The 72,012-nt window shown below is 33.5% G+C and overlaps 1 long non-coding RNA gene across 1 annotated transcript; it reads left to right on the top strand.

Annotated features, from left to right (window-relative positions):
- Positions 1-29,376: 29,376 nt before the first annotated feature.
- On the top strand, positions 29,377-32,654 carry LOC127712323 (uncharacterized). The gene is made up of 3 exons (XR_007987037.1): positions 29,377-29,515; positions 30,706-30,873; positions 32,587-32,654. It is a non-coding gene; the product is annotated as an uncharacterized LOC127712323 (long non-coding RNA).
- The last annotated feature ends 39,358 nt before the right edge of the window (positions 32,655-72,012 follow it).

The following is a 72,012-nucleotide window of genomic DNA, read 5'->3' as shown; positions in this document are numbered from 1 at the left end:
ACTTAGTAAGTTCAAAGCCAATTACAACAAATTGTTGATTTGTAATCGTACAGCTGTGGTCACACCTTACCGAATAGCTCGAACGGACGCCGAACGGATGAAAAACAAAAGTTTTCCGTTGTCAAAATTTTTATCCGTAAGGAGTCCGTTGGTGTACTGACCAAATAAAACGGACGAATAACGAATGCCTAACGGACATACACAGGATATGCAACGTACGAGAAACGGAAACGTACCGGACAGAACGGATGTCGCACGTACATCCAACGGACGAGTACCGCATAAAACGGACACCTAACGGAAGCGTACGATATAAATCGGATGAACAAGAAAAGGACTGCCGATCCTCCCAACTTAGTTCGGTCATGAGTTGGTCATATAGACCAAAACTGCGTCGTCTTTCAGGACTATTCCATGATCTTATCCACCATCTCCTTTGTCTTCTCCTTTTTCTCCTTTCGACAGCTAGTAGGTTTATATTTGCAACATTTAAGTTCAGTCTGGCATGAAATAAGAGCTGCTTGATAGTGGAGACGTGTTCTTACTCGAAGATCCATCATGAATAATAAACATTCATGACATTCAAGAAATCTGACATACCAATAATTGGCATTACTGACGCGAAATTTCAATTGGGATTTATCCGTTTTACATACTGTACGTATCCGTTTTATCCGTTATCTTCCGTTCATGTCCGTTTCACATCCGTTCATCATCTGTTTTATCCGTTATACGTCCGGTAGAAGTCCGTTGGTGAATTGATTTACCGGACCTCCAACGGATGTATAATGGACAAGTAACGGATACAAAACGGAAACGGAACGGACGAGTACCGTAAAAAACGGACGCCTACCGGACGTTCAACGGACACCATCCGTTGGACGTCCGTTCAAAGTTTTGAACATGCTCAAAATTTTCCATCGGACAGAACGGACGTCGACGGTTAAAACGGACGCTGAACGGACAAGAAGGATATGGACGGACGTTTAACGGATAAGAACGGACGTCTAACGGACATGAACGGATTGAAAACAACTTATCCGTTCGGCGTCCATTCGTGCTATCCGGTAAGGTGTGACCGGAGCTTAATGTTCATTGGTTTTAGAGAAAAATTTCCAATCAAGTTACTGTAAAATATGTTTAAAATGATGTGTAGAGAAAAACAATCATTCGACAAAAAATCCAAAACTTTAGAGATAGTGAAAAAGCATTTCTCTTATTCTTCGTCAATTTATCCCTTTCTGCACCCATTGTATAAAAAAAAATTTAATCAACGTGTGGTTCGTTTGATCTCAATTCTTCATTGTCACACACCATTGTATCAATAACGACACAGTTAAATTTTCAAATTTAAAACGCGAGGCTCGCCGAGCGTTTTAAATATTTAAAATTCAGCTGTCGAGAATGGATAAATATCGTATTACACGAGCTTTGGTGGTGGAATCTGTTTCTCTAATGATTTTCAAACAATACGCAGGCAAATTTATTCCTTCTTTTCGAATGATCTGCAAAAAGATGTGTTCTTTCTATGTGACGTCATCAGGCATGGTCGCCTTTTTTCATGCCGTCACAATAGGAAATTCAGAGGAAAGCAAGAAAGTTCGACGTCATAATCGGATTTTAACCAATGAAGAACTGAGATCAAACAAACCACACGTTGATTAAATTTTTTTATACAATGTGTGCAGAAAGGGATAAATTGACGAAGAATTAGAGAAATATCGTATCACACTCGATGCAGTGGTAGAATCTATATGTCTCCATTTCAATGTTGTCGTTCTATTAATTATTTTGACTTCATCTAATGTTATCACCTTTTCATGCACAAATTTCGTTAATAGACATATGAAATAATTAATATTTTATGTGGTTTAAGTCAATAGAATATCCATCCTTTATGTCAAAGAGCAAAACAACATCTACAGGTCAACTTTAATAGAATCTATGTCCAACTCTATATCGAACGAGTTTGGAAAATTTCTTGAATTAATTCACCGAAGATAATAAAAGATTTGGTATAATCATCAATTTCCATAACAGACTTTAACTTAAAAATAAACTAATAAACCACCTACGAGGTTTTTACTTCAGAAATGCACATGAACTTGTTTACGGATAAGTTTGACACATACATGTATGGTCACTGTAAGTGGTATCAATTTCGGAAACGATCGGTTTATCATATTGTTGCACAACCTCCGGATCGGATGTTTTGTCGTGTTAAATCAACAATAGCATCTCTTTAGTTTTGAGTTTAACAGGAAAAAATATGATCTTATAAGATACATGCACCGGACGAGAATTTAAAAGAAATTAATACATTTACTTTAATTAAGCTAACGTGCATCTGTTTTATCTTAAGTTTAACCAATGTCAGATCAATTATTTAGTTTTCAGGATTTTGTTCTTTATCGAACGATAAAAGATATTATCATATGACTATAAAAGTTCTCTTTCTCATTGGCTAAAAACGAAGGAAATGATCTTTGAAAATCCGTTATATTCACCGCGGAAAAAATCAGAGATGTTAATATCAGATTCAGGACAGCTAACGGTTTGCCTATAAATAGTATTTTCATAAGCAACGTCAGTAACGTATGCTTATAACGTCATGCACTTTCTCATTTCTATTTTTAATTCTCCAAAAAAACTTCTTCTTCTTCTTCTTCTTCTTCTTCTTCTTCTTCTTCTTCTTCTTCTTCTTCTTCTTCTTCTTCTTCTTCTTCTTCAAAAAGAGAAGGGGTTTACTATAGATCCCTATTTTTAAATTTTCAAATGATTATAACTTGAGAACAGTTAGTGATAATCAGTAATGGCCATGGGAACATATAGCCTACTGAAAGGTCAAAAAATCAACGGTCAATTATTACCTTGACCTTTGACCTTACTTGTTCTCTTCAATTTAATCAAAAAGGAGAATCATTATAGGTTTATAGTAATGGGGATTTGTTTGAGAGATTTTGTCACAGCATTACTGTTACAATCATTTTTTGTTCTTCTTTTTTTCGATGTAATTTTTTTAATCAATCTTATCGAGTATTTCAAACGACGGATGACACATGTGGAGCAGGATCTGATTACTCTTCCGGAGCACCTGAGATCATCCCCAGTTTTTTGGTGAGGTTCGTGTTGTTCAGTCTTTAGTTTTCCATGTTGCGTTTTGTGAACTGTTGTTTGTTTGTCTTTTTCTTTTTTAGTCATTTCCTTGTCAGTTTATTTTCGACTTATGAGTTTGAATGTCCCTTTGGTAACTTTCGCCTCTCTTCCACTTATAAAAGTAGATAATATATTTAGTATAAAAAGAGCAGTTAAGAGAAAATTCTAAATATTCGAGAGGGATAAAAAAAAAGTAACATAATAAAACAATTGTTGATTTTGATATCAGCTGGTACAATGCTTAGTCATCCCTATATAAAAGGACATTCACCCTCGGCCGTTAGCCTCGGTGAATATCATATTTCTGGGGATGTTTAGATACAAGCTAAACAGAGTAGAGACAATGGAAAGAGTAAGGATTGATGGCAGTTGTTTTTAATTTAAAAGCTCGCAGCTCGTCAAGAATATGAAAAAAGCAACAAAAAAGCTCGTTCAATTGAATTGTATTAGCAATTCGATAGATTTACAGAATCGTAAAATAAATGCCTACTGGACTGCTGATGGAAAAATATTTCTCAAAAGAACCGAAAATTGCAGGAAAAAACTAATAAATGAGTGGGAGGACATTAATGCTCTCCAGCGTCCAATGAGAGACCAAGATGATCTACCTGTGACACAAGCTAATGAACCGCCTCCTGAAGACAGACCTTATTAAGTTCCTCTATTTTCTCTGTCGAGATCATGTGTTTACTGCCTACAATTTTTGTTTATAATTGTTTGTGAATCTGTGGTTACATCCATGATGAAAGTCAACATATTAAGTAAATAGTTGTGTTGAAATTTTACTAAAACCAATCTATTAGTACATCCCGTTCGTGGTATAACTATCCGCCCTAATACTATTAGGTTATAGGACAGAAACTGTTAAAACGTTCAAAAATATTTAACTCAGTATTTCTCCTCGAAAGCATTTTTCTTTTTATATATATAACCAAATAACCCTTATGAAAATATTTTCTTTTTGCTAATTCAAACCTAACCTTTTGAAAGCATAAAATTTATAATTACTGATGAAAAAAATCATACACTAAAAGTGAACCGCCTATTATAAATCAGACGTGTATATATGCATACTCATACATGTATATCTAACAAAATGTATTCTGTAAGTTATTGACATCAGTTAATATAGTCCAAATATGTTTTCTATTGGGGGTTGTTTTGGTTGATAGATTACAGTCTCAATAAAATATACCATAACGTGTTCTTTTGAAATCGAATATACACTAATGTTATTCCCTTAAACATGTGATAATCATATCGCATGTCATGTCATTTTCTATCGATGAAAAAAATGATTCTCGACCAGTTAATAGCATGCTTGGTAATAGCATTCCTGTCTTAATTTAATATTTATGTTGTTACACAATAATGCCTTTTTTTACTTACTATTATTTTAATTATTCTCCATTCTCTTTTTTTATAACTCAAGTCGTACATTGAGAAGGAAATCTTTGCTCCAATCTTACTTTTAGAAATAAAGCAAATCATGTTACCGTATTAGTATTATTTTTATCTTTACCATATTTCTCTTTATTCATGTACATATTTAAAATTTACCAAAATTTCAAAGTAAGAAAGGTATATAAATAAATACCTCCATCATCCCTGTTTATGTAATTTAAATAGAAATCCCATATCTTACAAAAACGACTTCCCTCGCCTACTTGAGTTTTTCTCTTTTAATTTTGTTCTTGCATTTTGTTATTTTGTATATATATTTTTGTTTTGTTTCTTTGATGATGATGATTGTGTACGTGTATTTTCAGGAATATATGTGATCTTTTGGCTGTACTTTGCTATTAATTATTATTTGCTATGCTGAACATAAATTGGTAACAGCATAGAAGACTAAAGGGCAGTCATACGTTCGTTTCATATGACACAAAAAAAAGTCTTTCAGATTTCTCGACTGTCGGTATAGTTCATATTACGAAATATTAATAACCAACTTACGGTCCACTTGTTTAATCTTTTAACTTTTTCTTCTACAGTCAGTATAAATCCAAACATCGACATAGTTTTTCTTTTCTTTTTTTGTACTTCACTTCATGATATCCTAATTATTGGAAATATCGAAACAAATCTGGTCCTAATTAAATGTAGGAACTAAATACACCCTTAATTAACGGTCACTGAAAAATTTATTTCAGTATGTACTTTAAATATCTGTAGAATAAGGAATAAACTCGAGTTTCTTGACAACTTCAGTGATGAATTTGATAATTTAGTTATCACAGAGATACACTTAGATTCAAATATCTGCGACAAAGATATAGAACTTAACTTTCAAATAAAATCATCAGAAAGATCGTAACAATTTTGGCGGCGGCTTCCTTATTTATGTTAAAGACGATATTGGTATTCTTCGCAGAAATGATCTTGAAAATCAATCAGATGAAACTCTCTGGGTTGAAATCCGTGCTAAAGGTAAAACATTCTTACTCTATACTTACATATCGACCTCCAGAATTGACAGACGGTCATTATTGGACACGCTTAAATCATGCAATAGGGTTAGCTTATCAATTTGATGAAAATATTGTAATTACGGGTGACCAATGAACAATGATTTATTCAAGACTAATTGAAATACTAAAAATATTTAATTTACGAAATGTTATTGATAAACCAACTCGAGTGACGACACACAGTAGTACACTACTCATTTTAAGTGGCACTTTGTCGTATTATATCTCAGAGGTTATACCAACGCCTGCTAATTCAAGCGAACACGACGCTTCAATCATTTCTCTCGAGTGTTCGACAACTATTACACGTTCGTATGAAAGAGAAGTGTGGATTTATGAAAAAAAAATGACACAGTTAAATTCTCTAAAAAGAATGGACGACGTTGACTGTTATGCACTTCTTCCTGGTAATAAAGATGTGGATGAACTATGTGGAATCTTTATTGAAACATTCTATAATATCGCGAGGGAGTGCATTCCAACTAAATTAGTTACTATACGTAGTTCTGATAAACCATGGTTTAATGGTGAGTTAAAAAGAGAAATTCGAAAACGAGACCGTTTTAGAAAATATGCCCTGAAATATAAAACAGAATCGGACATTACGAAGTACAATGTACAAGAAGCAGAGAAACAGAGTTAACAATTTTTTTTTATTCTAGAAATGGGTATATCATGAACCCTATTATTAATTTCAAAATTGTTTTACAAATGAGCTATACGAATATCAGCAGTATTCATAATTTTATTCAAATAACTGTCCAGAGATTTTTTATCAGATTTTTCACGTTTACACCAATTTTTGTAGTAGGCAGACAGAGCGTCTTTAATGACATAGATGGAGGACGATATTTAGGTCCTTTCTTAGGAAAAGTTTTGACCTCACGGTCTTCAACAATGTTGAGGTCTCCTGTAATGACTCCTCTTTGCAACATCTGCATTATCGGTGCATATATGCTATCTAATAATTCGCATATTGAATATATGGAATGCCTGGATATTTCAAACTTCATTATTTCAACATATTCTGAATCTCACCAAATTGTATTATGATGTAATCTAAATGGAACATTATTGTCACTCCGAAAAAACGACAAGCACGACAAGCTTTTGCAATCTTTTATGAAGGAAATGAAGCTCAACGTATATCCATCAGACCTTTTTCGGCCACACTTGGGACGCTACATCTCAAATCGATCACATTCTTGACAACTCCACTAAAGGATCACTTTGCAATTACATATTCCAAGACAGATGTATGGAAAACATCTTTAGACATATTCCATTTTTCAGCAACTTTCACAGTGTAACTAGAGCGAAATAAACAGTGTTATAATCCGAAAAAGTCAGTAACTCAAAAACCAGTTTGGAACAAAATCAATCTAGAAAAATTTAAATTACTTTTTAGTGTACGCCCGAACATCGGCGATGGGTCTGAAGCCCCCGAGTGGGTTTAGGGCAGAGGAACCCATGGTAGCGGGTTTGAGAAGGGGGATAAAGCACCCCCGGAAAGCTCGCGCGTTATTGAGAAAGAGATACTATTCCTGTCATTAAAAACTGATCAATAGCAACATACTAAAGAGTCTAATTTGTTTAATTTTCTATGTTTGCTATATTCATTGTAACAGTTATAAAAATGAGGAGATGTGGTATGATTGTTTACCAAGCAACTTTACAAACCAGCTACAATAAAGTTGTAGTAAGCATTTAAGGTTACCGTACGGCATTCAACAATAAGAAAAAAACATTCGGTATAGTCGGCTATAAAAGGCCCCGACATGAAAAAGGTGAAACATTTTAAACGAGAAAACTAGCGTCTAGTTTATAACAAAACAAACGAAAACAAATATGACAGACATGAACCAATGACAACCACTGTTCTACAGGATCATGACTTCGGACAGACACAGTCAGAAAAAATATGATCTTATAAGATACACCGGACGAATTATGATATAATTACAACGCGTAAAAAAGAGAGGAGAGAGTCCCCAATAAGTGGTATCAGTGATATTCTGGAATAACATGAAATAGTTATATTATAGATCAAAGGTTTGGAAAGCTTATTAAAAGTTGTTGAGCACAAAAACCAAACGGTCCTAAAGTCATATTTGCCTGCATTTGCCTGTGGGAGTTGCATCCTTAGCTTTAGTGCAATGACAATAACTTATGAGCTGTAGACAAAATGTATAATTTTAATCATAAATGTATGATGCAAAATATATACTTTTTACTATTGATAATGCAAATTTATAAAAATTGAAAGAAATTAATACATTTACTTTAATCAACCTAACGTACATCTGTTTTAATCCGAAGTTTAACCAATGGCAAATCATTCATCTAGTTTTCAGGGTTTTTTTCTCCATCGAGCGATAAACGATATTATCATATGACTATAAAAATAAAAATAAGGAGATGAGGTACCATTTCCAATGAAACAACTATCCACCAAAGTTCAATTAAAGTGGATCTAAGCAATTATAGACAACCGTACGGCCTTCAACAATGAGAAAAACCCATTATTCCAAGTTCTCTTTCTCATTGGCTAGACACGTAGGAAATTTTCTAGGTAAACCGTTATATTCACCGCGGGAAAAATCACGAGAGGTTAATATAAGATTTAGAACAGCTAACGTGTGCCAATAAATAGTTTTTTTTTCCTTGGTAGTCCTGCAGATTGGTGACAAAATTATGGGTTTGATGATAAAAGCACAAAATTTGGCATGGTAATAGTTCTTGGTGTAACAAGCAATATTAGCTATGGACCCACTTTAATATTTCAAAATGGCGGCCTTTTATCAAGATGGCCGCCATAAATATCAAAATCAACATATATCACTTATATACGGTCAAATTTAAGGTCAAATTAGGCATAGTAGTAGTGCTGGGAGTTTCGAAAAATATTAGCTATGAACCAACCTTGAAACTCATTATGGCGGCTTTTTCCAAGATGGCCGCCATGAAATATCAAAATCAACAAATGTCCCTCATTTTAGCTCAAATTTGTCATATAAGTAGTGCTGGGTGCTTCGAACAATATAAACTATGAACCCAATTTGAAATTTCAATATGGCAGCTTTTTCCAAAATGGCCGCCATGAGATATCAAAATCAACAAAACTCACTTACAGAAGATTACAAAGTGTTTTGTTTTGACGATCCTTCAGTAAAACCTAGTACCCTATAATACCAAGTGTATGCCACATTTATATACTAAAGCCAAACATCAAAAGATTTGATAGGAAAGTATAGAAAATCATAACTACGGTACCATTCTTGCGGAACAATAGTCTACAACGAGGGATCACGTATAGACACTGGCGTTATTCCAATACTTAAGCTAGACTTAACTAAAATGTATACTTCTCGACTCGAACAGTTTTCTCTGTGATCAACTAGAGGACATAGTTATGATCTAAAAATTACGTTTAAGCAAGCAACCGCAACAATCTGCTTGTATAGCACCGATATTTGTATAAAAGCTGCACATGCAGATAGTTCAAAAAGACATGATGTAGGCAAAAATCTTTTCAACATTCATTAAAAACAATAGTTGATAATCGTTTGGCCAAATATTCAGATGCAGTCGAGTTATTCCATTGAGGCAAATACGACGCTATCCATTTCAAAGTTACTTCTGTTTTATTTCTCAATTCTTCTTAAACATTGCATTCAACTGAACTAAAACCATCTCATAATGTATATAGGCCTTTTACTGGATGCTAGAACCAGAAAAGGAGGTACAAAATAACAAAATGTACAGTTTACGTTTGTCGTTAATGAATGACCCAATTATCCATTTATCTACAGTACTAGAAGATTCCATTTATGAAACATTCAACCTTGAATATATTCCTCCCGCGAAATCTTGCGGTTTTACAACAGCAGGCGTGGACAATATTGACAAAAAAAGTTCAACTACGGCTAAAGAATCGCTAGATAGTACGACAACTACAATATTTTAGCATTTTCTTAGTCTAACTTGACAAAGTCGTCATGTTACCTTTTGCTTTGAAATATATGCATTTCTCTTATAATCTCTGGTACTTTAACCAATATATTATGCGCCTGCACAACTGTTTATATCATCGCTATAACTTATTATATATTTTACATTAAAATAAGATATATCCTCAATACTAACCATGCGTTTCATACTTACATATATATGCATCTAATAATAACCGTTTTATAGAGATGCACTTTTAATATCAATTGATGCAATGAATTACCAACCCCATAGAAAAGGACATTCACCCTCGGCCGTTAGCCTCGGTGAATATCATATATCTGGGGTTGATAAATCATTGCATCGACCTCATCAAAATTCAATAATTGTATAGTGTAGAAACACATTTCATTTTAATCCAAGCAATTAATTATACTAGTACAGTAGAAAAACGTTTAATCTAAATCCGAGTGATAAAACATAGTGTAGAAAGATGTCTTATCTGAATCCGAGCGATGAAAAATAGTGTAGAAATGCGGGTCACCATCCAAGCGTTTTCTGAATGTGTAAGAAAAGACATAGTTTTCTATGTTGTGTCATCTGTACTATTATTTGTCTGTTAAGTTTGTCATTTTATTTTTGGCCATGGCGTAGTCAGTTTGTTTTCGATCTATGAGTTTGACTGTCCCTCTGGTATCTTTCGTCCCTCTTTTACAGTCAATAATTTATCTAGAAAATGTATCACATTTATAACATCATTTCAAAGATTTTTTTTTATCTTGGTACTTTTTATTGTAGCTTTGAGATAAAATTACTGCGCATATAACATTCTGTCTAGTTGTTATACAACAAATCAGATTGCATAGTGATTGATTGATTGTTGGTTGCTTAACGTCCAGTGACAAATAGATTGCATAGTGCAGAAGATATAAATATCGTTATGAATATTTAATACAAAAACTAATACTGCATCTAATCATTAAAAAAATAAGACGAAATGATTTTGTATTGGATGTCTTGATAGTCATTTCCCTTTCAGGAAAAATGGGTTGGTCATTGTCATTTCATTCATCAATCAATAACCTTTCTAAAACAGGGCATGCTTGGAATGTACAGACATAAGCGTTATGCAGATCTGGGGCCGGTATCAACAAGCTCTCTTAGCACTTAAGATCATTTTAAGACTGTCTTAGTGACGAAGAGTGTAACAAAAAGCAATATTATATCAATCTTAGAATGATTGACAGCCCTTAACACATTCTAATTTCTTACGAATTTAAAGGAATTCTTTGCATCCTCTTATCGCGTAAACTTATCACTTAGGGGAACTCGAAAACATCATATTATTTTTGCCTTTAACAAAAACTCTTTGCATCAACTTAAGGGTATACGATACAGGAGCCAGTAACAAGAAACTTCTCTTAAAGTTCTCGCAAGTCATAGTTTACGTTTGCACAAAGAGTGCACTAAGAATCTTTTAAGAGTGTAACTAACCAGAACCATTCTTTCCTCGCCCTTTTGTTTTTCTTACCATCGTTTAAGAATACCCTTAAGGCGGTCTTATTCTAAGGGAATATAATGGCTCAGTGCAAAAGCTCACGAAAACCGATATTTTAAACAAGAGGAAATATCCTAAACATTTCAAACGAGAAAACTAATGGCCTGGTTTATGAACTAAACAATTAACGAAAAATAAATATGATATACAGCAACAAACAACAACCACTGAATTACAGGCTCCTGACTTGGGACAGTATACATAAGACCGTGCTTTAATTTTTTTTTTAAATTTGAGGATAAGTATATAAAAGACAGTATTTTATAGTTTTGGATGCAATTTGAGGATCAGTATATATAAGACGGTGTTTTGAAGTTTTTTGAAAAATTGAGGATAAGTATATATAAAACCGTATTTCATAGTTGTTGTTTTTTTTTGTAAGGAGGGGGGGGGGGGGGGGGATTTGAAGATCAGTATATATAAGACAGTATTTCATAGTTTTGTGGGGAATTTATCAGTATATATGACAGTATTTTATTTGAATTGAAATATTTAGATAAGAAATATCGGAATATTCATACCGTTTGTTCAGTTCTTCTTTTTCATTAACGGAATAAACTGTACTGATAGATCGATAAATAGTTAGTATTCTTTTTTAAAATTTTTTTGAGGATCCGTAAATGTAAGGCAGTGTTCTTGGTTTGGGGGGGGGGGGAGGGGGGAGGATCAGTATATATAAGACAGTTGTTAGAAATATACATTAAAAAAAATAATTTCTTTAATAATTTAGTGTCTGTAAGGGTCTCGAAATCAAGAAGATTTCAGCAGTCATGGAATAAGCGTCTTGTAAAGCGATATTGGTCATTCGCCTGTTAATTATTCAGCATATGTAAAACAAGCGCCATTTTCATTCAAAGAGTAGTTTAGGAGTGGATAGAACCACACTTACATTAAATCGTGTTAAATAAGAATCGTTTTTACAAATAGTTCTTACAAAAGGACAAACAAATTAAGATGTATTCGAGTTACCCCAATTAACAAGTTTATGATAAGGGGATGCAATGAATTCTTTTAAATCCGTAAGAAATTCGAAGTCTTAAGGTATGTCAATCATTCTAAGATTGATATAAGATTGCCTTTTTTTACACTCTTAGTCACTAAGATGATCGTATAATAAGATGACCTTAAGTGCTAAGACATCTTCTTGTTACCGGTCCCAGTTTTGATACCACGGTGAAATTTTGACGAAAGTTTGCATACAAGCTATTTTTCACTTAGTCAATTCAATTATGTCACAAATGATATACCTTCATGTTCTAATTTTAGAGATAAATGGGGTCAAAATTTTGGACATTTACTAGAAATTTTGGTTTCTTTGGAAAGACGTACCTAACTACTTTGATTTAAAAGATAAACGCTAGCGGATTTATGTAAAAACATTTGGAATATCTTCTTGTATTTGATAAGTGCTTTGAATTTATGTAATAATTCTTTGGAAAAAATGCATTTTTATCACATTTTCCTGGTTTTAGTAAAAGAAATTCGTAAGGGTTCCGCGGAACCTAGTGTCATGGCTTCTTTTGCTGCTAGTCACAGGCTCAACAAAAATGGGGAAAAAATTATTAAATTTTTTTTTATAGATTTTATCGTTTGATTGTAAGAAGCTTCTGTCCAAGTTTGGTAAAAATCCAGAATGGTTTATGAATCTAATAAATGTTTTAAAAACTTTAACTACAGACTGTATGTAATGTTAACTGGAAGAAAAACTAAGTCCATTTATAAGTAATATACGGAAAGACAGAAAATATATGTTTACAAAGTTTCCTTCTAGATACTAGCTTTTGATCATAAACAAGCTTCTTTCCAAGTTTGGTAGAAATCCAGGATAGTTTAAGAAAGTTATTAAGATTTCAAAAACTTTAACCACAGAGTGAATATTTGTGGACGCCGCCGACGACAACGACGACGCCGACGACGGAATGTAGACTACAAAATAAAATCATGCCTCAAATAACCACTCAGAGTAAAAGCACTCCATTCTATTCAATATTTTGCATAATCCATATATGTTTTTCCTATATTGATATGCCATTTAGCTCCATTTTTGTACATCACCCACACAGACAGTTTCTTCCCATTTGTCATCCTATATATAACCAGTTTACTTATAATAGCAAATAAAGGGATATTGAGTAAATGTACATGGGACAAAATCGCACAAAATACATAGAAAAAATATGAATGATCAATGAACAGAGGTTTTATTCCTGTTCTTCATCTTGACAGTGGAATAGGGTCTTTAACTTTGAACGAATCATTCATACCCTACAACGAGGTCAAGACGGCCCTATGCGTCGACTTAAGCAGTACTATTGATAAAATAAACCACAGTTCACCGTCGTGTTTCCATTCGCCTTGGAGTGCCAACTTGTGCAATGCTTGTATACGACGGTTCTCCAGTCGAAAGCACCAGGGATACAAGAACAGTGCAGTTATTTTGAAAGACATCAATCGCCGCTAATATATGTCGGGAGCGGTCAATGAATGATATGATGTAAATTATAATAACTGGCGAGGTTTTTCAACATATATTTGTCAGACGTTGCCCAACAAAAGACCAACACATATAAAACGAAACAACAAATGATAGACAATACATATAAAATGAAATAATAAATTATATACAGCACGGTATATTAAGAAATAAGATATCATTATACCTGGGTAATGCCCATTGACATCTTTTTCGTTGGACGAAACATGTCAGCTAAAGAAAAGCCATCAACAGCTTTTACATGCTACAATAAAATCAATAATGTGTTAGTTTACAACATATTTCCTCAGGCAGTCCATTTTTTTGCCACACTGTTTTATTATTTTTGTGGTTGCTTTAGAACTTGTTGTCTGGCTTGAAAAGTTGAAGTGTGAAGTCACAAATAATAACACCAAAAAAGGAAAGTACATTATGTAGTATAAATTCCTTTGTGACCAGCTTTTAGATAAATAGAAGCTGAGAACAAGTTAGGAACTGTTATGTAAGTCATCAATTAAAACTCTTATAAAAAAACAAACAAGAGTGGACACAGATGAGTGTGGATAGTATTATGCATTATGAAAGTATTGCATAAAACTGTGAGTCAACTCACTAAACATACCCACATCCCATTATGGCATATTTACTACACTACATTCAAGCTTGATACAGCTCTGAAATAGGGTTGAGATTAAATATTTAACACTGCATAGGTTTCTGACATAGAATGAATATGTTACTACTATTAATGACTTTTAATAAAAGGAATACACATACATTTACATATTGCTATATTTAAACTGAAAGAACAGTGTAAAGTTTCATCAATATTGATTAATCCGTTTAGTAGTAGTTGCGCTTACAAGACTTTTGCCAGTTATTGCTATATCTAACTAAGTAAATTTAATTATCTCCCTTGAAATAATTCCGACTAGAAATATTTTCCTTCGTGCACATCCTAAGGTTGTGTACTACAACTGTGTAAAGTTTCATCAATATTGGTCCAATCATTAAGGAGGAGTTGCTCTTACAAGACATGTGATGGACAGAAAGACAGACAGACAGACGGACGGACAGACGGACGGACAGACGGAGGAACGGACAGGGTGATTCCTATATACCCCCCAAACTTTATTTTTTGGGGGTATAAAAATACAATTGCTCAATATCTGAAAGCAGTTAGAAAAGTCATGTATCAGTTATTTTTGTTTGTTATATATTTATATATCACAATATTCAGTGTAACAACATTTCTGCATTTAATCTTCCTAATGGAATATTCAATACAGAATTTTTACATTTGTATTTTTTCACCCTTTCAGTCTGGTCCATCTGTCCAGCCAACAGCCCACAGTAGGAATTAATAACCTAAAAATAAACTGCCAGTAAAATAAATAAGTACAGATATTGTGAAAGCTTCATAACCCTTCCACCTTTTTTGCAAAATGTATAAAATGATAAACAGGTGTGCCATAACCAAGCAAAGCTGAAAGAGAATTAAACAAGGTAGTCTCAAGTACAGTGTGTCATTTCAGAATTAATTCCAAATTTTCCCCATGAAATAAATTTGTAACTCTGAAAGCATTAAAAAGGCAAACAGAACTTAAGAATATGTCAGACAGAGAGACTTTTCTTTGAATGAAACACAATTAACATTGCAACTGCAATCAGAATTGAAACTGTTTTGAATTAATAAAGTTAAGTAAAAAATTGTTATCTCATTCAATTTGTACATGTCAAACACCTTCTTTACCAGTTACATATCACGATAAATATAAATGGCACATACTTGGTCTTTCAACTTGTTGGAAACTGTTTAGATGTCTAGAATAAACATATTGTTCCCAGCAAGGGTGCCCAAAACCTCTGAGGCATCCTCTTTATACTGCTTGAATATGATATCAACAACTTCTGTTGTAAAATATAAAAAAAAGATATGTATATATATATATATATATAAGTGAACTCTTTATGTTATATATTGGTCTAGTTAAAAATTTCTATATACATGAAACATAGGATTTTTTCTTTGTGACTGACATTTTACCAGTTGTTTGGTTATTTGGTATGTTCGAGCATTTGGTTTTGCAAGCTGTTTATGATAAGACTCTCCTTTTTATAATCTTCCTTCGAATTTTGTATTTTTGTTATCAACCTTTTATCATGGACATTATCAAGCGAACCTGGTAGGGTGAGCTAATGATATGCATTAAGCGATGAATGTTTTTTACTTTATGATCAATAAAGTCAGAATGTGCTGTATTTCTTTTATCCGTTATTTTGGTTTCAGTTTAAATAAACATCTATTTATTACATTGTTTTAGTATTACATGACGTTCATTCAATTCTTTGACTGTCAAAATACTTTTTCCAAATTGAAGTCGGTGTTAACACTCCAAATACAATAATTAATAATGCATTAGTGTCAAAATTTACCCCTGCAAATATAACATGTGACCTCAGAAATTTCTGATTATAAAACTAATTCTTGTAGGTATTCGAATAACTGGGAAAGTTAGTTCATGCTTAGTAAGATATGATATTAAATTTCAATTTTTGGCTGATTGAAGATCTCTATAAATGAATTGCTTACCTCCAGATCTTGCTTTTAATATTGACAACATTGCTATAAAAGTAACGAAATAAAAAATATCACCTGAAACACAAAAACAATAGCTATTATTATACTTGACAATAGTAACCACTAAAATAACGGAATTATCACAAATAACTCGTCTTTCACGCGGATAACTGCTCGTAGGCAGAATCACTGTTAAGGAATATAAATAACCCTATATTTACAATGGGCAACAGTGCGTAGGGAAAAAACTGTGTGGGAATGAGTGCCTAGGCATAATAACTCCTTTGGTGGCAATTTGGACGATGTCTTTTAAATTAAATAAGAATGGAAACGGGGAATTTGTCAAAGAGACAACAACCCGACCAAAACGTAACAAAAATAGCAACTTAATGCTCAGTTCAGAATAATAATACAATTATGGCCTTCATAAAAGTTAATATCCAAAATTATTGAATATCCTACGGTCCTCGAGGAAAATAACCCCTTTCCCCATTTTGATAATTTTAGATATTAACTTTTAATGAAGGCCATATTTGTATAAAGAGATCACTTCATACTCTTTACACATATACATTTTGTATCTTTAATTATAGTATTTCTAGATTTTAATATAGTAAATACCCTCAAGTATGACAAAGCCCCATGCAAGATGCCCCATGATTTTATTAAAATTACATTGTCAACCTTAAACTGAACATAGAAATGGAATTATTTATGCATACTTGAGTTGTGCTGATAAGATTCCATGCTTATGGAACATTGCAAAACCAAAGTATCTCTCAATTAAATTTTCCCTGGACAACTTATACAGACATCCCTCTGAAAATCATTATAGGAAGACATCCCCAAGGGCATCATTATATAAGACATTCCCCTAAGGCATCATTATATAGACATTCCCTTAGGGCATCATTTTATAACTCATTCCCCCAGGGCATCATTATAAAAGACATTCCCCTGGGCAGCTGCAATATAAAGAAATTAGGCCTGGTCATAATTATACAAGAAATTCCCCTAGGGCATCATTATATCAGGATATTTCCCTTTGGATCAATATATAAAGACATCCCCCCTAGGGCATTATTATATCACCCTCCTAGAGCATTATTAAATAAAGGAATCATTATATATACATTCCCCTTGGGCATTACTATATAAGACATTCCCCTAGGGCCTCATTATAAAAGACATTCCCCAGGTCATCATTAAATAAATAAAATTTCCCAGGCATTATTATATAAAACATTCCCTATGGGATCATTATATAAGACATTTCACCAGGGCATCATTAAATAAGACATTCCCTTGGGCATCATTCTGTAAAAAAAAATTCCCTGAGCATCATTTAGCTAGGGCATCATAATAGAAGACTTTCCCTATGGCATCATTATTATACATTACCTAGGCATCATTATATAAGACATTCCCCCAGGGCATCATTTAAAAAAAACATTCCTTGGGGAATCATTGTATAAAGCCACTCTCCCAGGGCATCTTATATTAGACATTCCCGTATGGTATCATTATATAAGACATTCCCTTGGGAATCATTATATATACATTCCCATATGGCATCAATGTATAACACATTCCCCAAGGACATCATTTTAAAAAACCATTCCTCAGGGCATCATTATATAAGGACATGTCGACTGGGCATCATTATATAAGACATTCCATTCATAATCAATATATAAAGACATCCCCCTAGGGCATTATTGTATCACCCTCCTAGAGCATTATTAAATAAAGGAATCATTATATATACATCCCCTTTGGGCATTGCTATATAAGACATTCCCCTAGGGCATCATTATAAAAGACATTCCCTAGGTCATCAGTAAAGAAAGAAATTTTGCCCAGGCATTATTATATAAAACATTCCCTATGGGATCATTATGATACATTCCCTAGGCATCATTATACAAGACAGTCCCCTAGGGCATTGTTATATAAGATATTCCCTGGTGCATCATTATATAAAGACATTTTCCAAGGGCAACTTATAAAGACATACCCATGGAATCCCCTGGTCATCATTTTAAGAAGACAACCCCTGGGCATCCTTAAAAGAAGACATTCCCTAGGGCAACATTATAAGAAGACAACCCTTGTATATCATTATAAAAAGACATCCCCATTTCCATTCTCAATTTTATCCCTATGGGCATCATTGTAAGAAGATATCCCCAAGGGCATTATATTATAGACATACCCCTAGGACATCATAATATAAGACATTCTCCTAGGGCATCATTTTATAGACCTTCCCCAAGGGCATCATTATATAAGACATTCCCTTTGAAATCATTGTATATACATTCCCCTAGGGCATCATTATAAAAGACATTCCCCCAGGGCATCATTTAAAAAAAAACATTCCTTGGGGCATCATTGTATAAAGCCACTCCCCAGGGTATCATTATATAAGACATAACCTTGGGAATCATTATATATACTTTCCCATATGGCATCATTTTATAACACATTCTCCCAGGATATGATTTTAAAAAAAACATTCCTCAGGGCATCATTATATAAGGGCATTTCGACTGGGCATCATTAAATAAGACATTCCATTCGGAATCATTATATAAGACATTCCCAAAGGGTATTATTATATAGACATACCCCTAGGGCATCATTATATAAAACCATTCCCTCAGGACATCATTATATAAGACATTACCTTATGGCATCATTATATAAGACATTCCATTGGGAACCAGTATATATACATTCCCCTAGGGCATCTTTATATAACACATTCCCCCAGAGCATCATTTTAAAAAAACATTCCTCGGGGCATCATTATATAAGGGCATTTTGCCTGGGCATTATTATATTAGATATTCCCTAGAGCATCACTTTATCAGACTTTCCCCGAGAGCACTATTATATGAGACAATCTCTTGGGGATCATTATATATACATTCCCCTGGGGCATCATTATATAAGACATTCTCCCAAGACAATATTTTAAAAACAATCCTCGGGGCATCATTATATAAGGACATTTCGCCTGGGCAGCATTATATTAAGACATTTTCCCTGGGCAAATTATAAAGACGTACCCCTTGAAACTATTATAAAAAGAAATTCCCCTGGTCATCTTTATAAGAAGGCATCCCCTGTGCAACTTTATATAAGACATTCCCATAGGGCATTATTACATAATGAAATATTATACAGGCATCCCCTGTGCAACTTTATATAAGACATTCCCCTAGGGCATTATTATATAGGGACATTCCCCTAGGGCATTATTATATATATTAGACATTCCTCTACGACATCATTATATATAGACATTCCCATAGGGCAATATTATATTTATAAAACATTCCCTTGGGAATCATTATATATACATTCCCCTAGGGCATCATTATATGAGACACTTCCACAGGGCATCATTAAAAAAAACATTCCTCGGGGCATTATTATACAAAGACATTTAGCCTGGGCAGTATTATATTAGATATTCCTTAGCGCATCATTATATAAGACATTCCCTATGGCATCATTATATAAGACATTCCCTTGGGAATAATTTTATATACATTCCCCTAGGGATCTTTATATAAGACATTACCCCAGGGCATCATTTTAAAAGAAACATTCCTCGGGGGATCATTATATAAGGACATTTAGCCTGGGCATTATTACATAAGACATTCCCTAGCGCATCATTATATTAGATATTCCCCTTGGAAATCATAATAAAGACATGCCCTTGAAATTAATATATAGACATTCCCCTAAGGCATCCTTTTATATACATTCCTCGGGGCATCATTATATCAGGTCATTTCCCTGGGTATCATTATATAAAGACATTCCCCTAGGGCATTATTACATAATGAAATTTTTCCCCGGCATTACTGTATACGATATTCCCCTAAGACATCAATATATTAGACATTCTCTGGTTATCATTATAAGAAGACATTTTTGTATGGTATCATTACATTTAGAAATTCGAAATGGCATCATTATATAAGACATTCCCCTTGGACTCATAATAGAGTATATTTTTTAGGGTTATATTACATTGAGACATTCCACTGGGCATCCTTATTAGGAGACATTCCCTTGGGCATCAATATATAAAAACATTCCCCTGAGAATTAATATATAGATATGCCCCTAGGGCACCTTTATGTAAAGCTAAGCCCTGGGGATCATTATATAAGACATTCCCCTGGGCATTATTACATAAAGCAATTCCCATGGGAATCATTATATAGGCATTCTCCAAGGGCATCATTATATAAGACATTTCCCCAGGGCATCATTTTAAAAGACATTCCGCGGGGCATCATTATGTAGACATCCCCCTAGGGAATAATTATAAAAGACATTCCCCTGGGCATCAATATATTAAATCATTCCCATGAGAATCAATATATAGACATGCCCATAGGGCATCTTTATGTAAAGCCAAGCCCTGAGAATCAATACATAAGACATTCCCATAGGGCATTATTATATAAAGTCATTTCCCTGGGAATCATTATATAGACATTCCCCTAAGGCATCATTATATAAGACATTCCCCAAGGGCATCATTATAAGAAGACATCTACTAAGGCATCATTATATAAAGAAATGTTGCCCGGGCATTACTAAATAAGACACTCCCCTAGGGCATCATTAAAAAAGACATTCCCCCAGAGCATTATTTAAAGAGACATTCCCTGGGCATCATTATGTAGACATTCCACTAAGACATCAATATATTAGACATTCCCTTGGGCATCATTCTAAAAAGAATATTTTCCTGTGCATCATTATAAAAAGACATCCTCTAAGGCATCATTAAACAAGACATTTTTGTAGAGTATTATTACATTAAGAAATTCGACTGGGCATCATTGTATAAAAAAAACCTTGGCATCATTATAAGGAGACATCCCCTTGGACATCATTATAATTATAAAGGACATTTTTAGGGTAATATTATATTAAGACATTCCACTGGGTATCATTATAAGAAAACATTCCCTTGGGCATCAATATAATATATGAAAAAATCCCCCCCCCCCCCCCCGCGAGAACTATTATATAAACATGCACCCAGGGCAACTTTATATAAAGCCATCCCCCCTGGGCCTCATTATATAAAGACATCCCCCTATGGCATTATTATATAAAGCCATTCCCATGAGAATCATTATATAGACATTCCACTAAGGCATCATTATATAAGACATTCCCCTAGGGCATCATTATATAAGACATCTCCTAGGGCATCATTATATAAAGAAATTTTGCCCGGGCATTACTAAATAAGTCATTTCCTACGGCATCATTATATAAGACATCCCCATGGGAATCATTATATAGACTCTCCCCTATGGGCATCATTAAATAAGACATTCCCCCAGGGCATTATTTTAAGAGACATTCCCGGGGCATCATTATGTAGACATTTAACTAGGGAATGATTATAAAAGACATTCCCCTGGGCATCATTATATGAGAAATTCTACTTAGACATCAATATATTAGACATTCCCTTGGGCATCATTCTATAAAGAATTTTTTCCTGTGCATCATTATAAAAAGACATCATATAGGGCATCATTAAACAAGACATTTTTGTAGATTATTATTACATTAAGAAATTCGACTGGGCATCATTATATAAAAAAAAACCCTTGGCATCATTATAAGGAGACATTCCCTTGGAAATCATTATAATTATAAAGGACATTTTTAGGGTAATATTATATTAAGACATTCCACTGGGCATCATTATAAGAAAACATTCCCTTGGGCATTAATACATAAAAACATTCCCCTCCCCCTTCCCCCCGAGAACTATTATATAAACATGCCCCAGGGCATCTTTATATAAAGCCATCCCCTGGGCATCATTATATAAGATATTCCCCTTGGGCACCATTAAACAAGGACATTTCCCTGGGCCTCATTATATAAAGACATTCCCCTAGGGCATTATTATATAAAGCCATCCCCTAGGAATCATTATATAGACAGTCCCTAAGGCATCATAATATTAGACATTCCCCTAGGGCATCATTATATAAGACATTCCCTTGGGAATCATTATATAGACATTCCCCTAGGGCATCATTATATAAGATATCCCCCAGGGCATCATTTGAAAACGCATTCCCAGGGGAATCATTATGTAGACATTCCCCAAGGAATAATTATAAAAGACGTTCCCCTGGGCATCATTATTTTAGACATTCCTCTAAGACATAAATATATCATTTATTCCCTTAGGCATCATTCTATAAATAATTTTTCCTGTGCATCATTATAAAAAGACATCATATAGGGCATCATTAAACAAGACATTTTTGTAGATCATTATTACATTAAGAAATTCGACTGGGCATCATTATATAAAAAAAAAACCCTTGGCATCATTATAAGGAGACATTCCCTTGGAAATCATTATAATTATAAAGGACATTTTTAGGGTAATATTATATTAAGACATTCCACTGGGCATCATTATAAGAAAACATTCCCTTGGGCATCAATATATAAAAACATTCCCCTCCCCCTTCCCCCCGAGAACTATTATATAAACATGCCCCAGGGCATCTTTATATAAAGCCATCCCCTGGGCATCATTATATAAGATATTCCCCTTGGGCACCATTAAACAAGGACATTTCCCTGGGCCTCATTATATAAAGACATTCCCCTAGGGCATTATTATATAAAGCCATCCCCTAGGAATCATTATATAGACAGTCCCTAAGGCATCATAATATTAGACATTCCCCTAGGGCATCATTATATAAGACATTCCCTTGGGAATCATTATATAGACATTCCCCTAGGGCATCATTATATAAGATATCCCCCAGGGCATCATTTGAAAACGCATTCCCAGGGGAATCATTATGTAGACATTCCCCAAGGAATAATTATAAAAGACGTTCCCCTGGGCATCATTATTTTAGACATTCCTCTAAGACATAAATATATCATTTATTCCCTTAGGCATCATTCTATAAATAATTTTTCCCTGAGCATCATTATAAAAACACACCCCCTAGGGCATCATTAAACAGGACATTTTTTTAAACTATCATTACATTAAGAAATTTGACTGGGCATCATTATACAAGACGCCCCCTTTGGCATCATTAGAAGAACGCATTCCCTTGGAAATCATTATAAAGGACATCTTTTTAAGATAACATTACATTAAGACATTCTACTTGGTATCACTATATAGACATGCTCCTAGGGCATCTTTATATTAAGCCACCCCCTGGGTATCACTATAAGACATTCTCCTAAGGCATCATTATACAAGACATTCCCTATGGCATTATTATACAAGTGTGGACACATACCAGCATGGATAGTATCCAGCATTCTGAGAGTATTGCATGGCAGTAAATAGTCCCCTACCAGTTAAAATTCATTGTTCCCGAAAACAAAATTGGTACTTGATGTGTAAATTGTCATGTTAAAACTATAGATACTAAATATCAAATCAATATAACGGTAGTCAAGCATTACTAAAAAAAGTGCAGAAAATTTATTAATTGTTTGATTTTTCTAAGTCTAAGGATCATATAACTCTGCGAAATATCATCAAATCAGAACAAAATTTAATATCCTCCTGGGCATCATTATGAGAAGACATCCTCCTTGGTATCATTATAAGAAGACAACCTCCTGGGCTTCCTTATAAGAAAACATTCCCTAGATCATCATAATAAGAAGACAGCCCCTTGGTATCATTTTAGAAAGGCATCCCATCGGGTATCCCTATAAGAAAACATCCCCTGGGCATCAACATAAAAAGACAACCCCATGGGAATCATTATATGAAGACATCCCCTGGGCATCATTATAAAATATTTTATAGGGTAACATTCAACTGTGCATCATTATAAGGCACACAAAACTTAATCAAAGTAAAAAATAACAATTTATGATATTAATGTATTTTGAAAATAAAAAAAAATGTGTAACACGGAAACACAACAATTTTGAAACTTTTGAGCAACCAACAACAATATATCATTTTTTACTTGACATGTGAAAAAAAGAGTATGTACAATGGATGTTCCTTTTTTTCTTATATTGAAAGGCACACTTAAAAATGCAAGGCATAGTGAAAATGTGGCATCACTGTGATCATAATATTTAAGGTTGGCGTTTTAAATACAAATTGATAAAAATTTTAACCTTTGTAAAATATTTATAAATTTTATACCTTAGCAGTACAATGCAATACACTGGATACATTGAATTTATATGTTTTCTAAAACAAAATGAACGTAATAGAAATGATCAAAGTTGAATATCTGCATTTTTTCCAACTGAAAAGGCTATTAATTTCAAAAACATAAAATCTGAAGCAATAAAACTAAATTAAAAAAACTTTGCAATTAGTAAAAATAGTTATAATGGAAATAGATGTAAAATTTTATGAAAATCTAAGTTGATTTGAAAAATTTATGGAAATTTTTAAAGGTTACTATCTGTGACCATCTGTACTTAATCAAAACTGAAAATTGTAGCTTTTTTAAACCTATTTTAAAAGAAATCAAGCAATGAACCAAATACCAAATAACTTTGTAATTTGTTATAACAGTTTATAATTGAGATAGCTACTAAGTTTTGTGAAAATCCAAGTTGATTTGAAAAAATAAGGACATTTTTAAAGGTGACCATCTGTACTTAATCCAAACTGAAATTTTAGATTTGAAACCCTTTTCTGAAAACATTAAATTTTACAGCAATAACTCAAATCCAATAACTTTGTAATTTGTAAGACCAATATATAATAGAGATAGCAGTCAAGTTTAATGAAAATCTAAGTTGATTTGAAAAAGTTATGGAAATTTTTAAAGGTGACCATCTGTACTTAATCCAAACTGAAAATTGTAGCTTTTTGTAACCTATTTCTTAAAAAATGTTTTTTTTTTCAAGCAATGAACCAAATACCAAATAACTTTATAATTTGTAATAACAGTTTATAATTAAGATAGCTGATACGTTTTGTAAAAATCCAAGTTGATTTGAAAAAGTTATGGACATTTTGAAAGGTGACCATCTGTACTGAAAATTTTATATTTTTGAAACACTTTTCTAAAAACATTAAATTTTACAGCAATAACTAAAATACCAAATAACTTTATAAATTGTAAGATCAATATATAATAGAGATAACAGTCAAGTTAAATGAAAATCCAAGCTGATTTGAAAAAGGTATGGACATTTTTAAAGGTTACCATCGGTATTTCATCTGAGCTGAAAATTGTAGCTTTTCTTACCTATTTCTTCATGTTCTTAGAACATTAAATTTCACCGCAATGAACCAAATATCAAATAACTTTTTTTATTTGTAAGAAAAGTATATAATAAAGATAGCAGTAATGTTTAATGAAAATCCAAGTTGATTTGAAAAAGTTATGGACTGTTTTAAAGGTGACCATCTGTATGTAATCCATTGTAAGAACAGTTTATAATAGAGACAACATTATAAGAAGACAGCTCCTGGGTATCATTTTAAAAAGACATCCAATCGAGCATCCTTATATGAAAACACCCCCCTGGGCATCATTATAAAAAGACATTCACCTAAGGTGTCATTATATCAGGACATTTCCCTGGGCATCATTATATTAAGACATCTCACAAGGGTATTATTATATAAAGCCATTCCCCTGGGAATCATTATATAGACATTCCCCATAGGCATCATTATATAAGACATTCCCCTAGGGCATCATTAATAGAAGACATCTCATAGGGTGTTATTATATATAGAAATTTTGCCTGGGCATTATTATATAAGTCATCCCCCTTGCCACCATTATAAAAAGACATCCCCTGGGCATTATTATAAAAAGACATCCCTCTGGGCATTATTATAAAAAGACATCCCCTAGGGCATCATTGTTAAAGACATTTTTTTTAGGGTATCATTACATTAAAACATTCAACTGGGCATCATTATAAAAGACATTCCCCTGGGCATCATTATATATAAAGAAAATTCCCCTAGCCATTACTATAAAGACTTCTCCCTTTGTCATCATTACAAAATGACACCTCATGTACATCATTATAAGAAGACATCCCCTAGGGCATCATTTCAAAAGACATTTTTTAGGGTATCATTATATTAAGCATTCCCCTGGGCATCATTATATAAAGAAATCTTCCCTGGCCATTATTATAAAGACATCCCCTGGACATCATTAAAAGAAGACACCCCTAGGGTATCATTAAATAAAAACACTTTCCTTGGAATCATTATAAAAATACCTCCTCCTAGGGCACTATCATACAAAGCTATTCCCCTTGGCATAATTTTATAAGACATCCCCAGTAAGACATATCCCCTAGGATAGGATATCATTAGTGTTCATTAGTAGGGGTAGTAAAGTATCAGAGTCAGTAAAAAATCAGTGATATTTATGTAGTATGAATATTAGAAAATTGAATATTTGAATCAACAAAAATAAAATAAAAAAAAATCATATACCCTTATGCGGCTGTTGACTCGATTAACTCGTGCTCATCATTTGCAAGCTACTTTTCAAATAAAGTTGCTACTTGTCTTGGATCTCCAAGGATTTTTTTTTTAGTCTATATATTTTGTTATAGTGGAAAGGGCTTTGGTACTTAATCAGAAATAAAGAGTATAATGAGATGTATAGTGGCTGAAAGACATTGAATCAGACACAGAGTTCACGTCAAAATGTTGCATTTTGATACCAAACCTGTGCTGTACTGTCAAATAATATTGACGTTTGAAGACAATCAGATTATACACATGTTTGAATAAATTTCTTTTTTTATTTCATTATTCTCAATTCAGTATATTCCAGTCATATAGTACCATTTATATATATGCTGTTTATAGTGTTGCTCCAAAGTTGAAAGTTGAAAGTGAAAGTGAAAGTGAAAGAAGATTTACTTTTGTACCTTCAGCCTTAAGAGTATACGAACTATTTTTGGAGTAATCCGCGATGTTCCTTGAGAGAATTACTACGGACTGATTCCTCATGGGAACTTGTCAGCGTGACAATCTGTCTCGAAAAATTTGCGCCTTTTTGATAATAGTTCGGAAATCATCGTATCACTTTATTTGTTGCATGTGTACTTGCAGAGATGTTCCAAAAAAGTCCGGGAAAAAATTACTTCCCTTTAAAATAGAAACGACGTCTGCGATCGGACTGCGAGAAAGGCACGTTTTCCATAAAAATTGATGGGGAATCCAGGTAGGTCAATTCTATTATTTTTTTTATAGCTATTTATAGATGGCGTCGAGTTAGTTGCCTTTTTATTTCTTAGTGTGGATAGTAAAATATGGGTTGTCTCAGAGTTGGTAAAATCACTCGCAACTAGGTGAGACATGCGCAGTAGTGATAGATATGTAGTTTAAATATAGAAAATTCAATGTTTTAATCAACACAACAAAAAATCCCCAAAAATATCTGTATCATATACCCAATCGCCTGCGATGTAATGGAATAACCTTCATCAGGTACGCTCGAGACACGTGTTTTGGAATAATCTTCATCGTTACGTTCGAGACACGTTTTGGAATAAGCTTCATCAAGTAGGCTCAAGATACGTTTTTGGATGAACCTTCATCAGGTATGGTGGAGACACCTTTTATTTAATCGTTAACCTTCATCAGGTATGTTAGAGACACCTTTTTTTGGATTAACCTTCACAAGGTAAGCTAGAGACATTTTTTTTATCAACTTTCATCACGTACACTCGAGAAACGTGTTTTGGAATAATTTTTTTTTGAGTACGCTCGAGTCTGAAAGTTTGAAAAGCCAAAAATAGAAACAGTTTAAGAGCAGGATAACAAACAGAATAACAAACTTTGTGTTCGTGGATGCTGCAACCCTTATATAAGCTCAATAGCATATTTTAACTTGGTATTTACAGACAAAATAATTCAATTAAGTTAAAAGAAGAAAAATTTGCTCACCTTGAAATATTTATATTTAGAATAATTAACATATTGTTCTTCTTCAATACTTCAACGAAAATACATCATCGATAAAGATTGTTATCTTATTATTTTTTATCAGCTCTCCGCGACAGTTCTTTCTTATTACAAAACGAATGTCCAATTTTGCTGCCATTACATATAAATAAACCCATCGTAGATACCAGAATTATAATTGTGTATGCCAGACACAATCTACAGTAGAAAAACGGTATTATGTAAGACCATGGAAGTAAAATGAAAGGAGTCAATATAAGTTCTTCCATGGTAAGACAAACAACAATCTATACAATAAAACAGAATGATAGATAATTACAATAAGCTTCTCTCGATTTAAAACAAAAAAAAATGACAATATGATAACGTAATGAATAACAGCTTTGGATAAGTGTTACCTGATACAGAGCATTCAATTTTGTCACAAAAAGTTTAACACACAATTATAAAAACAAAGTGACAATTTTCAGCAGAAATTTTCTGTACGTAATAAGGTGTATAGTTATTTACTTCATCGTGATCATAGAATGAATTTATTCGAAAATAAAAAAAAAAATAAAAAAAGATCAATTTATGAAATACAGAAATGATTCGGAAGACCATACATTTTCTTAAACAAAGGTAAATATTGTACTCTTTCAGAAACACTCTAACACAGGTTTTATTTAACAAGCATTTAAACAAAGAGCTTCATATTGAAAATCACAAATGTTCCTTTCTGGATATTTCTTTAAATGTAAAAAGGGGATCAACGTTTGTAAGAAATGGCCCTTTATTTAAGACATTTAATGAAATTTTAACCAACAGGATTGATGATCTAGAGGGTTACAATGAATACCTTGTTTTGAAGTAATGTTAGTGTTTTTCTTTTGAGGAAACTTTCATATTTTCCATTTCCTTCTTCACTTTGAATTTAATTCATCAGTTGTTATCTATATTTAATCTTCAACAAAACATTAAAAATAAACACGTTCGTTAATGACATGGACAAATGTACTAAATATTTTCATCCACTGAAGACTAGCTCTTCTACCATTAAGTTATTACATGTTGGTTTTATCCAAGAAGTTACCTTATACATTAATCCAATTAAAACAAATAATTACGAATTTCCATGTTTTAATGTAAACAAATCAAAAGCATAGTGCAGTAATAGTGGGCGTAAACATCGTGTTTTCTAACATATTACAACACTTTATAAAGTTACGTGTAAGTTATGTAAGTTATATATAAAGCAAGCTTTACTGATATTTTATTATTTTAATCATGGAAAGCCATATCAAATTATTGTGTGTCTTCTTCATATTAGTTGGCCTTGTTCCGAATGGTGTAGACGGGTATAATGGTAAGTATAAATTCTTTACAAATTGTTGATTTTTGGTCAAGTAAGTATTAAATTATGGCATTTTATAGTACACCGTTCTATATTATATATGCTAACATTTTAGTTAGGGCCGTCTGAGTCCGTGCATCAGATATATTTCATAACAAACATTTATTTTTTAAGACAGAAGTACAGATCTGGGAAAAGAACTAAGAATGAAAAAAATGAAAACATGCTTGTTACTTTGGGAATTTTTAAACTTAAAGAATAATTGTGAATCAAACTACATTGTATATTTTACGTTTTTTATAAAATAAAATGAAAAAAAATAAAATAAGGAGATGTTGTTTTGCCAATGAGACTACCCACCAGAGACAAATTGACATATAGGTCTAATTAATGTTTAAAAACGAAGCATGATAGACAGCAATAAACAACAATACATCGTAATAAAATCATCTCCGCTCGCCTTTATTTTTTTACTATCAGGGACAATTACGACCCCTTTCATCAAACCCTGGAATAGTTCATAACAACAAAATTCATGAATTAGAATTACTTGTCAAAATTAAATGATGCATTTTTCTGTAAATTTGAAGTTTATAAAAATTTGTTAATTATTCTCTTAAATCCTTTATTTAGAGTTGACAATCAAATCGTACGAGTCCTAGCGTACATTATTAAGGAAGGTATCGCACGTGCGCAGTAGCACTATTTTTTAACTCTAGTCTGAACCCGAGTTGGACACCTGAAGATTGATCAAGAAACACGTGATTTACCAGAATTTTTTTTTTCTGTTATTCGTCTAAGGTAGTTATTCTTTTAAACTAGTAGCATACACTACATTAACAGATACATGATATAGTTTTTCTGTCAAACCCACTATAATATTGTTGAAGCTTGTAAGCTGAAACCTGATAATACAAGTTTCCGCTTAACACCACAATCGAATTAGTAACTGTATTTGATAGTGCTTGGCATTCATTTGGGAGACATTAGAAATAAAATGCATACCGTCATAATATAATGACCCTCGCCAAAAAAAAAAAGAATCTTGTTTTAAATCATATATGTATGTAAATGCCTTTTTGTATTTATATTGATGTATCAATGTATCAATATAGAATTTGTTTTTGTCAAATGTTTTAAATAATGAATATACTGCTTCAAACTAGTGTTTTACTAAATGACCTATACGATATATTTTGTAGTTTGTAATCTAGAGTCCGTAACCGGACTATGTAGAGCACGCTTTCTGAGATACTATTACAATTGGCGAACGGCACAATGTGAACAATTTACATACGGTGGCTGTGGGGGAAATGGTAACAATTTCCGAAGTATTGCTGAATGCCAGGCTGCTTGTCCGTAACATATGTGTAAGTATTTTGTATATTGCGGCCATGAATGAGACATTTGATGGTACATGTACATGTGTCGTGAAATAGAAGTTAAATCATAATAAAATGAAACAGTTATATTACAATTCAAAACTGAGTCTTAAAAGTACGTATCTCAAACCCTTAGAAAGACATTAGACAAGCCACAAATTACACATTTCAAGGAATTACATAGGATAGATTAGATTGGTATTTACACCACAAATTATTTTAGACAGTTAAATGAGGGTCTTTAATCTCTGTATTCATTAAATTCTATGGCATTTTTCTTTATCTTTAAAAATTATGCGTATTCTGTAAAATTTTCATGAAAATGATTTTACCTTTAATTTGTATTCAGTAATTAGGGGATTTCTTTATTCTGTACACTCATTTCTGCAATCAGTATTATGTTACCTTATTCTTTAATTTCCACAGTTTTTCGTTATACTTTATCACCTCATTAATCGCTATTCTTTATATATTTTGCTCATTTTTTCTATTCATTACATATTTTGGGCCATTATTCTCTATTCTGTAAACCCCATACAGACCCTCTTACATGATAGTGGTTTAAGTAATTCATTTACAGTGACAAAAACCTGATAACACTAAGGTTGTGAGTACAAACGTCGCACGACCGTATTTGTCGAGCATTGCCAAATTCCTATCGAATTAACTTGAGGCCCCACCGCGGCTTTCTTCATCAATAAAACCTGGCCACAATGATATTTATAAAAGTGATGAAAGTTGCGTACAGCACCAACAATTATCAATCAATCACAAACCACCTTCTGCCTACATTATTTCAATTTACCATGTAATCGTATATTGCTGATGATAGCTGTTTGTATTTACAAACGAAATACTGTCATACTCTATACTGTCATACAAGTGAGAGGTTCAGCTAGCTATAAAACTAGGTTTAATCCACCATTTTCTACATAAGAAAATGCCTGTACCAAGTCAGGAATATGACAGTTGTTTTCAATTCGTTTGATGTGTTTGAGTTTTAAATTTGGCCATTTGATAAGGGGCTTTCTGTTTTGAATTTTCCTTGGAATTCGGTATTTTTGTTATTTTACTTTTTCCTTTGAATCCATACAGAAAATGTATGAACACACTAATGTCAAAAGACACAATGTATGCACAAACTTATGTCAAAAGACATAATGTATGTACACACTTATGTCAAAAGACACAATGTATGCACACACTAATGTCAAAAGACACAATGTATGCACACGCTAATGTCAAAAGACACAATGTATGCACACACTAATGTCAAAAGACACAATGTATGCACACATTAATGTTAATAGACACAATGTATGCACATACTATTGTCAAAAGACACACTTCATTTATGAACATAAGAATAAAGAGAGATAAAAGGGGAAACGTATATTATACATCATTAAAAAAAACCCTAAAAAAAACCAAACATAATGACATCTAAGGCCTGTAGAGCGCAAAATAAAGTGTTCACAAATGAACTACACTTGACCCTTTGACATCTTAAAAAACAAGGAAACAAGTTTTATATTGGATATAACGAGATTACCTTAAGCAATTTACCTTGAATGGTATATTTTCCAAAATAAAACTCTATTCAAAGTACATATTACATATCCACACACAATATGAAGAAGGAATGCAGGTATATAATTTTGAATAAAAATGTGCTTTACATTTATCTTTTGTTTTTTTCAGATTCCAGAAAGAGTTAAGAATTACAAATGGAAACAAAATAAAAGATATTTAATAATTCATAATAGAAAGGATTGTTTTTTTTTATTTCGACCAAAACTGATGACATTTTCCTTTTTATTTTCCTTTTTACTTTAAATAGCCAATCAAAAAACCTGTTACTCTGTTTCTAGTAGGAAACATTTTTGTCTAATCACGTAAACTGTTATCTAGGCGATAATCGACTGTTCCGCAATAGCTGATATCACTTCCGGTTTTGATTGGATTTTTATTACACAAATTTGACAGTCGCTATCATGATTACTCATCAGTTGTCAGGTTAGTGTTGCATACAATTTTGTCCTGCGCTTAACTTTTATTCACGAATTAATGACGACCCATATTCGACTGATTGATTGCTATAGTTACTCGGCAATATCATGGTAGTATTATATCCTACGGCTACCACAGTTTATACATATACATGTATATATCAATGTGTATAAGTAGTATAAGTATATTGGGCCTACTTCGATTCGCAGAGCTATACAACCAGTGCTAATGCGCATATGCGCAATATTCCCGAATCGAAGTGAAAAAACTACAGGGACTCTCAAAATAACTCGAACAATTCAAGCCCTTACCGTCCCCGATTCTCTCTGCCTCCAAATGGAGTGATCGTAGTGTTCGGAATATAACAAAAATTATTGTATTATTCGGGTTGTTCTCAAAATGGAAGATATAAATATATAGCAGCCGTTGTTAATTTTCTTTTTATGGACGTCGACAATAAACAACTTTATGTTCAAATTTGTAATTATAATTAAATTAAAGAATTTTATTTTCTATTGATAAACATCACCGGCAGTTTTTACACACGAAAAATATCTGTCAATGCCAATATACAACCAAAAAAATAAATTTCAGTTAACACCCCTTTCTTTGGCTGTATTTTGTAAACTTTCATTTATTTTGTATCATACTCTTCTTTGCAATTGTTCTTGTTTGTCGCCGTTTTGTAAATCTTCTAAAACGACAATATGTTAATACTTTATTAGTATTTTATCAATAAGCCTTTGTTGGGAGATTTTTTTTTATGACACCTTACTTAGGATTGGAAACAATCTATGGCCGTGTTCACTTTGAGCTAGACTTGGTGTGTTGTTAGTGTCCTCAACACTTATACTAAACTCTATTACTGGTAGATTATAGAATTGTATAATCGTGGTTTAATGGATGAGTGGTTTGATTACATTTAATAGGGTTGTTTATTTTCTTGGCCCGTCTCTGCATATTCCGTAATAGACAGCATGCAGGCATCATAAAACTTCGGTCAAGAATTCACACAAACATAAACAGATCAGATAAGGTTGCGCGCTTCAAGTTTCGAAGTATGTGTCACGTGGGAAACAAGTGATGTACGAATGTACAGAAGCACGAACGTTTATTGGCATTGAGAAGAAACTCTTTTAGATTGTAGTATTGTCAATTCATTAAAAATCATACAATCACCAAACTTATTTAAATATTTAATTCAAATATTAGTATTGCTATATTTGTCCATTGTTTACGTCTTATTGTGCACTTTAAGAGCCTTTTTAGATTTTTAGATTTTTGTCTTTGTCAGCACGGGAAAAAATGGCGGCTGCCAATGAATAATGTTTTTGTAGATTCCCTGTCTCCCCATGTTTGTCTATATATTGCATTGCTTTAAGCTTTAAATTAACCCCAAAACATTCCGAAGATTTGATTAGATACTCTATCATCATTTATGACTGAGTAAAAGCTTGAAAATTATTTACGCAAAAGTGTGCCCCCTTTCGTTGGCACAAACACTCGAACACCAGTTATCCTAACCGACATCAAAGCTATATATCTAATACCATTCAGTCAATCAGGAATTATAGAAAAATGAAATTCAGTGGCGGTTCAAATCTGGAAGAACCACAAGGGAAGGTCTAGTCGGGCTAACGGAAAATATTGACCGACAAATTGGTCACATTGATAACATTCATTTATATATTTGGTTAGGAACCTGTGATCTCTCCGACTATAATGGTAAATTTATAACCGCCTCAAACGACAAAACCTTTATAGAATCTCTTACTGAAAGACACAAAAATATAATTGAGCTTACAAAAAAATATCAAGCCTGTCGTGTTACTTTCCTCAAATGTCCGCCTTCATCAGTTGTGGGTTTTAATAAATATAGAGTCTATCCTCACAACTATCTTTGCTCCTCAAGAACAACAACTGACTGCTTACGCCATTAAACTAAATGAGGCAATAAGAACCATACATCATTCTCTTCATACTTTCTCTCTAAATCTCTGTGTCGACATCAGTCATCAACATCAGGCATCAAAGCATTTGACACTCAGAGACAACTATTCATTTTTCCTGTATAAAGACGGTATTCATTCACTCCCGATATTATCTCAAGTCTGGCTAAAAAAGACATTAGACGTAAAATACAAAGGGACTGCTGGATGTAGATTAAAATTGTTTACTTTTTTATTAGGGTAGTCCTTGGAGAGATATAGGGGCTTTCCAACGATGGGAGCATCTACGTGTTGTCTCCTCTGGAATTTGATGCGATTGTCATACAAGTGAGAGGTTTAGCTAGATATAAAACCAGTTCCAATCCACATTTTCTACATAAGAAAATGCCTGTACCAAGTCAGGAATATGACAGTTGTTATCCATTCGTTTGATGTGTTTGAGCTTTTGATTTTGCCATTTGATTAGGGACTTTCCTTTTTGAATTTTCCTCGGAGTTCAGTATTTTTGTGATTTTACTTTCTACCTTGCGGTTATGGGGTCTCGTCTTGACCTATACAAAACTGTTATACATGGCAAACTTTGCTCCGATTTAAAAGCCAAAGGACACACTTTTAATTTACTTAATGACTCTATCAGTGCCAATATCAAATCTGTGACTAGCTCCAGTGAATGCAATGTAATCAATGACACGAAGAATGATGTATTACGCCAAACCAAACCATCAACCCTTTCTATTATCTGTATACTCGCAAATCCAACAGAACTAGGGTACTTTTATAGGACTGATAAGTCTAAATCCAAACAAGATGAACTTTGTACAATATGCAATCAAATCGCTCGTAACGAAACCATCGAATGAAGTGATTGTGCTCTCTGGGTCCATTTTGACCGTGCTGGAATTACTCGTCAATCTATCGAAATTCTCAATAACAACGACTTTGTCTGTCATTTATGCTCAGAAAACCTCTTATACAGTCTAAACACAACTAGTGATCAGATATCAAAATCGAAACTACAACATTTCTCCAATAACCAAGCATTCCGATCATAGGGAGAAAGAATGTCATCATGACAATGGGCGTATTAATCATAATGGGGCCTAGATCATGAACTTACACATCTAAAACAACAACGTAACACTGATGAAACTATAGCACAATAACTGGTCAAGACCAGCAAAAGACTGGAAACGAAACTCCTCTTCCAAATACACAGGAAATCTACTGTAGTACTTCACAAGATCATAATGAACCACAAACCTCATCTTTTACCCCTCCTTCTGATCAAACTACGCTAAACCCTGCAAAAAAGGGAAAAAAAACAACATAAAAAGTAGAAAAAATCAAGACTGAAAACTGTGATGAGAGAGCATATATTTTGAAGCTTGAGAGCGAACTCAATAAATTAAAGTCAACAATTGAATTACAAAGGAAGACAATTGATCGCATTGCCAACAACTCCTACAATCAGTTTGATAGTAATCAAACAATTAGTAAAACTCTTCATTCTCCCCAGATCAACAACATTCGACAAAATTTAAACACGCAACTAGGTAAACGACAAATTATTGGGAAAAGGAAGAAGAGAATGAACTGCCGCTCGCCTCATATAAAAAGATTGACAAACAACTTTTGTGTCTCCAGCGGATACAGGAAACACCTTGATTTATGACTCCTGTCCTTAAACTGCAGAGAACACTCCATCTCAAGATCAATGTACCACTCTTCTTCCTAAAACTTTAGTCTATAACGAAGAGCGATCGTCGTCAAAAAACGGAGAATCTGAGAAGTATCCTTTTCTATACAAGCTAGATTCAAAGCCTCCTCCAGACTATGAAAAAGAAGTAGTCGACATGCAAATGACACAACAGAAGGGAAGTGCCAGAAACTTCCCATAAATATATTGTCTTGCAACATGGAAGGAAAACGGAATATTTTATTTTTATCAAGTCTTGGAAAAAACGTCGGACATCATTTGCATACAAGAATATTGGCTATACGAATGCCAAAAACAATCTCTCGGAGAAATACTTCCAAATATGGATTATGATATACGTTGTAGTGACACCTACGACAACATCCACAACTTTAATTTGCCAAGAGGAAAAGGTGGAGTTGTAATTGCCTGGACAAACACTTATCGCATAAGATAAAAGAAATCAACGAGGGAAATGAAAAAATTCTAGCTGTAGAATTAGAAATAAGAAGATTTTGTAAGAGTGCCAATGAGACAACTCTCCATCCAAGTCACAATGTGTAAAACAATTATAAGTCAAAGTACGGCCTTCAACACAGAGCCTTGGCTCACACCGAACAGCAAGCTATAAAGGGTCCCAAAAGACCAGTGTAAAACAATTCCAACAGGAAAACCAACTGTCTAATCTATATAAAAACCGAGAAACGAGAAACACTTATGAACCACATCAACAAACGACAACCACCGAACAACAGGTTCCTAGCTTAGGACAGGTACAAACCAATGCAGCGGGTTTAAACGTTTTAACAGGCGCCAACCTTCAGCCTTACCTGAAATAGTAGTGTAACATTACAACATAGAAAGACACACTATAAAATATCAATTGAAATGGCTTAACTCAATCAAAACGACATATTAACAAAAACAAGTAAACATACACTGAACGAATAAATTTGATCTATGACACAATATAAACATAATATTTAATAAAAAAGGGGAGATGTAAAACAATGTCAAAAAGAAAACTATAACCTTCGACAAAATTGCGTTAAAAAAAATAACGTACACGGGTAAATTTAAATATAATAATTTTGTTGTTAGTACAGAAACATTTTTTACAAAATAAATAAATTTGTTGTTCATAGTATGAGAACAGAAGTGAGAATTTATCGGCATACTCAATACTTATCAAAGGTGGTACATATTAAAAATATAGAGACGAGATATAACACAAAATAAGTTAACATTGAATAACAAAAATGCATTACAAAATTGTGTCCCTCAGGTCAAATTAACACGAAAGTACGATTTGAGAGTACTCGCAGTTACTGAAAGTTAGTTAAAAGCCAAAAACAATTAATAATAAAAAATCATGTATCAGAGACTAAAATCAACTAAAACACATCCCAGGGATTTAGTGTTTTAACGCCATGGACAGTGAAAGAAGACATGACTTGTACAATGCCAAAATAAAAGTATCGACAGGCAGTAGGATAGTTAGGATTTAACCCACATCACTACACACACAGACATAACGAACGAGTTGGGATATATAAACAACGCATGATGGAGCCAAAGGAACATCGCCGTCTAAAAAAGGAAAATTAACAAAAGGGAATGAAAAATCGTCTCTTTTGTCGTAAATTTTAGTATGGAGTTCCCCTTTAGAAATTGAAATGTCTAAATCTAGAAAACGACAACTACTGCTGGTTATGTTAGATTTATTTAAAGTAAGTTCCTTTGGGTAATTTTCGGTAGTATATTTAGAGAACTCTGGATTATTTAACGAAAAATTATCATCAAGATAACTGTAGATATTGTTGAATGTGTCAATCAAATGTAACAATGACGTGTCTTTACTGGGTTTGGTCATAAACTGAGATTCATAGCAATACAGAAAAAAATCTGCTATTAAAGGGGCGCAATTAGTGCCCATAGGAATACCTACTACCTGCCGATACACTTTATCGCCGAAACGTACATATATGTCGTCCAGGAGAAAATTTATAAAACGTCAATCATATCTTCACATTTCAAGTAAGTGTATTTAGCATACGTTCCTTTTTCGTTACAGAAAAAGGCTTTAGACGAGTTACAGCAAAATCAATTTGCAACGAGATTTTTCAAAAGACCATTTGATTAAATTATTATTTTATTAATTAAACTTTTTCTTGATACGATTGTGTGGAAGTGTAGTGTAGAGAGTTGAAAAATCATAACTGTCAACAGAATTAAAAGGACCAATAGCACGTATTTTATCTAAAACCTCTAAAGAATTTTTAACACTCTAAAAATAATTAAAACCATTATTTTCATAAGTTTTATTACAAAAGTTAATAACAATTTCTTTGATAGTAGTAAGGGAGGTAGTAGAACACTTACTAGATGCGGAGATGAAACGAAATTTAAATGGTTGTTTGTGTAATTTAGGTAACCAGTACATAATCGGGACTTTCAAATGTTCGGAAGAGGTTTAAGCTGGGTAGTGGCAGTGATATGCTTGTTTACAACTTGACTCTCTGTGGAGTGTACGGACCCGAATGTAGAAGAATTGATAATATCGTTTTGGAGAACTTCCGTGTAGTATATGCGTCACACCACCACTACATTATTGGCTGCTTTGTCTACCGGTACGAAAACAAACAGCATTGCGAGTACTTGGAGTTTTTTTTTATTCTAGAAATGGATATATATCATGAACCCTATTATCAATTTTCAAAATTGTTTTCAAAATGAGCTATACGAATATCAACAGTATTCATAATTTTATTCAAATAACTGTCCAGAGATTTTTTATCAGATTTTTCACGTTTACACCAATTTTTGTAGTAGACAGACAGAGCGTCTTTAATGACCTGACGACACTGTTTCCAATCTATAATAAATGGAGGACGATATTTAGGTGACTTTGCAATTACATAATCCAAGACAGATGTATGGAAAACATCTCTAGACATGTTCAGCAAATTTCACAGTGTAACTAGAGCGAAATAAACAGTATTATAATCCGAAGAGGTCAGGTACTCAAAAACTAGTTTGGAACCAAAACGATCTAGAAAAATTTAAATTATGTTTTAGTGTACGCCCGAACATCGGCGATGGGTCTGAAGCCCCTGAGTGGGTTTAAGGCAGAGGAACTCATGGTAGGGGGGTTTGAGGAGGGAGAGGGAGGGGGAGGGTAAAGCACACTCCAGACAACTCGCGCGTTATTGAGAAAGAGATACTATTCCTGTCATTAAAAACTGATCAATAGCAACATACTTAAGAGCCTAATTTGTTTAATTTTTATGTTTGCTATATTCATTGTTATAAAAATGAGGAGATGTAGTATAATTGTTTACGAAGCAACTTTACAAACCAGCTACAATGAAGTAGTAGTAAGCATTTAAGGTATCCGTACGGCCTTCAACAATGAGAAAAACCCATACCGTATAGTCGGCTATAAAGGTCCCGACATGAAAAAGGTGAAACGAGAAAACTAGCGTCTAGTTTATAACAAAACAGTTTATAACAAAACAAACTAAAACAAATAAGACAGACATGAACCAATGACAACCACTGTTCTACATGATCATGACTTGGGACAGACACAGTCAGAATGTGACGGTGTTAAACATTTTTGTGAGAGCCCAATTCTCTCCTAACGAGGAAAGTGGTGTGACAGCACTACATAATAACAAACTGTAAAAAGCAGTTGTAATTGGCTTAAATCAAAAGATCGATACGAGGCACAAAAAACACTAACATAAAAACAATAGACACATCGCATCGAAATAAGAGTACTCGCTGTTACTGAAAACTTAGTAAGTTCAAAGCCAATTACAACAAATTGTTGATTTGTAATCGTACAGCTGTGGTCACACCTTACCGGATAGCTCGAACGGACGCCGAACAGATGAGAAAAAGTTTTCCGTTGTCAAAATTTTTATCCGTAGGAAGTCCGTTGGTGTACTGACCAAATAAAACGGACTCGTAACGAATGCCTAACGGACACACACAGGATATGCAACGTACGAGAAACGGAAACATCTCGGACAGAACGGATGTCGAACGTACATCCAACGGACGAGTACCGCATAAAACGGACACCTAACGGAAGCGTACCATATAAAACGGATGAACAAAAAAAAGTACTGCCGACCCCTCCACCTTAGTTTGGTCATGAGTTGGTCATATAAACCAAAACTGCGTCGTCTTTCAGGACTAAGCCATGATCTTATCCACCATCTCCTTTGTCTTCTTCTTCTTCTTCTCCTTTCGACAGCTAGTAGGTTTATATTTGCAACATTTAAGTTCAGTCTGGCCTGAAAAAGAGCTGCTTGATAGTGAAGACGTGCTCTTACTCCAAGATCCTTCATGAATAATAAACATTCATGACATTCAAGAAATCTGACATACCAATAATTGGCATTTCTGACGCGAAATTTTCAATTGGGATTTATCCGTTTTACATTCGGTACGTATCCGTTTTATCCGTTATTCTTCCGTTCATGTCCGTTTCACATCCGTTCATCATCTGTTTTATCCGTTATACGTCCGGTAGAAGTCCGTTGGTGAACTGATCTACCGGACTAATGTCTTCCAACGGATGTATAACGGACAAGTAACGGATACAAAACGGAAACGGAACGGACAAGTTCCGTAAAAAACGGACGCCTACCGGACGTTTAACGGACACTTCATCCGTTGGAAGTCCGTTCAAAGTTTTGAACATGTTCAAAATTTTCCACCGGACAGAACGGACGTCGACGGTTAAAACGGACGCTGAAGAGACATGAAAAGGATATGGACAGACGTTTAACGGATAAGAACGGACGTCTAACGGACATGAACGGATTGAAAACAAGTTATCCGTTCGGCGTCCATTCGCGCTATCCGGTAAGGTGTGGTCGCGGCTTAATGTTCATTGGTTTTAGAGAAAAATTTCCAATCAAGTTACTGTAAAATATGTTTAAAATGATGTGTAGGGAAAAACAATCATTCGACAAAAAATCCAAAACTTTAGAGATGGTAAAAAAGCAAGTCTCCATTTCAATGTTGTCAATTAATTATTTTGACTTCATCTAATGTTATCACCTTTTTATGCACAAATTTCGTTAATGGACATATGAAACAATTAATATTTTATGTGGTTTAAGTCAATAGAATATCCATCCTTTATTCAAAGAGCAAAACAACATCTAGAGGTCAACATTAATAGAATCTATGTCAAACTCTATATCGAACGAGTATGGAAAATTTCGTGAATTAGTTCACCGAAGATAATAAAAGATTTGGTATAATCATCAATTTCCATAAAAGACTTTAACTTAAAAATAAACTAATAAACCACCTACGAGGTTTTTACTTCAGAAATGCACATGAACTTGTTTACGGATAAGTTTGACACATACATGTATGGTCACTGTAAGTGGTATCAATTTCGGTAACGATCGGTTTATCATATTGTTACATAACCTCCGGATCAGATGTTTTGTCGTGTTAAATCAACAATAGCATCTCTTTAGTTTTGCGTTTAACAGGAAAAAATATGATCTTATAAGATACATGCACCGGACGAAATCATAGGAAATAAAACGAAAAACAAAAATTTTGATATAATTACAACGCGTAAAAAAGAGAGGAGAGAGAGTCCCCAATAAGTGGTATAAGTGTTATTCTGTAATAACATGAACTAGTTATAGTCGATATCAAAAGTTTGGAAAGCTTAATAGTTGTTGAGCACAAAAACCAAACGGTCATAAAGTCATATTTGCCTGCATTTGCCTGTGGGAGTTGCATTCTTAGCTTTAGTACAATGACAATAACTTATGAGCTGTAGACAAAATGTATAACTTTAATGTATGATGCAAAAAATTTACTTTTTACTATTGATAATGCAAGTTTATAAGAATTTAAAAGAAATTAATACATTTACTTTAATTAACCTAACGTGCATCTGTTTTTAATTATCCGAAGTTGAACCAATGTCAGTTCATTCATTTAGTTTTCAGGATTTTGTTCTTTATCGAGCGATAAAAGATATTATTATATGACTATAAAAGTTCTCTTTCTCATTGGCTAAAAACGAAGGAAATGATCTTTGAAAAACCGTTATATTCACCGCGGAAAAAAAATCAGAGATGTTAATATAAGATTCAGGACTGCTAACGTTTGCCTATAAATAGTATTTTCATAAGCAACATCAGTAACGTATGCTTATAACGTCATGCACATTCTCATTTCTATTTTTAATTCTCCAAAAAAACTTCTTCTTCTTCTTCTTCTTCTTCTTCTTCTTCTTCAAAAAAGAAGGGGTTTACTATAGATCCCTATTTTTAAATTTTCAAATGATCATAACTTGAGAACAGTTAGTGATAAACACATGAGGTCTTCAGTTATGGCCATGGGAACATATTGCCTACTGAAAGATCAAAAGATCAACGGTCAATTATGACCTTGACCTTTGACCTTAATTGTTCTATTCAATTTATTCAAAAAGGAGAATCCTTATGGGTTTATAGTTATGGGGATTTGTTTGAGAAATTTTTGTCACAGCATTACTGTTACAATCATTTCTTGTTCTTCTTTTTTTTCGATGTAATTTTTTTTAATAAATCTTATCGAGTATTTCAAACGACGGATGACACATGTGGAGCAGGATCTGATTACTCTTCCGGAGCACCTGAGATCATCCCCAGTTTTTGGTGGGGTTCGTGTTGTTTAGTCTTTAGTTTTCTATGTCGCGTCTTGTGAACTGTTGTTTGTTTGTCTTTTTCTTTTTTAGTCATGGCCTTGTCAGTTTATTTTCGACTTATGAGTTTGAATGTCCCTTTAGAAAATTTGGCCTCTCTTCAACTTATAATAGTAGATAATATATTTAGTATAAAAAGAGCAGTTAAGAGCAAATTCTAGATATAGGAGAGGGATAAAAAAAAGTAACATAACAAAACAATTGTTGACTTTTGATATCAGCTGATACAATGCTTTTTCATCCCAATAGATGAGGACATTCACCCTCGGCCGTTAGCCTCGGTAAATATCATATATCTAGGGTTATTTAGATACAAGCTAAACAGAGTAGAGACAATGGAAAGAGTAAGGATTAATAGCAGTTGTTTTTAATTTGTAAGCTCGCCGCTCGTACAAGAGTATGAAAAAAGCAACAAAAAAGCTCGTTCAATTGAATTGTATTAGCAATTCGATAGATTCACAGAATGGTAAAATAAATGCCTACTGGGTGGTGATGGAAAAATTTTGCCAAAAGAACCGAAAATTGCAGGAAAAAACTAATAAATGAGTGAGAGGACATTAATGCTCTCCAGCGTTCAATGAGAGACCAAGATGATCTACCTGTGACACAAGCTAATGAACCGCCTCCTGAAGACAGACCCTATTAAGTTCCCCTATTTTCTCTGTCGAGATCATGTGTTTACTGCTACAATTTTTGTTTATAATTGTTTGTGAATCTGTGGTTAAATCCAGGACGAAAGTCAACATATTAAGTAAATAGTTGTGTTGAAATTTTACTTAAACTAATCTATTAGTACATTCCGTTCGTGGTATAGCCATCCAGCCTAATACTATTAGGTTATACGACAGAAACTGTTTAAACGTTCAAAAATATTTTACTCAGTATTTCTCCACGGAAGCATATATAAATATATATATATAACACCAAATAACTCGTATGCAAATATTTTCTTTTCGCTAATTCAACACTAACCTTTTGAAAGCATACAATTTATAGTTACTGATGAAAAAAAATCATACACTTAAAGTTAACCGCCTATAATAAGTCAGATGTGTATATATGCATACTCATACGTGTAAATCTAACACCTAAATGTATTCTGTAAGTTATTGACATCAGTTAATATAGTCCACATATGTTTTCTATTATGGGTTGTTTTGGTTGATAGATTACTGTCTCAATAAAATATACCCTAACGTGTTCTTTTGAATTCAAATATACACTAATGTTATTCCTTAAACATGTGATATCATATCGCATGTCATGTCATTTTCTACCGGTGCAAGTATCCTTTTAGCTGGAAAATTGCAAATGTGATTGCTTTTTTAAAAAAAAGGTGACTCGTCATTACCTTCAAACTATAGGCCAATCTAGGCCAATGGTTGTTTGTGTAATTTAGGTAACCAGTATATAGTCGGGACTTTCAAATGTTCATAAGAGGCTTTAAGCTGGGTAGTGGCAGTAATATGCTTGTTTACAATTTGACTCTCTGTGAAACGTACGAACCTGAATGTAGAAGGGGGTAAAGCACCCTCCGGAAAACTCGAGCGTTATTGAGAAAGAGATACTATTCATGTCATTAAATACTGATCAATATATAGCAACATACTTAAGAGCCTAATTTGTTTAATTTTTTATGTTTGCTATATTCATTGTTATAAAAATGAGGAGATGTGGTATTATTGTTTACGAAGCAGCTTTAAAAACCAGCTACTATGAAGTAGTAGTAAGCATTTAAGGTCACCGTACGGCCTTCAACAATGAGAAAACTCCATACCGTATAGTCTGCTATAAAAGGTCCCGACATGAAAAAGGTGAAACGAGAAAACTAGCGTCTAGTTTATAACAAAACAAACGAAAACAAATATGACAGACATGAACCAATGACAACCACTGTTCTACATGATCATGACTTGGGACAGACACAGTCAAAATGTGACGGTGTTAAACATATTTGTGAGCGCCCAATTCTCTCCTATCCTGAAACAGGGGTGTGACAGCACTACATAATAACAAACTGTAAAAAGGTTAAGCAGTTGTAATTGGCTTAAATCAAAAGATCGATACGAGGCACAAAAAACACTAACATAAAAACAATAGACACATCGCATCGAAATAAGAGTACTCGCTGTTACTGAAAACTTAGTAAGTTCAAAGCCAATTACAACAAATTGTTGATTTGTAATCGTACAGCTGTGGTAACACCTTACCGAATAGCTCGAACGGACGCCGAACGGATGAAAAAAAAAGTTTTCCGTTGTCAAAATTTTTATCCGTAAGGAGTCCGTTGGTGTACTGACCAAATAAAACGGACGAGTAACGAATGCCTAACGGACATACACAGGATATGCAACGTACGAGAAACGGAAACGTACCGGACAGAACGGATGTCGAACGTACATCCAACGGACGAGTACCGCATAAAACGGACACCTAACGGAAGCGTACGATATAAATCGGATGAACAAGAAAAGGACTGCCGATCCTCCCAACTTAATTCGGTCATGAGTTGGTCATATAAACCAAAACTGCGTCGTCTTTCAGGACTAATCCATGATCTTATCCACCATTTCCTTTGTCTTCTCCTTTTTCTCCTTTCGACAGCTAGTAGGTTTATATTTGCAACATTTAAGTTCAGTCTGGCCTGAATAAGAGCTGCTTGATAGTGGAGACGTGTTCTTACTCGAAGATCCATCATGAATACTGTGGATTCATTATTATTCGTTGGATACCAATTTTCGTGGTTTTCGTGGGTACAGGTGAACCACGAATTAAATGTTCAACGAATAACAAATTTTCTATAGGCTTGTATGCAGACTTCGGTAAAACCACGAAATTTAATTTCTACGAACATGTAAGTTTTCCTTAATCCACGAATATTGGTACCCACGAAAATAAATGAATCCACAGTAATAAACATTCATGACATTCAAGAAATCTGACATACCAATAATTGGCATTACTGACGCGAAATTTTAATTGGGATTTATCCGTTTTACATACTGTACGTATCCGTTTTATCCGTTATCTTCCGTTCATGTCCGTTTCACATCCGTTCATCATCTGTTTTATCCGTTATACGTCCGGTAGAAGTCCGTTGGTGAATTGATCTACCGGACCTCCAACGGATGTATAATGGACAAGTAACGGATACAAAACGGAAACGGAACGGACGAGTACCGTAAAAAACGGACGCCTACCGGACGTTCAACGGACACCATCCGTTGGACGTCCGTTCAAAGTTTTGAACATGTTCAAAATTTTCCATCGGACAGAACGGACGTCGACAGTTAAAACGGACGCTGAACGGACAAGAAGGATATGGACGGACGTTTAACGGATAAGAACGGACGTCTAACGGACATGAACGGATTGAAAACAAGTTATCCGTTCGGCGTCCGTTCGTGCTATCCGGTAAGGTGTGACCGGAGCTTAATGTTCATTGGTTTTAGAGAAAAATTTCCAATCAAGTTACTGTAAAATATGTTTAAAATGATGTGTAGGGAAAAACAATCATTCGACCAAAAATCAAAAACTTTAGAGATAGTGAAAAAGCATTTCTCTTATTCTTCGTCAATTTATCCCTTTCTGCACCCATTGTATAAAAAAAATTTAATCAACGTGTGGTTCGTTTGATCTCAATTCTTCATTGTCACACACCATTGTCTCAATAACGACACAGTTAAATTTTCAAATTTAAAACGCGAGGCTCGCCGAGCGTTTTAAATATTTAAAATTTAGCAGTCGAGAATGGATAAATATCGTATTACACGAGCTTTGGTGGTGGAATCTGTTTCTCTAATGATTTTCAAACAATACGCAGGCAAATTTATTCCTTCTTTTCGAATGATCTGCAAAAAGATGTGTTCTTTGTATGTGACGTCATCAGGCATGGTCGCCTTTTTTCATGCCGTCACAATAGGAAATTCAGAGGAAAGCAAGAAAGTTCGACGTCATAATCGGATTTTAACCAATGAAGAACTGAGATCAAACAAACCACACGTTGATTAAATTTTTTTATACAATGTGTGCAGAAAGGGATAAATTGACGAAGAATTAGAGAAATATCGTATCACACTCGATGCAGTGGTAGAATCTATATGTCTCCATTTCAATGTTGTCGTTCTATTAATTATTTTGACTTCATCTAATGTTATCACCTTTTTATGCACAAATTTCGTTAATGGACATATGAAATAATTAATATTTTATGTGGTTTAAGTCAATAGAATATCCATCCTTTATGTCAAAGAGCAAAACAAAATCTAGAGATCAACTTTAATAGAATCTATGTCCAACTCTATATCGAACGAGTTTGGAAAATTTCTTGAATCAATTCACCGAAGATAATAAAAGATTTGGTATAATCATCAATTTCCATAACAGACTTTAACTTAAAAATAAACTAATAAACCACCTACGAGGTTTTTACTTCAGAAATGCACATGAACTTGTTTACGGATAAGTTTGACACATACATGTATGGTCACTGTAAGTGGTATCAATTTCGGAAACGATCGGTTTATCATATTGTTGCACAACCTCCGGATCGGATGTTTTGTCGTGTTAAATCAACAATAACATCTCTTTAGTTTTGAGTTTAACAGGAAAAAATATGATCTTATAAGATACATGCACCGGACGAGAATTTAAAAGAAATTAATACATTTACTTTAATTAAGCTAACGTGCATCTGTTTTATCTTAAGTTTAACCAATGTCAGATCAATTATTTAGTTTTCAGGATTTTGTTCTTATCGAACGATAAAAGATATTATCATATGACTATAAAAGTTCTCTTTCTCATTGGCTAAAAACGAAGGAAATGATCTTTGAAAAACCGTTATATTCACCGCGGAAAAAATCAGAGATGTTAATATAAGATTCAGGACAGCTAACGGTTTGAATATAAATAGTATTTTCATAAGCAACGTCAGTAACGTATGCTTATAACGTCATGCACTTTCTCATTTCTATTTTTAATTCTCCAAAAAAACTTCTTCTTCTTCTTCTTCTTCTTCTTCTTCTTCTTCTTCTTCAAAAAGAGAAGGGGTTTACTATAGATCCCTATTTTTAAATTTTCAAATGATTATAACTTGAGAACAGTTAGTGATAATCAGTAATGGCCATGGGAATATATGGCCTACTGAAAGGTCAAAAGATCAACGGTCAATTATTACCTTGACCTTTGACCTTACTTGTTCTCTTCAATTTATTCAAAAAGGAGAATCATTATAGGTTTATAGTAATGGGGATTTGTTTGAGAGATTTTGTCACAGCATTACTGTTACAATCATTTTTTGTTCTTCTTTTTTTCGATGTAATTTTTTTAATAAATCTTATCGAGTATTTCAAACGACGGATGACACATGTGGAGCAGGATCTGATTACTCTTCCGGAGCACCTGAGATCATCCCCAGTTTTTTGGTGGGGTTCGTGTTGTTCAGTCTTTAGTTTTCCATGTTGCGTTTTGTGAACTGTTGTTTGTTTGTCTTTTTATTTTTTAGTCATTTCCTTGTCAGTTTATTTTCGACTTATGAGTTTGAATGTCCCTTTGGTAACTTTCGCCTCTCTTCCACTTATAAAAGTAGATAATATATTTAGTATAAAAGAGCAGTTAAGAGAAAATTCTAAATATTCGAGAGGGATAAAAAAAAGTAACATAATAAAACAATTGTTGATTTTTGATATCAGCTGGTACAATGCTTAGTCATCCCCATAGAAAAGGACATTCACCCTCGGCCGTTAGCCTCGGTGAATATCATATTTCTGGGGATGTTTAGATACAAGCTAAACAGAGTAGAGACAATGGAAAGAGTAAGGATTGATGGCAGTTGTTTTTAATTTAAAAGCTTGCAGCTCGTCAAGAATATGAAAAAAGCAACAAAAAAGCTCGTTCAATTGAATTGTATTAGCAATTCGATAGATTTACAGAATCGTAAAATAAATGCCTACTGCACTGCTGATGGAAAAATATTTCTCAAAAGAACCGAAAATTGCAGGAAAAAACTAATAAATGAGTGGGAGGACATTAATGCTCTCCAGCGTCCAATGAGAGACCAAGATGATCTACCTGTGACACAAGCTAATGAACCGCCTCCTGAAGACAGACCCTATTAAGTTCATCTATTTTCTCTGTCGAGATCATGTGTTTACTGCCTACAATTTTTGTTTATAATTGTTTGTGAATCTGTAGTTACATCCATGACGAAAGTGAACAGATTAAGTAAATAGTTGTGTTGAAATTTATCTAAAACCAATCTATAAGTACATCCCGTTCGTGGTATAACTATCCGCCCTAATACTATTAGGTTATACGACAGAAACTGTTAAAACGTTCAAAAAATATTTTACTCAGTATTTCTCCTCGAAAGCATATATATATATATATATATATATATAACACCAAATAACTCGTGTGAAAATATTTTTTCTTTTCGCTAATTCAACACTAACCTTTTGAAAGCATACAATTTATAATTACTGATGAAAAAAATCATACACTAAAAGTGAACCGCCTATAATATATCAGACGTGTATACATGTATATGCATACTCATACGTGTAAATCTAACACCTAAATGTATTCTGTAAGTTATTGACATCAGTTAATATAGTCCAAATATGTTTTTTATTGTGGGTTGTTTTGGTTGATAGATTACTGTCTCAATAAAATATACCCTAACTTGTTCTTTTGAAATCGAATATACACTAATGTTATTCCCTTAAACATGTGATAATCATATCGCATGTCATGTCATTTTCTACCGGTAAAAAAAATTTATTTTAGACCAGTTAATAGCATGCTTGGTAATAGCATTCCTGTCTAAATTTAATATTTATGTTGCTACACAATAATGTCTTTTTTTACTTACTATTATTTTAATTATTCGCCATTCTCTTTTTTTTATAACTGAAGTCGTACATTGAGAAGGAAATCTTTGCTCCAATCTTACTTTTAGAAATAAAGCAAATCATGTTACCGTATTAGTATTATATTTATTTTTATCTTTACCATATTTCTCTTTATTTATATACATATTTAAAATTTACCAAAATATCAAAGTAAGAACGGTATATAAATAAATAACTCCATCATCCCTGTTTTTGTAATTTAAATAGAAATCCCATATCTTACAAAAATGACTTCCCTCGCCTACTTGAATTTTTTTCTTTTGATTTTGTTCTTGCATTTTGTTATTTTGTATATATATATTTGTTTTGTTTCTATGATGACGATGATTGTGTACGTGTATTTTCAGGTATATATGGATCTTTTGGCTGTACTTTGCTATTACTTATTATCTGCTATGCTGAACACAAATGGGTAACAGCATAGAAGACTACAGGGCAGTCATACGTTCATTTCATATGACCAAAAAAAAAAAGTCTTTCAGATTTCTCGACTGTCGGTATAGTTCATATTACGAAATATTAATAACCAACTTACGGTCCACTTGTTTAATCTTTTAACTTTATCTTCTACAGTCAGTATAAATCCAAACATCAACATAGTTTTTCTTTTCCTTTTTTTGTACTTCACTTCATCCTAATTATTCGAAATATCGAAACAAATCTGGTCCTAATGAAATGAAGGAATCGAATACAGCCTTAATCAACGGTCAATGAAAAATTTATTTCAATATGTACTTTAAACATGTTAAATATCTGTAGAATGAGGAATAAACTTGAGTTTCCTGACAACTTCAGTGATGAATTTGATATTTTAGTTATCACACAGATACACTTAGATTCAAATATCTGCGACAAAGATATAGAACTTAACTTTCAAATAAAATCATCAGAAAGATTGTAACAATTTTGGCGGCGGCCTCCTTATTTATGTTAAAGACGATATTGGTATTCTTCGCAGAAATGATCTTGAAAATCAATCAGATGAAACTCTCTTTGTTGAAATCCGTGTTAAAGGACAAACATTCTTACTCTATACATATCGACCTCCAGAATTGACAGACAATCATTATTGGACACGCTAAAATGCATAATGATGCTATAGGGTTAGCTTATCAATTTGATGAAAATATTGTAATTACGGGTGACCAGTGAACAGTGATTTATTCAAGACTAATTGAAATACTAAAAATATTTAATTTACGAAATGTTATTGATAAACCAACTCGAGTGACGACACACAGTAGCACACTACTCATTTTAAGTGACACTTTGTCGTATTATTATAGAGGTTATACCAACGCCTGCTAATTTAGGCGACCACGACGCACCAATCATTTTTCTCGAGTGTCCGACAACTGTTACACGTTCGTATGAAAGAGAAGTGTGGATTTATGAAAAAATTGACACAGTTAAATTCTCTAAAAAGAATGGACGACGTTGACTGTAATGCACTTCTTCCTGATAATAAAGATGTGGATGAACTATGTGGAATCTTTACTGAAACATTCTTAAATATCGCGAGGGAGTGCATTCCAACTAAATTAGTTACTAAACGTAGTTCTGATAAACCATGGTTTAATGGTGAGTTAAAAAGAGAAATTCGAAAACAAGACCGTTTTAGAAAATATGCCATGAAATATAAAACAGAATCGGACATTACGGAGTACAATGTACAAGAAGCAGAGAAACAGAGTTAACAATTTTAAAAAAATCGCTAAAGAAAGATTTTAAACTAATTTAGATAACATTATGTTGAGTAATGCTCCAAATTCAAAAAAATATTGGAAAATAATGAAAATGTTAATAAAGTCGGATAAGAGTTCAAATAATATTCCTCCTCAACAAAATATCATAAACGATGAGGATTTCAGTGACATAGTTTATGAGGATAGTGAGAAGTGCGACCTGTTTAACAAATATTTTGGTTTGATATCCAAACTCGAGGAAGAAAATGTTCCTATTCCAGAGTTTAAAGTAAAAACTATTACTAATATTCAAAATATATACATAAATCAAAATCAAATAATTGATATTAACAAAAATATAGATCCGAATAAGGCATAGGGACAAGATTTGATTAGTCACAGAGTGCTGAAAATATACTCTAAGAAAGTGGCGGTTCCTTTATAAATCATATATTATATTAGATAAATCTCTTCAACAATGCAAGTATCATTCTAGCTGGAAAATTGCAAATGTGATTGCTTTTTTAAATAAAAGGTGACTCGTCATTACTAGGCCAATGGTTGTTTGTGTAATTTAGGTAACCAGTACATAGTCGGGACTTTCAAATGTTCAGAAGAGGCTTTAAGCTGGGTAGTGGCAGTAATATGCTTGTTTACAATTTGACTCTCTGTGAAGCGTACGAACCTGAATAAAGAAGAATTGATAATATCGTTTTGGAGAACTTCCGTGTAGTATATGCGTCACACCACCACTACATTATTGGCTGCTTTGTCTGTCGGTACGAACACAAACCGCTTTGCGAGTACTTGAAGTTTGTTTATTCTAGTAATGGGTATATCATGAACCCTATTATTAATTTCAAAATTTGTTTTCAAAATTAGCTATACGAATATCAACAGTATTCATAATTTTATTCAAATAAGTGTCCAGAGATTTTTTATCAGATTTTTTACGTTTACAGCAATGTTTGTAGTAGGCAGACAGAGCGTCTTTAATGACCTGACGACACTGTTTACAATCTATAATAGATGGAGGACGATATTTATGTCCTTTCTTAAGAAAAAGTTTTGACCTCACGGTCTTCAACGATGTTGAGGTCTCCTGTAATGACTCCTCTTTGCAACATCTGCATCATCGGTTCATATATACCATCTAATAATTCGCATATTGAATATATGTAATGCATGGATATTCATTATTCATTCATTATTTCAAAAGATTCTGAATCTCACCAAATTGTATTATGATGTAATCTAAATGGAACATTATTGTCACCCCGAAAAAACAACAAGCACGACAAGATTTTGCAATCTTTTATGAAGGAAATGAAGCTCAACGTTTATCCATCAGACCTTTTTCGGCCACGCTTGGGACGCTACATTTAAATCGATTACATTCTTGACAACTCCACTGAAGGATCACTTTGCAATTACATAATCCAAGACAGATTTATGGAAAACATCGCTAGACATGTTCCACTTTCACAGTATAACTAAAGCGAGAAAAATAGTGTTATAATCCGAAGAAGTCAGTAACTCAAAAACCGGTTTGGAACACAAGCAATCTAGAAAAATTTTAAGTATATTTTAGTGTACGCCCATGGTAGGCGGTTTGAGATGGGGGGGGGGGGGGGGGGTTGGGGGGGGGGGGGGGGTGTAAAGCACCCTCCGGAGCGTTATTGAGAAAGAGATACTATTCATGTCATTAAATACTGATCAATAGCAACATAGTTACATAAGAGCCTAATTTGTTTAATTTTTTATATGTTTGCTATATTCATTGTTATTAAAATGAAGAGATGTGGTATGATTGTTTACAAAACAACTTTACAAACCAGCTACAATAAATAGTAGTAAGCATTCACGGTTATCGTACGGCCTTCAACAATGAGAAAAACGCATACGGTATAGTCGGCTATAAAAGGCCCCGACATGAAAAATGTGAAACATCTTAAACGAGAAAACTAGCGTCTAGTTTATAACAAAATAAACGAAAACAAATATGACAGACATGAACCAATGACAACCACTGTTCTGCATGTTCTACATGACTTGGGACAGACACAGTCAGAATGTGACGGTGTTAATTTTTTATGTTTGCTATATTCATTGTTATAAAAATGAGGAGATGTGGTATAATTGTTTACGAAGCAACTTTAAAAACCAGCTACTATGAAGTAGTAGTAAGCATTTAATGTCACCGTAGGCCTTCAACAATGAGAAAACCCCATACCGTATAGTCTGCTATAAAAGGTCCTGACATGAAAAAGGTGAAACGAGAAAACTAGCGTCTAGATATAACAAAACAAACGAAAACAAATATGACAGACATGAACCAATGATAACCACTGTCCTACATGATCATGACTTGGGACAGACAGTCAGAATGTGACGGTGTTAAACATATTTGTGAGCGCCCAATTCTCTCCTAACCCGGAACAGTGGTGTGACAGCACTACATAATAACAAACTGTAAAAAGCAGTTGTAATTGGCTTAAAATCAAAAGATTGATACGAGGCACAAAAAACACTAACATAAAAACAATAGACACATCGCATCGAAATAAGAGTACTCGCAGTTACTGAAAACTTAGTAAGTTCAAAGCCAATTACAACAAATTGTTGTTTTGTAATCGTACAGCTGTGGTCACACCTTACCGGATAGCTCGAACGGACGCCGAACGGATGAAAAAAAAAAGTTTTCCGTTGTCAAAATTTTTATCCGTAGGGAGTCCGTTGGTGTACTGACCAAATAAAACGGACGAGTAACGAATGCCTAACGGACACACTCAGAATAAGCAACGTACGAGAAACGGAAACGTACCGGACAGAACGGATGTCGAATTTACATCCAACGGACGAGTACCGCATAAAACGGACACCTAACGGAAGCGTACCGTATAAAACGGATGAACAAGAAAAGGACTGCCGATCCTCCCACCTTAGTTTGGTCATGAGTTGGTCATATAGACCAAAACTGCGTCGTCTTTCAGGACTATGTCATGATCTTATCCACCATCTCCTTTGTCTTCTCCTTCTTCTCCTTTCGACAGCTAGTAGGTTTATATTTGCAACATTTAAGTTCAGTCTGGCCTGAATAAGAGCTGCTTGATAGTGGAGACGTGCTCTTACTCGAAGATCCATCATGAACAATAAACATTCATGACATTCAAGAAATCTGACACCCCAATAATTGGCATTACTGACGCGAAATTTTCAATTGGGATTTATCCGTTTTACATTCGGTACGTATCCGTTTTATCCGTTATCTTCCGTTCATGTCCGTTTCACATCCGTTCATCATCTGTTTTATCCGTTATACGTCCGGTAGAAGTTCGTTGGTGAAATGATCTACCGGACCTCCAACGGATGTATAACGGACAAGTAACGGATACAAAACGGATACAAAACGGAAACGGAACGGATGAGTACCGTAAAAAACGGACGCCTACCGGACTTTCAACGGACAGTTCATCAGTTGGACGTCCGTTCAAAGTTTTGAACATGCTCAAAATTTTCCACCGGACAGAACGGACGTCGACGGTTAAAACTGACGCTGAACGGACATGAAAAGGATACGGACGGACGTTTAACGGATAAGAACGGACGTCTAACGGACATGAACGGATTGAAAACAAGTTATCCGTTCGACGTTCGTTCGTGCTATCCGGTAAGGTGTGACCGGGGCTTAATGTTAATTTGTTTTAGAGAAAAATTTCCAATCGAGTTACTGTAAAATATGTTTAAAATGATGTGTAGAGAAAAACAATCATTCGACAAAAAATCCAAAACTTTAGAGATAGTAAAAAAGCATGTCTCCATTTCAATGTTGTCGTTCTATTAATTATTTTGACTTCATCTAATGTTATCACCTTTTTATGCACAAATTTCGTAAATGGACATGTGAAATAATTAATATTTTATGTGGTTTAAGTCAAAAGAATATCCATCCTTTATGTCAAAGAGCAAAACAACATCTAGAGGTCAACTTTAATAGAATCTATGTCCAACTCTATATCGAACAAGTTTGGAAAATTTCTTGAATTAATTCGCCGAAGATAATAAAAGATTTGGTATAATCATCAATTTCCATAACAGTCTTTAACTTAAAAATAAACTAATAAACCACCTACGAGGTTTTTACTTCAGAAATGCACATGAACATGTTTACGGATAAGTTTGACACATACATGTATGGTCACCGTAAGTGGTATCAATTTCGGAAACGATCGGTTTATCATATTGTTGCATAACCTCCGGATCGGATGTTTTGTCGTGTTAAATCAACAATAGCATCTCTTTAGTTTTGCGTTTAACAGGAAAAAATATGATCTTATAAGATACATGCACCAAACGAGAATTTAAAAGAAATTAATACATTTACTTTAATTAACCTAACGTGCATCTGTTTTATCTTAAGTTTAACCAATGTTTGATCATTCATTTAGTTTTCAGGATTTGTTCTTCATCGAGCGATAAAAGATATTATTATATGACTATAAAAGTTCTTTTTCTCATTGGCTAAAAACGAAGGAAATGATCTTTGAAAAACCGTTATATTCACCGCGGAAAAAATCAGAGATGTTAATATAAGATTCAGAACAGCTAACTTTTGCCTATAAATAGTATTTTCATAAGCAACGTCAGTAACGTATGCTTATAACGTCATGCACATTCTCATTTCTATTTTTAATTCTCCAAAAAAAACTTCTTCTTCTTCTTTTTCTTCTTCTTCTTCTTCTTCTTCTTCTTCTTCTTCTTCTTCTTCTTCAAAAAGAGGAGGGGTTTACTATAGATCCCTATTTTAAAATTTTCAAATGATTATAACTTGAGAACAGTTAGTGATAATCACATGAGGTCTTCAGTAATGGCCATGGGAACATACTGCCTACTGAAAGGTCAAAAGATCAACGGTCAATTATTACCTTGCCCTTTGACCTTAATTGTTCTCTTCAATTTATTCAAAAAGGAGAATCCTTATGGGTTTATATTTATGAGGATTTGTTTGAGAGATTTTGTCACAGTATTACTGTTACAATCATTTATTGTTCTTCTTTTTTTTCGATGTAATTTTTTTTTATAAATCTTATCGAGTATTTCAAACGACGGATGACACATGTGGAGCAGGATCTGATTACTCTTCCGGAGAACCTGAGATCATCCCCAGTTTTTTGGTGGGGTTCGTGTTGTTCAGTCTTTAGTTTTCCATGTTGCGTTTTGTGAACTGTTGTTTGTTTGTCTTTTTCTTTTTTAGTCATGGCCTTGTCAGTTTTTTTTCGACTTATGAGTTTGAATGTCCCTTTGGTAACTTTCGCCTCTCTTCCACTTATAAAAGTAGATAATATATTTGGTATAAAAAGAGCAGTTAAGAGCAAAATCTAAATATTGGAGAGGGATAAAAAAAAGTAACATAATAAAACAATTGTTGACTTTTGATATCAGCTGGTACAATGCTTTATCATCCCCATAGAAAAGGACATTCACCCTCGGCCGTTAGCTTCGGTGAATATCATATTTCTGGGGATGTTTAGATACAAGCTAAACAGAGTAGAGACAATGGAAAGAGTAAGGATTGATGGCAGTTGTTTTTAATTTAAAAGCTCGCAGCTCGTCAAGAATATGAAAAAAGCAACAAAAAAGCTCGTTCAATTGAATTGTATTAGCAATTCGATAGATTTACAGAATGGTAAAATAAATTCCTACTGGACTGCTGATGGAAAAATATTTGCCAAAAGAACCGAAAATTGCAGGAAAATACTAATAAATGAGTGACAGGACATTAATGTTCTCCAGCGTCCAATGAGAGACCAAGATGATCTACCTGTGACTCAAGCTAATGAACCGCCTCCTGAAGACAGACCCTATTAAGTTCATCTATTTTCTCTGTCGAGATCATGTGTTTACTGCTACAATTTTTGTTTATAATTGTTTGTGAATCTGTAGTTACATCCATGACGAAAGTGAACAGATTAAGTAAATAGTTGTGTTGAAATTTATCTAAAACCAATCTATAAGTACATCCCGTTCGTGGTATAACTATCCGCCCTAATACTATTAGGTTATACGACAGAAACTGTTAAAACGTTCAAAAATATTTAAATCAGTATTTCTCCACGAAAGCATTTTTCTTTATATATATAACCAAATAACCCTTATGAAAAATATTTTCTTTTTGCTAATTCAAACCTAACCTTTTGAAAGCATTAAATTTATAATTACTGATGAAAAAAAATCATACACTAAAAGTGAACAGCCTATTATAAATCAGACGTGTATATATGCATACTCATACATGTATATCTAACAAAATGTATTCTGTAAGTTATTGACATCAGTTAATATAGTCCAAATATGTTTTCTATTGTGGGTTGTTTTGGTTGATAGATTACTGTCTTAATAAAATATACCCTAACGTGTTCTTTTGAAATCGAATATACACTAATGTTATTCCCTTAAACATGTGATAATCATATCGTATGTCATGTCATTTTCTACCGATGAAAAAAATATTTTCGACCAGTTAATAGCATGCTTGGTAATAGCATTCCTGTCTTAATTTAACATTTATGTTGCTACACAATAATGTCTTTTTTTACTTACTATTATTTTAATTATTCGCCATTCTCTTTTTTTTATAACTCAAGTCGTACATTGAGAAGGAAATCTTTGCTCCAATCTTACTTTTAGAAATAAAGCAAATCATATTACGGTGTTAGTATTATATTTATTTTTATCTTTACCATATTTCTCTTTATTCATGTACATATTTAAAATTTAACAAAATTTCAAAGTAAGAAAGGTATATAAATACCTCCATCATCCCTGTTTATGTAATTTAAATAGAAATCCCATATCTTATAAAAATGACTTCCCTTGCCTACTTGAGTTTTTCTCTTTTAATTTTGTTCTTGCATTCTGTTATTTTGTATATATATTTTTGTTTTGTTTCTATGATGATGATGATTGTGTGCGTGTATTTCATGTATATATGGATCTTTTGGCTGTACTTTGCTATTACTTATTATCTGCTATGCTGAACACAAATGGGTAACAGCATAGAAGACTACAGGGCAGTCATACGTTCGTTTCATATGACAAAAAAAAGTCTTTCAGATTTCTCGACTGTCGGTATAGTTCATATTACGAAATATTAATAACCAACTTACGGTCCACTTGTTTAATCTTTTAACTTTTTCATCTACAGTCAGTATAAATCCAAACATCAACATAGTTTTTCTTTTCCTTTTTTTGTACTTCACTTCATCCTAATTATTGGAAATATCGAAACAAATCTGGTCCTAATGAAATGAAGGAATCGAATACAGCCTTAATTAACGGTCAATGAAAAAATTATTTCAATATGTACTTTAAATATCTGTAGAATGAGGAATAAACTTGAGTTTCTTGACAACTTCAGTGATGAATTTGATATTTTAGTTATCACACAGATACACTTAGATTCAAATATCTGCGACAAAGATATAGAACTTAACTTTCAAATAAAATCATCAGAAAGATCGTAACAATTTTGGCGGCGGCCTCCTTATTTATGTTTAAGACGATATTGGTATTCTTGATCAGAAATTGCCAAATGTATAATTATGGGGATATTCCCTTCCATAGCTTTTATACTAATATCATCTGCTTTTGCAGTTGCTAATTTTCATAAGTTGAAATATTCCCTAAATTTTCCTAAAACAATACACCGAAAACAAGAAGAAGAGAAAAAATACACCAAAATCAAGAAGAAAAAAAAAAACCTTAGGAATTTGCATGACATCATAAACCTAGGCATTTGACGTTGTCTTGGAATATCTATATTTAGGAACACGGACGCTATTCCAAATCTGTTATTTTAACCTCTCGTGATTTTTGCCGCGGTGAATATAGTGTTTTATCAAAAAAAATTCCTATGCTTTTAGCCAATGAGAAAACAGAAAAATTATAGTCATATAATGACTTTTTTTTATTTTCCTTCATCAGGTACGTTCGAGACACATTTTTTTGAATAAATTTCATAAGGTACGTTCGAGACACCTGTTTTTGAATAACCTTTATCAGGTACGCTCGAGACACGTGTTTTGGATTTACCTTCACCAGGTACGCTCGAGACACGTGTTTTGGGATTAACCTTAATCAGGTACGCTCGAGACACGTTTTTTTTATATTAACCGTAATCAGGTACACTCGAGACACATTTTTTAATGAACCTTTATCAGGTACGTAAGATACATCTTTTTTTTATTAACCTTCATCAGGAAATATTTTAGTGAGGAATTATCCTTTTTTATTTACAGTTTAAATCAATTAATACATTTGAGTTACAACTAAATTTTATTTCACAGTCAATGATTTAGTCCGGCTTTTTACATCAAATACTGTTTCATTATGCCAGGGAAATGTTCAAAAATAATGCCCTTAAAAGTTTTTAATACTGTTTCATTATGTCAGGGAAATGTTCAAATATAATGCCCTTAAAAGTTTTTAATATGTTCAAAATTAAATTCCTGTTTTTTTATCGGAATACATGTATTGGAAATAACTATTCTCCCCAACCGCTGATCAAGTAATCAAAGTTTTGGAAAGCTTAAGATTTAGATTATTTTTTATCTGAAAGAAATTAATACATTTACTTTAATTAACCTAACGTGCATCTGTTTTATCTTAAGTTTAACCAATGTCAGATCATTCATTTAGTTTTCAGGATTTTGTTCTTCATCGAGCGATAAAAGATATTATTAGATGACTATAAAAGTTCTTTTTCTCATTGGCTAAAAACGAAGGAAATGATCTTTGAAAAACCGTTATATTCACCGCGGAAAAAATCAGAGATGTTAATATAAGATTCAGAACAGCTAACTTTTGCCTATAAATAGTATTTTCATAAGCAACGTCAGTAACGTATGCTTATAACGTCATGCACATTCTCATTTCTATTTTTAATTCTCCAAAAAACCTCTTCTTCTTCTTCTTCTTCTTCTTCTTCTTCAAAAAGAGGAGGGGTTTACTATAGATCCCTATTTTTAAATTTTCAAATGATTATAACTTGAGAACAGTTAGTGATAATCACATGAGGTCTTCAGTAATGGCCATGGGAACATACTGCCTACTGAAAGGTCAAAAGATCAACGGTCAATTATTACCTTGACCTTTGACCTTAATTGTTCTCTTCAATTTATTCAAAAAGGAGAATCCTTATGGGTTTATATTTATGAGGATTTCTTTGAGAGATTTTGTCACAGTATTACTGTTACAATCATTTTTTGTTCTTCTTTTTTTTCGATGTAATTTTTTTTTATAAATCTTATCGAGTATTTCAAACGACGGATGAAACATGTGGAGCAGGATCTGATTACTCTTCCGGAGAACCTGAGATCATCCCCAGTTTTTTGGTGGGGTTCGTGTTGTTCAGTCTTTAGTTTTCCATGTTGCGTTTTGTGAACTGTTGTTTGTTTGTCTTTTTCTTTTTTAGTCATGGCCTTGTCAGTTTTTTTTCGACTTATGAGTTTGAATGTCCCTTTGGTAACTTTCGCCTCTCTTCCACTTATAAAAGTAGATAATATATTTGGTATAAAAAGAGCAGTTAAGAGCAAAATCTAAATATTGGAGAGGGATAAAAAAAAAAGTAACATAATAAAACAATTGTTGACTTTTGATATCAGCTGGTACAATGCTTTATCATCCCCATAGAAAAGGACATTCACCCTCGGCCGTTAGCTTCGGTGAATATCATATTTCTGGGGATGTTTAGATACAAGCTAAACAGAGTAGAGACAATGGAAAGAGTAAGGATTGATGGCAGTTGTTTTTAATTTAAAAGCTCGCAGCTCGTCAAGAATATGAAAAAAGCAACAAAAAAGCTCGTTCAATTGAATTGAATTGTATTAGCAATTCGATAGATTTACAGAATGGTAAAATAAATTCCTACTGGACTGCTGATGGAAAAATATTTGCCAAAAGAACCGAAAATTGCAGGAAAAAACTAATAAATGAGTGGGAGGACATTAATGCTCTCCAGCGTCCAATGAGAGACCAAGATGATCTACCTGTGACACAAGCTAATGAACCGCCTCCTGAAGACAGACCCTATTAAGTTCATCTATTTTCTCTGTCGAGATCATGTGTTTACTGCTACAATTTTTGTTTATAATTGTTTGTGAATCTGTAGTTACATCCATGACGAAAGTGAACAGATTAAGTAAATAGTTGTGTTGAAATTTATCTAAAACCAATCTATAAGTACATCCCGTTCGTGGTATAACTATCCGGCCTAATACTATTAGGTTATACGACAGAAACTGTTAAAACGTTCAAAAATATTTAAATCAGTATTTCTCCACGAAAGCATTTTTCTTTATATATATAACCAAATAACCCTTATGAAAATATTTTCTTTTTGCTAATTCAAACCTAACCTTTTGAAAGCATTAAATTTATAATTACTGATGAAAAAAATCATACACTAAAAGTGAACAGCCTATTATAAATCAGACGTGTATATATGCATACTCATACATGTATATCTAACAAAATGTATTCTGTAAGTTATTGACATCAGTTAATATAGTCCAAATATGTTTTCTATTGTGGGTTGTTTTGGTTGATAGATTACTGTCTCAGTAAAATATACCCTAACGTGTTCTTTTGAAATCGAATATACACTAATGTTATTCCCGTAAACATGTGATAATCATATCGCATGTCATGTCATTTTCTACCGAAGAAAAAAATGATTTTCGAACAGTTAATAGCATGCTTGGTAATAGCATTCCTGTCTAAATTTAATATTTATGTTGCTACACAATAATGTCCTTTTTTACTTACTATTATTTTAATTATTCGCCATTCTCTTTTTTTTATAACTCAAGTCGTGCATTGAGAAGGAAATCTTTGCTCCAATCTTACTTTTAGAAATAAAGCAAATCATATTACGGTATTAGTTTTATTTTTATTTTTATCTTTACCATATTTCTCTTTATTTATATACATATTTAAAATTTACCAAAATTTCAAAGTAAGAGCGGTATATAAATACCTCCATCATCCCTGTTTATGTAATTTAAATAGAAATCCCATAACTTACAAAAATGACTTCCCTCGCCTACTTGAGTTTTTTTCTTTTAATTTTGTTCTTGCATTTTGTTATTTTGTATATATATTTTTGTTTTGTTTCTATGATGATGATGATTGTGTGCGTGTATTTTCATGTATATATGGATCTTTTGGCTGTACTTTGCTATTACTTATTATTTGCTATGCTGAACACAAATGGGTAAGCAAAGAAGACTACAGGGCAGTCATACGTTCATTTCATATGACAAAAAAAAAGTCTTTCAGATTTCTCGACTGTCGGTATAGTTCATATTACGAAATATTAATAACCAACTTACGGTCCACTTGTTTAATCTTTTAACCTTTTCTTCTACAGTCAGTATAAATCCAAACATCAACATAGTTTTTCTTTTCCTTTTTTTGTACTTCACCATCCTAATTATTGGAAATATCGAAATAAATCTGGTCCTAATGAAATGAAGGAATCGAATACAGCCTTAATCAACGGTCAATGAAAAATTTATTTCAATATGTACTTTAAATATCTGTAGAATGAGGAATAAACTTGAGTTTCTTGACAACTTCAGTGATGAATTTGATATTTTAGTTATCACAGAGATACACTTAGATTCAAATATCTGCAACAAAGATATAGAACTTAACTTTCAAATAAAATCATCAGAAAGATCGTAACAATTTTGGCGGCGGCCTCCTTATTAAAATTTTATGTTAAAGACGATATTGGTATTCTTCGCAGAAATGATCTTGAAAATCAATCAGATGAAACTCTCTGGGTTGAAATCCGTGCTAAAGGTCAAATATTCTTACTCTATACATATCGACCTCCAGAATTGACAGACGGTCATTATTGGACACGCTTAAATGCATAATGATGCAATAGGGTTAGCTTATCAATTTGATGAAAATATTGTAATTTCGGGTGACCAGTGAACAGTGATTTATTCAAGACTAATTGAAATACTAAAAACATTAAATTTACGAAATGTTATTGATAAACCAATTCGAGTGACGCCACACAGTAGCACACTACTCATTTTAAGTGACACTTTGTCGTATTATATCTCAGAGGTTATACCAACGCCTGCTAATTTAAGCGACCACGACGCACCAATCATTTTTCTCGAGTGTCCGACAACTGTTACACGTTCTTATGAAAGAGAAGTGTGGATTTATGAAAAAAATGACACAGTTAAATTCTCTAAAAAGAATGGACGACGTTGACTGTAATGCACTTCTTCCTGATAATAAAGATGTGGATGAACTATGTGGAATCTTTACTGAACATTCTTAAATATCGCGAAGGAGTGCATTCCAACTAAATTAGTTACTAAACGTAGTTTTGATAAACCATGGTTTAATGGTGAGTTGAAAAGAGAAATTCGAAAAACGAGACCGTTTTAGAAAATATGCCCTGAAATATAAAACAGAATCGGACATTACGAAGTTCAATGTACAAGAAGCAGAGAAACAGAGTTAAGAATTTTAAAAAAATTCGCTAAAGAAAGATTTTAAACTAATTTAGAGAACATTACGTTGAGTAATGCTCCAAATTCAAAAAACTATTGGAAAATAATGAAAATGTAAATAAAGTCGGAAAAGAGTTCAAATAATATTCCTCCTCAACAAAATATCATAAACGATGAGGATTTCAGTGACATAGTTTATGAGGATAGTGAGAAGTGCGACCTGTTGAACAAATATTTTGGTTTGATATCCAAACTCGAGGAAGAAAATGTTCCTGTTCCAGAGTTTAAAGTAAAAACTCATACTAATATTCAAAATATATACATAAATCAAAATCAAATAATTGATATTAACAAAAATATAGATCCGAATAAGGCATCGGGACAAGATTTGATTAGTCACATAATGCTAAAAATATTCTCTAAGAAAGTGGCGGTTCCTTTACAAATCATATACCATATTAGATAAACCTCTTCAACAATGCAAGTATCCTTTTAGCTGGAAAATTGCAAATGGGATTGCTTTAAAAAAAAAAAAGGTGACTCGTCATTACCTTCAAACTTTAGGCCAATCTAGGCCAATGGTTGTTTGTGTAATTTAGGTAACCAGTACATAGTCGGGACTTTCAAATGTTCAGAAGAGGGTTTAATCTGGGTAGTGGCAGTAATATGCTTGTTTACAATTTGACTCTCTGTGAAGCGTACGAACCTGAATGTAGAAGAATTGATAATTTCGTTTTGGAGAACTTCCTGTAGTATATGCGTCACACCACCACTACATTATTGGCTGCTTTGTCTGTCGGTACGAACACAAACCGCTTTGCGAGTACTTGGAGTTTTTTCTATTCTAGTAATGGGTATATCATGAACCCTATTATCAATTTCAAAATTTGTTTTCAAAATGAGCTATACGAATATCAACAGTATTCATAATTTTATTCAAATAACTATCCAGTGATTTTTTTATCAGATTTTTTACGTTTACAGCAATGTTTGTAGTAGGCAGACAGAGCGTCTTTAATGACCTGACGACACTGTTTCCAATCTATAATAGATGGAGGACGATATTTAGGTCCTTTCTTAAGAAAAATTTTTGACCTCACGGTCTTCAACGATGTTGAGGTCTCCTGTAATGACTTCTCTTTGCAACATCTGCATCATCGGTGCATATATGCCATCTAATAATTCGCATATTGAATATATGTAATGCATGGATATTCATTATTCATTCATTATTTCAACAGATTCTGAATCTCACCAAATTGTATTATGATGTAATCTAAATGGAACATTATTGTCACTCCGAAAAAACGACAAGCACGACAAGCTTTTGCAATCTTTTATGAAGGAAATGAAGCTCAACGTTTATCCATCAGACCTTTTTCGGCCACGCTTGGGACGCTACATTTAAATCGATTACATTCTTGACAACTCCACTGGAGGATAACTTTGCAATTACATAATCCAAGACAGATGTATGGAAAACATCGCTAAACATGTTCCAGTTTCAGCAACTTTCACAGTATAACTAGAGCGAGATAAACAGTGTTATAATCCGAAGAAGTCAGTAACTCAAAAACCAGTTTGGAACACAATCGATCTAGAAAAATTTTAATTATTTTTTAGTGTACGCCCGAACATCGGCGATGGGTCTGAAGCCCCCGAGTGGGTTTAGGGCAGAGGAACTCATGGTAGGGGGTTTGAGGGGGGGGGGGGGTAAAGCACCCTCCGGAAAGCTCGAGCGTTATTGAGAAAGAGATACTATTCATGTCATTAAATACTGATCAATAGCAACATACTTAAGAGTCTAATTTGTATAATTTTGCTAAATTCATTGTTATAAAAATGAGGAGATGTGGTATGATTGTTTACGAAGCAACTTTACAAACCAGCTACAATAAAGGAGTAGTAAGCATTCACGGTTATCTTATGGCCTTCAACAATGAGAAAAACGCATACGGTATAGTCGCCTATAAAAGGCCCCGACATGACAAAGGTGAAACATTTTAAACGAGAAAACTAGCGTCTAGTTTATAACAAAATAAACGAAAACAAATATGACAGACACGAACCAATGACAACCACTGTTCTACATGTTCTACATGACTTGGGACAGACACAGTCAGAATGTGACGGTGTTGATTTTTTATGTTTGCTATATTCATTGTTATAAAAATGAGGAGATGTGGTATAATTGTTTACGAAGCAACTTTAAAAACCAGCTACAATGAAGTAGTAGTAAGCATTTAAGGTCACCGTACGGCCTTCAACAATGAGAAAACCCCATACCGTATAGTCTGCTATAAAAGGTCCCGATATGACAAAGGTGAAACGAGAAAACTAGCGTCTAGTATGTAACAAAACAAACGAAAACAAATATGACAGACATGAACCAATGACAACCACTGTTCTACATGATCATGACTTGGGACAGACACAGTCAGAATGTGACGGTGTTAAACATTTTTGTGAGAGCCCAATTCTCTCCTAACGAGGAAAGTGGTGTGACAGCACTACATAATAACAAACTGTAAAAAGCAGTTGTAATTGGCTTAAATCAAAAGATCGATACGAGGCACAAAAAACACTAACATAAAAACAATAGACACATCGCATCGAAATAAGAGTACTCGCTGTTACTGAAAACTTAGTAAGTTCAAAGCCAATTACAACAAATTGTTGATTTGTAATCGTACAGCTGTGGTCACACCTTACCGGATACCTGGAACGGACGCCGAACGGATGAAAAAAAAAAGTTTTCTGTTGTCAAAATTTTTATCCGTAGGGAGTCCGTTGGTGTACTGACCAAATAAAACGGACTCGTAACGAATGCCTAACGGACACACACAGGATATGTAACGTACGAGAAACGGAAACGTACCGGACAGAACGGATGAACAAGAAAAGGACTGCCGATCCTCCCATCTTAGTTCGGTCATGAGTTTGTCATATAGACCAAAACTGCGTCGTCTTTCAGGACTATGCCATGCTCTTATCCACTATCTTCTTTGTCTTCTCCTTCTTCTCCTTTCGACAGCTAGTAGGTTTATATTTGCAACATTTAAGTTCAGTCTGGCCTGAATAAGAGCTGCTTGATAGTGGAGACGTGCTCTTACTCGAAGATCCATCATGAACAATAAACATTCATGACATTCAAGAAATCTGACTCCCCAATAATTGGCATTACTGACGCGAAATTTTCAATTGGGATTTATCCGTTTTACATTCGGTACGTATCCGTTTTATCCGTTATCTTCCGTTCATGTCCGTTTCACATCCGGTCATCATCTGTTTTATCCGTTATACGTCCGGTAGAAGTCCGTTGGTGAATTGATCTACCGGACCTCCAACGGATGTATAACGGACAAGTAACGGATACAAAACGGAAACAGAACGGACGAGTACCGTAAAAAACGAAGTCTACCGGACGTTCAACGGACACTTCATCAGTTGGACATCCGTTCAAAGTTTTGAACATGCTCAAAATTTTCCACCGGACAGAACGGACGTCGACGGTTAAAACGGACGCTGAAAGGACATGAAAAGGATATGGACGGACGTTTAACGGATAAGAACGGACGTCTAACGGACATGAACGGATTGAAAACAAGTTATCCGTTCGGCGTCCGTTCGTGCTATCCGGTAAGGTGTGACCGGGGCTTAATGTTCATTGGTTTTAGAGAAAAATTTCCAATCGAGTTACTGTAAAATATGTTTAAAATGATGTGTAGAGAAAAACAATCATTCGACAAAAAATCCAAAACTTTAGAGATAGTAAAAAAGCATGTCTCCATTTCAATGTTGTCGTTCTATTAATTATTTTGACTTCATCTAATGTTATCACCTTTTTATGCACAAATTTCGTTAATGGACATATGAAATAATTAATATTTTATGTGGTTTAAGTCAATAGAATATCCATCCTTTATGTCAAAGAGCAAAACAACATCTAGAGGTCAACTTTAATAGAATCTATGTCCAACTCTATATCGAACGAGTTTGGAAAATTTCTTGAATTAATTCACCGAAGATAATAAAAGATTTGGTATAATCATCAATTTCCATAACATACTTTAACTTAAAAATAAACGAACAAACCACCTACGAGGTTTTTTACTTCAGAAATGCACATGAACTTGTTTACGTATAAGTTTGACACATACATGTATGGTCACTGTAAGTGGCATCTATTTCGGAAACGATCGGTTTATCATATTGTTGCATAACCTCCGGATCGGATGTTTTGTCGTGTTAAAACAACAATAGCAGGCTTTTAGTTTTGCGTTTAACAGGACAAAATATGATCTTATTAGATACACCGGACGAATTCATAGGAAATAAAACAAAAATTAAAATTATGATATAATTACAACGCGTAAAAAAGAGAGGAGGGAGTCCCCAATAACTGGTATCAGTGTTAATTTGTAATAACATGAAATAGCTATATTAGAGATCAAAAGTTTGGAAGCTTATTTAAAGTTGTTGAGCACAAAAACCAAATGGTCCTTAAGTCATATTTGGCTGCATTTGCCTGTGGGAGTTGCATCCTTAGCTTTAGTGCAATGACAATAACTTATGAGCTGTAGACAAAATGTATAATTTTAATCATAAATGTATGATGCAAAATATATACTTTTTACTATTGATAATGCAAGTTAATAAAAATTTAAAGAAATTAATACACATACTTTAATCAACCTAACGTACATCTGTTTTATCCGAAGTTTAACCAATGGCAGATCATTCATCTAGTTTTCAGGGTTTTTTTCTTCATCGAGCGATAAACGATATTATCATATGACTATAAAAATAAAAATAAGGAGATGAGGTATCATTGCCAATGAAACAACTATCCACCAAAGTTTAATTAAAGTGGAGCAATTATAGACAACAGTACGGCCTTCAACAATGAGAAAAACCCATTATTCCAAGTTCTCTTTCTCATTGGCTAGAAACGTAGGAAATTATTTAGGTAAACCGTTATATTCACCGCGGGAAAAATCACGAGAGGTTAATATAAGATTTAGAACAGCTAACGTGTGCCAATAAATAGTTTTTTTTCCTAAGTAGTCCTGCAGATTGGTGACAAAATTATGGGTTTGATGATAAAAGCACCAAATTTGGCATGGTAATTGTTCTTGGTGTAACAAGCAATATTAGCTATGGACCCACCTTGATATTTCAAAATGACGATCTTTTATCAAGATGGCCGCCATAAATATCAAAATCAACATATATCACTTATAGTATTGCTGGGTGTTTCGAAAAATATTATCTATGAACCCACCTTGAAAATCATTATGGCGGCATTTTCCAAGATGGCCGCCATAAAATATCAAAATCAACAAATATCCCTCATTTTAGCTCAAATTTGTCATGTAAGTAGTGCTGGGTGCTTCGAACAATATAAGCTATGAACCCAATTTGAAATTTCAATATGGCAGCTTTTTCCAAAATGGCCGCCATAAGATATCAAAATCAACAAAACTCACTTACAGAAGGTTACAAAGTGTTTTGTTTTGACGATCCTTCAGTAAAACCTAGTACCCTATCATACCAAGTGTATGCCACATTTATATACTAAAGCCAAACATCAAAAGATTTGAAAGGAAAGTCTAGAAAATCATAACTACGGTACCATTCTTGCAGAACAGTCGTCTACAACGAGGGATCACGTATAGACACTGACGTTATTCCAATACTTAAGCTATGTTTAACTAGAATGTATACTTCTCGACTCGAACAGTTTTCTCTGTGATCAACTGGAAGAGGACATAGTAATGATCTAAAAATTGCATTAATCTCAGGCTTGCTAGGCCATTAACAAAAGCAGGTGCTTGCTTCAGTCTTCTGTTTAGTGATTATTTTGGTGTTGCAATTAAGCAAGCAACCGCAACAATCTGCTTGTATAGCAACGATATTTGTATAAAAACTGCACATGCACATAGTTTTAAAAGACATAATGTAGGCAAAAATCTTTTCAACATTCATTAAAAACATCAGTTGATAATCGTTTGGCCAAATATTCAGATGCAGTCGAGTTATTCCATTGAGGCAAATACGACGATATCCATTTTAAAGTTACTTCTGTTTTATTTCTCAATTCTTCTTTAACATTGCATTCAACTGAACTAAAACCATATCATAATGTATATAGGCCTTTTACTGGATGCTAGAACCAGGAAAGGAGGTACTAAATAACAAAATGTACAGTTTACGTTTGTCGTTAATGAATGATCCAATTATCCATTTATCTACAGTACTAGAAGATTCCATTTATGAAACATTCAACCTTGAATACATTCCTCCCGCGAAACCTTGTGGTTTTACAACAGCAGCCGTGGACAATATTGACAAAAAAAAGTTCAACTACGGCTAAAGAATCGCTACATAGTACGACAACTTCAATATTTTAGCATTTTCTTAGTCTAACTTGGCAAAATCGTCATATTACCTTTTGCTTTGAAAAATATGCATTTCTCTTATAATCTCTGGTACTTTAACCACTATATTATGTGCCAGCACAACTGTTCATATCATTGCTATAACTTATTATATATTTTACTATAGAATAAGATATATCATCAATACTAACCAAATATAACCATGCGTTTCATACTTACATCTAATAATAACCGTTTTATGGATATGCACTTTTGATATCAGTTGATACAATGATTTACCAACCCCATAGATAAGGACATTCACCCTCGGCCGTTAGCCTCGGTGAATATTTATATCTCTGGGGTTGATAAATCATTGCATCGACCTCATCAAAATTCAATAATTGTATAGTGTAGAAACACATTTCATTTTAATCCAAGCAATTAATGATACTAGTAGAGTAGAAAAACGTTTCATCCAAATCCGAGCGATAAAACATAGTGTAGAAAGATGTTTTATCTGAATCCGAGCGATGAAACATAGTGTAGAAATGCGGGTCACCATCCGAGCGTTTTCTGAATGTGTAAGAAAAGCCAATGTCAAACGAATCGAATTTGGCATACTGAGCATGTATTTTTTATATTTGATTCGGGAAAAAGTTATAGTCAATAATTTATCTAGAAAATGTATCACATTTATAACATCATTTCAAAGATTTTTTTTTATCTTGGTACTTTTTACTGTAGCTTTGAGATAAAATTGCTGCGCATATAACATTCAGTCTAGTTGTTATACAACAAATCAGATTGCATAGTGATTGATTGATTGTTGGTTGCTTAACGTCCAGTGGCAAATAGATTGCATAGTGCAGAAGATATAAATATCATTATGAGTATTTAATACAAAAACTAATACTGCATCTAATCATTAAAAAAATAAGACGAAATGATTTTGTATTGGATGTCTTGATAGTCATTTTCCTTTCAGGAAAAATGGGTTGGTCGTTGTCATTTCATTTATCAATCGATAACCTTTCTAAAACAGGGCATGCTTGGAATGTACTGACATAAGCGTGAGGCAGATCTGTGGCCGGTAACAACAAACTCTCTTAGCATTTAGCACTTAAGATCATTTTAAGACTGTCTTAGTGACGTAAAGTGTACAAAAAGCAATCTTATATCAATCTTAGAATGATTAACAGCCCTTAACACATTAGAATT

This window comes from Mytilus californianus, unplaced genomic scaffold (assembly GCF_021869535.1).
Source record: "Mytilus californianus isolate M0D057914Y unplaced genomic scaffold, xbMytCali1.0.p SCAF_8, whole genome shotgun sequence".
NCBI classification, from domain to species: Eukaryota; Metazoa; Mollusca; class Bivalvia; order Mytilida; family Mytilidae; genus Mytilus; species Mytilus californianus.
This window is presented reverse-complemented; position numbering and strand designations above follow the sequence as displayed.